At 36.6% G+C, this 59,228-nt stretch overlaps 4 protein-coding genes across 7 annotated transcripts; 2 read left to right on the top strand and 2 right to left on the bottom strand.

The window, feature by feature from the left end:
* Nucleotides 1-5,962: 5,962 nt before the first annotated feature.
* On the bottom strand, nt 5,963-15,528 carry rnf169 (ring finger protein 169). Its single transcript, XM_029447189.1, has 6 exons — nt 15,185-15,528; nt 8,141-8,211; nt 7,906-7,938; nt 7,645-7,745; nt 7,473-7,563; nt 5,963-7,375 (listed from the first exon to the last, which is right to left on the bottom strand). Exons 1-6 carry the CDS (start codon nt 15,465-15,467, stop codon nt 6,326-6,328), a joined length of 1,629 nt encoding a protein of 542 aa, XP_029303049.1. The 5' UTR covers nt 15,468-15,528; the 3' UTR covers nt 5,963-6,325.
* A 909-nt stretch (nt 15,529-16,437) lies between these two features.
* lipt2 (lipoyl(octanoyl) transferase 2) lies at nt 16,438-20,567 on the top strand. Of its 3 annotated transcripts, XM_029445667.1 has the most exons (5): nt 16,438-16,577; nt 17,300-17,613; nt 19,304-19,430; nt 20,134-20,369; nt 20,405-20,567. In XM_029445667.1, the coding sequence occupies exons 2-5, from the start codon at nt 17,305-17,307 to the stop codon at nt 20,426-20,428; spliced, it is 696 nt and encodes a 231-aa protein (XP_029301527.1). In that variant the 5' UTR covers nt 16,438-16,577; nt 17,300-17,304; the 3' UTR covers nt 20,429-20,567. The 3 variants fall into 3 exon arrangements, with proteins under 3 accessions (XP_029301527.1, XP_029301525.1, XP_029301526.1); XM_029445665.1 differs by having other exon boundaries at nt 20,134-20,567; XM_029445666.1 differs by having other exon boundaries at nt 16,470-16,577; nt 17,282-17,613; nt 20,134-20,567.
* A 1,228-nt stretch (nt 20,568-21,795) lies between these two features.
* Nucleotides 21,796-48,980, top strand: pgm2l1 (phosphoglucomutase 2-like 1). 2 transcript variants are annotated; one of them, XM_029447264.1, is made up of 14 exons: nt 21,798-22,163; nt 23,704-23,871; nt 23,944-24,050; nt 25,743-25,827; nt 25,961-26,044; nt 26,945-27,141; nt 27,450-27,639; nt 27,720-27,817; nt 44,791-44,971; nt 45,060-45,153; nt 45,443-45,572; nt 46,346-46,535; nt 47,454-47,587; nt 48,123-48,979. In XM_029447264.1, exons 1-14 carry the CDS (start codon nt 22,074-22,076, stop codon nt 48,223-48,225), a joined length of 1,851 nt encoding a protein of 616 aa, XP_029303124.1. In that variant the 5' UTR covers nt 21,798-22,073; the 3' UTR covers nt 48,226-48,979. The 2 variants fall into 2 exon arrangements, with proteins under 2 accessions (XP_029303125.1, XP_029303124.1); XM_029447265.1 differs by lacking the exon at nt 47,454-47,587 and having other exon boundaries at nt 21,796-22,163; nt 48,123-48,980.
* An 8,290-nt stretch (nt 48,981-57,270) lies between these two features.
* Nucleotides 57,271-58,200, bottom strand: LOC115018093 (olfactory receptor 2A14-like). The gene has a single exon (XM_029446908.1). The coding sequence runs from the start codon at nt 58,198-58,200 to the stop codon at nt 57,271-57,273; it is 930 nt and encodes a 309-aa protein (XP_029302768.1).
* Nucleotides 58,201-59,228: the final 1,028 nt, after the last annotated feature.

Genomic DNA, 59,228 nt, shown 5'->3' with positions numbered 1-59,228 from the left:
TTATTATTATTATTATTATTATCATCTGTACAGCTGAACAAAACATCTTGCATCTCGTTCAGAAATCATTTCTTTATAATTCCAGCACAGAAAACTTCCTGAACTAAAAGTCTATTATATTTATATACTATCATAATTCAGCTGTGCAGGTATTTATACTCTACATTTAAACTGATGCATAACTATTATTTATGATTATTATAAATCATAAATATTATAAACGTTACAAAGAACACAGGACGCACGTCGTCTCGGGTCTGTGAGGTTTCTCTTCTCCTCATATTCATTATTAACACGTCTCAAACACAACTTTATAAAAGGTGCACGTCAGTACACTCAATAATAATAATAATAATAATAATACCCTGACCCTGAGGGGGGGGTTGTATATTTACAGGGAACAGAAATCACAAATGATGAATGTGAACCCCCCCACGTGTAGTTGAACCTGCTACATTCACACCAAGGTGTTACTGCTTTAATGAAGGAAAGGACGTATCCTTCATGTATTTATGTATATTTGACTGTGATTGGTTTTATGATTACATTTCCTTGTGAGCTGATCATAAACAGACGCTTCCTTCTTCATGGCGTTCACAACACGCAGCGAGATGCTCCTGACGCTCTTATGGAGGACGGCAGCTGCCAAAACAAATTTCATAAATTAAACAATCATAAAGAAATTACAGCAAAATGTACAAAATAAAACTTTAATAATTTTAAGCTTAATTTATAAAATGTGATATAAATTGATAATTCAGTTTTTTAACTTGTATTAATTCTCCTATTTATTTACTTTCCCATTTTTCTATTTTTTTGTGTATAATTTATTTCTTTATGCATTTCTTCCGTCATTAACTGTTCGCCTGTTGATCGACCGTACATGCCAAATGCACTTAAAATTAATTAATAATACTAATAAATACATGTGAAAATTAAATAGTAAAGTAAACAAAAAGTGGAAATTAAAAACCAAAATATTAAATAATATCATTATCTATCAATTAATATACATATACATACATCCATCTAGCCATCGTCTACCGCTTATCTGGGATCGGGTCGCGGGGGCAGCAGCTCCAGTAAGGAACCCCAATCCTCCCTTCTCCGGGCCACATCCTCCAGCTCCGACTGGGGGATCCTGAGGCGTTCCCAGTGAGGAGATATAATCTCTCCACAGAGTCCTGGGTCTTCCCCGGGGTCTCCTCCCAGCTGGACGTGCCTGGAACACCTCCCTAGGGAGGCGCCCAGGTGGCATCCTTACTAGATGCCCGAACCACCTCAACTGGCTCCTTTCAACGTAAAGGAGCAGCGGCTCTACTCCGAGTCTCTCCTGATGGCTGAGCTTCTCACCCTATCTCTAAGGGAGACGCCACCTGTCTGAGAAAACACATTTCGGCCGCTTGTACCCGTGATCTCGTTCTTTCGGTCATGACCCAGCCTTCATGACCATAGGTGAGGGTAGGAACGAAGATCAACCGGTATATTGAGAGCTTTGCCTTCTGGCTCAGCTCTCTTTTCGTCACAACGGTGCGGTAAAGTGACTGTAATACCGCCCCCGCTGCTCCGATTCTTCAGCCAATCTCTCGCTCCATCGTCCCCTCACTCGCGAACAAGACCCCGAGGTACTTGAACTCCTTCACTTGGGGTAATGGCTCATTCCCTACCCGGAGTAGGCAATCCACCGGTTTCCTGCTGAGAGCCATGGCCTCAGATTTAGAGGTGCTGATCCTCATCCCAACCGCTGCACACTCGGCTGCGAACCGATCCAGTGACTATTGAAGGTCACAGACCGATGATGCCATAAGGACCACATCATCTGCAAAGAGCAGCGATGAGATCCTCAGGTCACCGAACTGCAACCCCTCTCCTCCACGACTACGCCTCGATATCCTATCCATGAAAATCACAAACAGGATTGGTGATAAAGCGCAGCCCTGGCGGAGGCCAACATTCACTGGAAACGAGTCTGACTTACTGCCGACTTCCATCAGGGAAATTGACGATGATCCCCCATCAGCTTCCAGCTCTGTCTCTACCATAGAGGGCGTGTTAGTCGGATTCAGGAGTTTCTCAAAGTGCTCCTTCCACCGGCCGATAACCTTCTCAGTTGAAGTCAGCAGGGTCCCACCCTTGCTGTACACAGCTTGGATGGTTCCTCGCTTCCCCCTCCTGAGGTGCCGGATGGTTTTCCAGAAGCACCTTGGTGCCGACCGAAAGTCCTTCTCCATAGCTTCTCCGAACTTCTCCCACACCCGCTGCTTTGCCTCTGACATGGCAGAAGCTGCCGCCCTTCTAGTCCTTCGAAGGACTCCTTCTTCAGTCGGACGGCTTCCCTGACCACCGGGGTCCACCACGGTGTTCGACGGTTACCCGCCCTTGAGGCACCTAAGACCTTGAGACCACAGCTCATCACAGCAGCTTCAGCAATAGAGGTTTTGAACATCGCCCACTCAGGTTCAATGCGCCCAACCTCCACAGGGATGGCTGAAAAGCTCCGCCGGAGGTGTGAGTTAAAGATCCCCAGGACAGGGGCTTCCTCTAGACGTTCCCAGTTCACCCGCACTACCCGTTTGGGTTTACCAGGTCTGTCCAGAGTCTTCCCCCACCCCTTGATCCAACTCACCACCAGATGGTGATCAGTCGACAGCTCCGCCCCTCTCTTCACCCGAGTGTCCAAAACATGCGGCCTCAGAACAGATGATACGATTACAAAATCGATCATTGACCTTTGGCCTAGGGTGCTCTGGTACCACGTGCACTTATGAGCATCCTTATGTTCGAACATGGTGTTTGTTATGGCCATTCCATGGTTAGCACAGAAGTCCAACAACAAACGACCGTTCGGGTTTAGATCAGGGAGGCCCTTCCTCCCAATCACGCCTCTCCAGGTGTCTCCATCATTTCCCACGTGTTCGTTGAAGTCTCCCAGCAAGACTACGGAGTCCCCTACTGGAGCCCCCTGCAGGACTCCATTCAGGGTCTCCAAGAAGGCCGAATACTCAGAACTGCGGTTTGGGGCATAGGCACAAACAACAGTCAGAGTTTTCCCCCCCATAACCCGAAGGCGTAGGGAGGCGACCCTCTCGTCCACCGGGGTAAACTCCAACGTAGCGGCGCTCAGCCGGGGGCTAGTGAGTATCCCCACCCCAGCCCGACGCCTCACATCTTGGGCAACTCCGGAGAAGAATAGAGTCCAACCCCTATCCAGGAGTACGGTTCCAGAGCCAAGACTGTGCGTGGAGGTAAGCCCCACCAGATCCAACTGGTAGCGATCCACCTCCCGCACTAGTTCCGGCTCCTTCCCCCACAGAGAGGTGACGTTTCACGTCCCCAGAGCCAGCCTCTGCTGCCCGGGTCTGGTCCGTCGAGGTCCCTGACCATCACTGCCACCCATGTGACAGCGCACCCGACCCCAGCGGTTTTTCCCATGAGTGGTGGGCCCACAGGATGGATGGATGGGAGGCACCACGTAGCTTCTTCGGGCTGTGCCCAACCGGGCTCCGTGGCAAACCCGGCCACCAGGTGCTCGCTGTCGGGCCCTCCCTCTGGGCCTGGCTCCAGACGGGGGCACCGGGCTTCCTCCGGGCAGGGTCTCTCCTTTCCTTTCCCTCTGTATCATGAAGTCATTTTTTAACCATTCTTAGTCTGGCCCCTCGGCTGAGACCAATTTGCCTTGGGAGACCCTACCAGGAGCACTAGGCTCCAGACAACACAGCTCTCAGGTTCATAGGGACACACAAACCTCTCCACCACGATAAGGTGATGGTTCCCAGATGTCGTCATATTTTATGAAACCAACACCCAAAAAAAAGAAAATGTTGTTTTTGAGGCTAAACTTGAGATAAAAGCATGTTGGAAACTATTATCGGTGTTTTTGTCATTAAATGTTGACTTTTGGACTTTACAACAATCCTAAATTATTAGAAATGTTGGGATCACATGTGCTAAAACTGTGAAATAAAAAATGTTCCATTAAGAGTGAGAGTCTGAAACAATCCTCAGCAGCACCACTGAGTCCAACTCTACTAACAGTTTAATACTACTAATATAACACTAATAATAATCTAATAATAATAATATAACGCTAATATTATTATAATATTAATATAACACTAATATTATTATAATAATATAACGCTAATAATATTATTATAATATTAATATAACGCTAATAATATTATTATAATATTAATATAACACTAATAATATTACAATAATAATAATATAACGCTAATATTAATATAACACTAATAATATTATTATAATAATAATATAACGCTAATAATATTATTATAATATTAATATAACGCTAATAATATTATTATATTAATAGAACACTATTACAATAATAATAATATAACGCCAATATTAATATAACACTAATATTATTATTATTATAATAATATAACGCTAATATTATAATATTAATATAATGCTAATAATATTATTATAATATTAATAGAACACTAATATTACAATGATATAACGCTAATATTATTATAATATTAATAGAACACTAATAATATTATAATAATAATATAACGCTAATATTATTATAATATTAATATAACACTAATATTATTATTATGATATAACGCTAATAATATTATTATAATATTAATATAACACTAATATTATTATTATAATATAACGCTAATAATATTATTATAATAATATAACGCTAATAATATTATTATAATATTAATATAACGCTAATATTATATTAATATAATGCTAATATTATTATAATATTAATATAACACTAATATTATTATTATAATAATATAACGCTAATAATATTATTATAATATTAATATAACGCTAATATTATAATATTAATAGAACACAAATAATATTACAATAATAATATAACGCTAATAATATTAATATAACACTAATATAACACTAATATTATATTAATATAATGCTAATATTATTATAATATTAATATAACACTATTCATATTATAATTAACACTTAGAATATAATAATAATACAACACTAATATTAATAATTAATAATATAACAGTAATATTATAATTATAGAATTATATTATTATTATAACACTAATATTATTATAACCCTATTAATATTATTATAACGCTAATTATATTATTGTAATACTATTAATAGTAAGTAATAATATTAATAGTGTTATATTATTATAACACTAATATTAATAATTATAATAATTAATAATATAACACTATCATATATTATTAATTATATTATTATTAATCCATGGATGGATGGATGGATAATATTAATAATTATAATAATTAATAATATAACACTAATATTATTATTAGTGTTATATTATTATAATAATATAATAATATTATTATCATAACACTATTAATATTATTATAACACTAATAATATATTAGGTTATATATTATGATAATATAAGATTATTATCATAACACTATTAATATTATTATAACACTAATAATAATATTATTATTAGTGTTATATTATTAGAATAATAATAATAATATAATAAGATTATTATAATAATATTATTATAATAATATATTAATAATATAATATATTATTATAATATTATTATTATAACACTATTAATATTATTATAACACTATTAATATTATTATAACACCAATAATAATACTAGTGTTATATTATTATAATAATAATATAATAATATTATTATAATAATAATAATAATAATATAATAATAATAATATATTAATATATAATATTATTATTATAATATTATTATAACACTATTAATATTATTATAACACCAATAATAATATTAGTGTTATATTATTATAATAATAATAATATAATAATATTATTATAATAATAATAATATAATATTATTATTATAATAATATTATTATAACACTATTAATATTATTATAACACCAATAATAATATTAGTGCAGCCTCATCTGTATCTCACACTTGCACAAAAAACAACTTTAACACAATCAGTAGACTTAAAACATTTAAATAAATGTTGCTTTATAATTTGAATGTCGACGTTATGAATGAAGCTTCACAACTTCGGGACAGCTCTACGAACTTGTTGGTTTCTGGCTCTGAAGGTCCGACCATGTTTTATGTGGATGAATACAGAAACAAGTGTTTTTATGATCAGTCCTCTGATTTTTGGTAAATGAATTTAAATGTAGAGCCAGCCTGTCGTCCGCTCGTCCTCCTCAGACCGCAGCCGACCTTCATTCAGTCTTTTGGTGATTTGCTGGTGAAAAGATCAAAATAAACAGATTCTCCTCGAAAAAAAACATTCATAATTTTGTCACTTTGCATAATGTCTGTCCCTGCAGACGCTCCTCTCTAGTGCTTCTTGTTGATTCGTCGGGATCTCCTCAGGCCACGCCTCCTGCGGTTCTGATTGGACATCCAGGAGCGCAGGAAGTAGGCGTCGGGGCTCCTCCTCCGGCTGATGTTGGTCTCCAGGTCAAACTGTCTTTGCAGCTTCAGGGCGATGGCGCGGTCCTGGCGCTCCTGCTGGATCTGACGGATGTAGCGCTCGTCGAAGGCGTCCTGGCTGACGGAACGGCTCCTCTTCAGGTCCGAGTCGCGCTCCGAGTCCAAGTGTTTGGTCTTCTGTTTGCGCTTCCTGCCCCTCCGTGAGGTAGACTGGTTGTGGAGGCCTTCCTCCTTCCTCGGCGAGTCCTTTGGCACTAATTTACATGACTGGAAACCAGAGTTCTTCGTGTACGGCGAGAACGACTGTTTGCGACTAAAAAGCGCCCCCCCGCTGTAGGACTCAGGGGCGCCGACCGGCTCAAAGTCTGAACCTCTGAAAGTCGCCTCGCTGCTGTAGCGGATGGCAGGGACCCGGATCTTTTTCTGGAAGGCGCCAGTGTCTCCGGCTGGAGGGTCGAACAGCAGCCTCCTCTTGTTGGCGGGCGTTACTCCGTCTACGTGAGTCTTTGCGTCCTCGTTGACAGGGCTTGTCAGCGTCGCCTTGGAGTTCACTTTGAGGCTCTGGCGGTCGAGTTCGATCTGCCGCCACTTCTGCAGCACGGCGGGGCTGGCCTCGTAGCTGGTGGCCTTCTGCAGGCCGCGGGTCAGGTTCCTGGGCGTGGACTTCACGATGGTGGGCTCAACCAGGCGGCCGTCCGGCAGGCGTTTGGGCGGCGTGCACGGCGAGCAGACGATGGGTTTGAAGTGGTTGAGTTCTTCAGAGATGCTGTCGTTGCTCTCGGGGCTGATGGAGCGCTCGGGTCTCGGCGGAGCGAGAGCCAGGGGGTTGGATGACGAAGAGACGACGGCCCGCCAGGTGAGCCTCCGGTCGGGCGCGGCGATGGGAGCCGAGGCGGAGCGACTGTTCTCTGAGGAGAGGAGGATCCCCGCCGTGAAACTGTGGCTGATGCCAACCTGACGGAAGAACAATAACACGATAAAGAAACCTGAATTTAATAGAATTCGTTTTCATATTCTCTGAAATTAAAGTGGAAATAAAACTGTGATGTACTCTGTCCATGAGGGCCGGCGGCCGCACGACCTTCAGCTTCCCCGCTCGGTCCTCCAGCGGGTCGCTGCAGCTCTGACTCCGCTGAGAACCACTGAAGAAGACGCAGGTGAGCCGACATTAGGACCAATAACAGTAATAATAATAACAACAACAGTAATGCAGCTGAGCTCACCCTGTGAAGGCTGCAGAACTTTTGGTTTTCCTGATGAAGGCCGAGATGTTTCTGATCCTCCTGCTGATCGGCTCCTCGTTCTCAGAGTCAGACAGAACGCCCTGAAAACACACATCACACCTCAAAACACCAACATTTACTCTATTCTATTCTTCAGGAGTCTCACATTCATAGTAAATACATGAAATATTAAAGTAGCATTAAAGGTTTGAGGCAGGATGAATAATGTTCTTGTCGCTGAGGTTTGCTCTTCAGACTTACAGGCTCTTCGTGTCGCTCCTCAGACAGCAGCAGCTGAAACACAATATATTATATTATAGTTGTTGTTATTCTGCTCAGTAACGTCCGACACTTCTATTGTTGCTCTATGATCATTTGTTTTCCTTTGCGTATTTGCTTTTATTCATACGAGTGTTCCTGCGTTTTTTTACATTATGTTTGTTTATATAAAAAGCTTCCGATGCTGCGTTCACTGACCGCAGTAAATCTGACTCACCCTGTGTTTCCCGGTCGGTCCCGATGAGACGTCACAACATTTTGGGATTAAAGCCGGAGAGACGAAAAACTCTAAAATAATAAAATAAACAGAAATCACATTTATTTAACAGGAATATAGATGATAGGATAACTCCAGCATCACAGTATTATACATTCAATACATTTTATAAATAATATGTTATCAACACATTTTCTGTAAAACTGTTGAAAAAGAGGTTTTAGATTAAATAAAAAAGACAAATGTATCCTGACAGATCCTTTAACTGATGCAAAACCCATTAATGCCTCGAAAAGGTCCTGATATTTGATTTGTACCAGAGATTTGTACGGCAGAGGTTAAACAGATAAAAGCATAATTCAATTTAAAACCTCTTACAGGGGGGGCGAATTTACCCGAAAATACCTACAAACGACCCCCAAAGTAAACTGAAAGCTGCCTGGTCTCACTCAGAAGAGAACTCTCTGATTGTTCTTCAGAACAGTGAAGAATCACTCCACGTGCTTCTGCACTGAGTAATAGTGCTCTGAATATACTGAATGTGAAGACGACACACTCTGAAGTGTGTTGTTGAACAAGATGTCTGAAGAGGGTACAGCTGGTAGGTCTGAGCTGGAACACAAGAGAAACATAGAACCAAGTGTTCCAAGTTCAGGTTCACATTTCAGATAAAAAGGATAAAACTTAATTCAAAATCCTTCTCCTGACTTACAAATCAATTAAAGGTCAGGCTCCAGCATATCTTAAAGATCTCATAGTACCTTATAAACCAACTAGAGCATTACGCTCCCAGACTGCAGGGTTACTTGTGGTTCCTAGAGTCTCTAAGAGTACAATGGGAGCCAGAGCCTTCAGCTATCAAGCTCCTCTCCAGTGGAACCAGCTTCCAGTTTGTGTTCGGGAGGCAGACACACTCTCCACATTTAAGAGTAGGCTAAAGACTTTCCTTTTTGATAAAGCTTATAGTTAGGGCTGGCTCAGGTTTGCCCTGGATCAGCCCCTAGTTATGCTGCTATAGGCTTAGACTGCCGGGGGACACCTCCCTGCTCTCTTCCTTCTCTCCCTCTCTCTTCTTCTCCCTCTCTTCTTCTCCCTCTCTATCTGTATGCATTTATGTAAATGTATGTTACTAACTCACCATCCGGGGTATCATCCCCGGAGTGTCTGTCTCTCATGTGGCAGGTTGCCACTGATAAAGTTTACGTCAGGATCATGAATCGTGACAGCGCCTGCTGCCCTGGTCCTGCTGGACACCGGGAAGCCTTTTTGACATTTTCCTGGATTCATCCAAACTTTCTTGGATTCATCCAAACTTTCTATTTCTTTTTTTTCCAACACAACATAATTTCTGTCAAATGTTGTATTTGTACTATGTTGTTTATCCTGTACACACAACATCTATTGCACGTCTGTCCGTCCTGGGAGAGGGATCCCTCCTCAGTCTCTCTCTGAGGTTTCTTCCATTTTTTCCCCTTTAATTTTGGGGTTTCTTTTAGGAAGTTTTTCCTTGTGCGATGTGAGGGTCTAAGGACAGAGGGTCTAAGGACAGAGGGTGTTGTATCCTGTACAGTCTGTAAACACTGAGACAAATGTATAATTTGTGATATTGGGCTATACAAATAAATTTGATTTGATTTGATTTGATTTAATGTATTAGACCGGTTTGTCTCAGAGTAACACCAGGCGTACACCAACTGTGCAATATGTACTGTACCTATTATAATATTTATTAATAAATGAAATTTTTATCTATTTATAAATAACTATTATATACCCATATTACCTGTTAGTAGTAATGATAAAGAAATGTGTTTCTAATATTTGTATGTTTTTTTTCTGTACAATAAATAAATATTATTTTGGAAATACATTTTATTTTGAAAAAACAAAACTATGGGAAGTGACGCATCTAACGAAAGAGTCGCACATTTCCTTTACGATGCGCGCGCCACCAGGCTGGTCCAGGGTCAGTCTGGAACAAAAGAAGTGGGGGGGCACTTTCTTAGCTCTTTTTCAAAATATTGCTGAAAAGAGGATATTTATGAGGCTTTATATGTAATTATATATATTATATATTATTATATTATATGTAAGTGGGCTCAGTTATGATTTTGAGTGTACTTGCTAGTTTGAGGAGCTGATTGTACCGCTGTTGTGATTTATATATATATATATATATATATATATATATATATATATATATATATATATATATATATATATATATATATATATATATATATATATATATATATATATATATATATATATATATATATATATATATATATATTTTTTTTTTTTTTTTTTTTTTTTTTTTTCATATAGACGAGATTCTAAGCTTTCCAAAAATATAATGTTTTTCTTTTTCTTTTTCAGAATTCAAAAACGTACATGTACAGGCGCAATAAAACTCCTGCTGGGCCCGCCGGCGGACCGCACACTTATTTAATGATCAAAATACACCGTCCGTCCAAACACAAAGTCCCATTCTAACATTCTGTTGGACGCCTTTAGCTTTGAGGACGACAGCATTCGCCGTGGCATCGTTTCAATGAACTTCTGCGATGTCACAACATTTATTTCCGTCCTGAGTTGCATTACATTTCCACCAACATCTTGTGTTGATGTTGAGAGGCACGAGGCATGATGGAGCATCACTTCCTCCGTCACTCTGGAACAGGTCCATCTGGATCATCAGACCACACGACCTTCTTCTTGCTCCAGAGTCCGATCTTCATGCTCCCGAGCTCATTGAAGTCTTTGTTCCCACCTCACTGATCAGTCTTCTCATGGCTTCACAGCTGTTGAGTCCTTCAGTTCTCATCACGTTGTGGAAATATTCTTACTTTCACTATTAAACACAGCCGTGAGTTCTGCTGTTGATTTCTTACGATATGATTCCACCAAACGTTTAAGAGATCTCCGATCGCCATCATTCAACAGTTTCTTTACGGCCACATTTCTTCCTGAAGACGATGGTTCACGATCCTTCAGGTTTAATAAACGTTGGACACTTCTTAACCTGATTCTAGTAGTTTCAGAAATCTACTTAGTAGTTTTCTTTGCTTGATGCACCCTTCTGAAACTGATTCACATCTTTCCACGACCACAGGGTGTGTGTGTGTGTGTGTGTGTGTGTGTGTGTGTGTGTGTGTCTTCACACATGGTTTTTTAAGAGATGAGAAGCTCCTCACGGCATCAGCTTGGGTTAAAGAACGTGACTGACTGATCTGCTGAGTTGGATCCAGGACTTTAGTTTGGACGTGTGAGTTTCTGATAACAAAGAAACACTGAGGGAACAACACACAGTGAGATAAAGACCGAGACAGGAGACTTAATACTAGCACTGTGTAGTACTGTAGTGCTGTAGTACTGTAGTGCTGTAGTACTGTAGTGCTGTAGTGCTGTAGTGCTGTAGTGCTGTAGTGCTGTAGTGCTGTAGTACTGTAGTGCTGTAGTACTGTAGTGCTGTAGTACTGTAGTGCTGTAGTACTGTAGTGCTGTAGTACTGTAGTGCTGTAGTGCTGTAGTACTGTAGTACTGTAGTGCTGTAGTGCTGTAGTACTGTAGTGCTGTAGTGCTGTAGTACTGTAGTGCTGTAGTACTGTAGTGCTGTAGTACTGTAGTGCTGTAGTACTGTAGTGCTGTAGTGCTGTAGTACTGTAGTACTGTAGTGCTGTAGTACTGTAGTGCTGTAGTACTGTAGTACTGTAGTACTGTAGTACTGCTGTAGTACTGTAGTGCTGTAGTACTGTAGTGCTGTGTAATACTGTAGTACTGTAGCACTGTAGTACTGTAGCACTGTGTAGTACTGTAGCACTGTGTAGTACTGTAGTACTGTAGCACTGTGTAGTACTGTAGTACTGTGTAGTTGTGTAGTACTGTAGCACTGTGTAATACTGTAGCACTGTGTAGTACTGTGTAATACTGTAGTACTGTGTAGTACTGTAGAACTGTAGTACTGTAGCACTGTGTAGTACTGTAGTACTGCAGCACTGTAGCACTGTGTAGTACTGTAGCACTGTGTAGTACTGTAGTACTGTAGCACTGTGTAGTACTGTAGCACTGTGTAGTACTGTAGTACTGTGTACCACTGTGTAGTACTGTAGTACTGTGTAATACTGTAGTACTGTGTAATACTGTAGTACTCTGTAGTACTGTGTAGTACTGTAGTACTGTGTAGTACTGTAGTACTGTGTAGCACTGTGTAGTACTGTGTAGTACTGTGCAGTACTGTGTAATACTGTAGTACTGTGTAATTGTGTAGTACTGTAGTACTGTAATACTGTGTAATACTGTAGTACTGCGTAATACTGTGTAATACTGTAGTACTGTGTAATACTGTGTAATACTGTAGTGCTGTGTAATTGTGTAGTACTGTGTAATACTGTAGTACTGTAATACTGTAATACTGTAGTGCTGTGTAATTGTGTAGTACTGTGTAATACTGTAGTACTGCGTAATACTGTGTAATACTGTCGTACTGTGTAATACTGTGTAATACTGTAGTGCTGTGTAATTGTGTAGTACTGTGTAATACTGTAGTACTCTGTAGTACTGTGTAATACTGTAGTACTGTGTAATACTGTAGTACTGTGTAATTGTGTAGTACTGTGTAATACTGTAGTACTGTGTAATTGTGTAATACTCTGTAATACTGTAGTACTGTGTAATACTGTAGTTATGTGTTGTACTGTGTAATACTGTAGTACTGTGTAATTGTGTAGTACTGTGTAATACTGTAGTACTGTGTAATTGTGTAGTACTCTGTAATACTGTAGTACTGTGTAATACTGTAGTTATGTGTAGTACTGTGTTGTACTGTGTAATACTGTGTAGTACTGTGTAATACTGTGTAGTTATGTGTAGTACTGTGTAGTGATGTGTAATACTGTGTAGTACTGTGTAGTACTGTGTAATACTGTGTAGTTATGTGTAGTACTGTGTAATACTGTGTAGTTATGTGTAGTACTGTGTAATACTGTGTAGTTATGTGTAGTACTGTGTTGTACTGTGTAGTACTGTGTAGTTATGTGTAGTACTGTGTAATACTGTGTAGTTATGTGTAGTACTGTGTAATACTGTGTAGTACTGTGTTGTACTGTGTAATACTGTGTATGTATGTGTAGTACTGTGTAATACTGTGTAGTTATGTGTAGTACTGTGTAATACTGTGTATTTATGTGTAGTACTGTGTAATACTGTGTAGTTATGTGTAGTACTGTGTAATACTGTGTAGTTATGTGTAGTACTGTGTTGTACTGTGTAATACTGTGTATTTATGTGTAGTACTGTGTAATACTGTGTAGTTATGTGTAGTACTGTGTAGTTATGTGTAATACTGTGTAGTTATGTGTAATACTGTGTAGTTATGTGTAGTACTGTGTTGTACTGTGTAATACTGTGTATTTATGTGTAGTACTGTGTAATACTGTGTAGTTATGTGTAGTACTGTGTTGTACTGTGTAGTTATGTGTAGTACTGTGTAGTTATGTGTAGTACTGTGTAATACTGTGTAGTTATGTGTAGTACTGTGTTGTACTGTGTAATACTGTGTAGTTATGTGTAGTACTGTGTAGTTATGTGTAATACTGTGTATTTATGTGTAGTACTGTGTAGTTATGTGTAGTACTGTGTAATACTGTGTAGTTATGTGTAGTACTGTGTAATACTGTGTAGTTATGTGTAGTACTGTGTAGTTATGTGTAATACTGTGTATTTATGTGTAGTACTGTGTAGTTATGTGTAGTACTGTGTAGTACTGTGTAGTAATGTGTAGTACTGTGTAGTACTGTGTAGTAATGTGTAGTACTGTGTAGTACTGTGTAAAACTGTGTATTTATGTGTAGTACTGTGTAATAATGTGTATTTATGTGTAGTACTGTGTAATACTGTGTAGTTATGTGTAGTACTGTGTAATACTGTGTAGTTATGTGTAGTACTGTGTTGTACTGTGTAATACTGTGTAGTTATGTGTAGTACTGTGTAGTTATGTGTAATACTGTGTAGTTATGTGTAGTACTGTGTTGTACTGTGTAATACTGTGTATTTATGTGTAGTACTGTGTAATACTGTGTAGTTATGTGTAGTACTGTGTAATACTGTGTAATTATGTGTAGTACTGTGTTGTACTGTGTAATACTGTGTATTTATGTGTAGTACTGTGTAATACTGTGTAGTTATGTGTAGTACTGTGTAGTTATGTGTAATACTGTGTATTTATGTGTAGTACTGTGAAGTACTGTGTAGTACTGTGTAAAACTGTGTAGTACTGTGTAGTACTGTGTAGTACTGTGTAGTACTGTGTAGTAATGTGTAGTACTGTGTAGTACTGTGTAGTACTGTGTAGTTAGTGTATACTGTGTAATACTGTGTAGTTATGTGTAGTACTGTGTAATACTGTGTAGTTATGTGTAGTACTGTGTTGTACTGTGTAATACTGTGTATTTATGTGTAGTACTGTGTAATACTGTGTAGTCATGTGTAGTACTGTGTTGTACTGTGTAATACTGTGTATTTATGTGTAGTACTGTGTAATACTGTGTAGTTATGTGTAGTACTGTGTAGTTATGTGTAATACTGTAGTACATCAGCTCCTCCTACAGCTGTACAAGTCTGGACAAGTCCTCAAACACCAGACCTCATTACAAATATGACTAAAAACTATAAAATGGCACACTTTAAACTCGCCGTCTGCAGCTTTTATACATGTATATTAAATAAACTGGTTAGAAAACATTAAAGTGAACAACGCCTCTCATTCATTTGTGTCTAACTCAGCTGACTGGGGGTCAGTTTCTGTTTCAGCAGCCTCGTACCAAACTCCATAAGAATAAAGCACATTTTAATTCTGCCTCCATAGTGTTCATAATGTGGCTCACAGGCTGAGTTTAATATGTTAATAAACTACCTCCTGAAGTTATAATAAAGTTACTCAACAATAACTGTGTTCTTCTCGCAGTTGGTTTATAAAACAAACACCCAGCGACGGTGCTAATACAGCGGGCAGTGAGCTGTAGTTCCCCCAGTAAACACACCGACCTCTCCGGTTGTCGCAGTCCCTCCTGCCCGGCCTGCTGCTGTTCCTCTCGGGGTCACTCCTCCGGAGCCGCTCTCCGCTGCAGCCGGAGTGTCTCTGGGCTCGGCAGAGCGGACAGGCCGGGTGTCCACAGGGCGGGCTGCCGCCGGGCTGCCCCTCCGCACAACTCTTCGCCTTGTTCTCCGGCGGGCTGGACCCGTACCCAGCTCCGGACCCGGACCGGTACTTGCCGGCGGCGGCGCTGGGAAGTCTGCCAGGCCGTTCGGCGGACCCTGCGGTCGCCATCTTTCCTGGTGTCTTCTCTCTCCCGTCCGCTCTCAAAACAAACCCCGCCCTGCCGCCGCCGAAACTGCGCGAGCGGGGCTGGGACACGGCGCGAGCCTTCCTCGACTTCAAAATAAAACGCGTTTATATATTTACTTTAATGTGAACATTTTTAAACAACAGCTGGAAATATATTATTTAAAATGATTTATAAATGTTGTCATTATTATTATTTAGTTTACTAATTCTCTTATTTTTTTATTTAACTAATATATCTTATAATTTACTTTATTTAGTCTATTTGCACTTTGAGATACATGTCTTGTATAAAAAGTGCTCTCTCAATAAAGTGTATTATTATTATTATTATCATTATTATTATTATTATTATTATTATTATTATTATTATTATTATTATTATTATTATTATCATTATTATTATTATTATTATTATTATTATGATTATTATTATTATTATCATTATTATTATTATTATTATTATTATTATTATTATTATTATATGCTTTAAACATAAGATATGACCAGATGACACATATTATCAATTGTACATTTTTAAAGATAACAAACATTTTGTAATACACAGAACACAGTTTGTAGTAAAAAGTAAAACAAGATATTATCGATTAAAGTATCAGTATATAAAGTAATTAAAATGAGCGTTTCCTTTACCAGCTGCAACATTAAAATGATGAATACATTAATGCATCAATAATTATAATACAATAATATAATATATATTATTCTGCAGAATGAAGACTTTTACTTTTTGGTTTATTTATTACTTCATTTTCTTATTTATTTTATTTTTCTTGTTTATCATTTATTTTTTGCTACTATTATATTTTTTCCCCTTTAAATATTTAAACATTGTAAGAATTATGTTAACTCCTTCGTTAAAAAAAGGACTTATTACGAAACTATGGGGCTATTTAATTTACATTTCTAAAGAATAAAATGAACTAATTGAGGTTTTATTGTGAAAGGTTTTCGGCAGGTGGCGGCAGAGTGCAACAAACACCGGAAACAGTCTGAGGAAGAAGAATAACAACAATGGCGGCGAAGTGAGATTCGGTAGAGGAGGATTTCTGAGACGTTAGAGAAGTCAGACAGGTAAAAAACACCTTAAATCAAACAGGTTTAACATCCAAACTGTTATTAAACTAAAAATACAATAAAACCGAACTGTCTGAACTGTAGTTTGTGTTACATGTGTCAGTGAGGTCAAACCTCCATCAAAGTATTTATTTACCTTTAAAATTCATTCATTCACACATTAATTACGAGGCAAAGGGTTGTATGTGATGTTAGGTGGATAATTCATGGATAAGGGAAATAATTGGAATTATTAATAGAATCTTTAGGGAGTAAAAACCCCTTAAAGTTACCAAAATAACAAACAATTATTGGATACATTTCTAAATTGTAGCATACAGTATTGAAGTATTTGTAATGGTTTATTAATTTAGTTTTTAAGGAGTAAAACACCCTTAAAGTGTACCAAAAACATGAAAACATTAAATGGATAAATTAATTAATTGTAATATAAAAAACACATTTATTATATATTATGTTTGCTACATGCGAGGAGGATTTTAATTTAATTTATTCATAGGGTGTGATATGTCAATGAGTATCAACAACATTGATTTTGATGCAATTTTATTTTTTGTGCAGGAAACCAGTAAATAGAAATAGTAAAATTAAGTATTATTTTGAAGCCAGCTTGATGTAAAGCCTGATATAATGGAAATATTGTGCTTTTATTGGGATTCACACTTTATCATACACTCATTATATATATTATATAATGTCAGTGTGTGTCCTACTTCCAGCCCTGATGCCGGGCAGCAGGCCGGTGGTGGAGGTGCTCCGTCTGGGTCTGCTGTCCTACCAGGAGGCTCTGCGGCTGCAGCAGCTCTACGTGACACGGCACCGCTCCGGCCCGGCTCACGCTCTGCTGCTGTGTCAGCACCCGCCGGTCTACACCACCGGCATCCGCCACGCACCGTACCCGGCCCCCCTGCTGGACCGTCTGCGCCTGCTGGGGGCCGACGTCAACCGCAGCAACCGAGGAGGACTCATCACCTTCCATGGGCCGGGGCAGCTCCTCTGCTACCCCATCCTCCACCTTAGCAGCTTCAAGAAGGTAGTTTAATAAAGCTGAATGCAGTTTCAATGTAGGGCTGCAACTAACTTTCTATTTGCTTCACAATCAGAATTTTCCCTTTTAATTCCCCCCCCCAGTCGTTGATGCATTATTTCATTAATTGTTTAAAAAAAAAATTTAAACAGTAAATCTTCATATTTGAGATGCTGAAAACGATGAATGAAAAATTATAAAATAATTAATAATAAATAATAAAAAGCTGCAAATATTAATCTATTAGTCAACTATTAAATCAAAATATAAATTCTTTAATGGGAATATTTTCTTCTATGACAGTAAGCTGAATATCTTTGAGTTGTGGACACAAAATATAATTAAAATAAACTAAATTGTAATAGATTATGATCTATTTATTTGCAATATAATGTGTAAAGTTACTCTAAGTGGTCATTCTTTTCTCAAAGCATAGGTCTTCAACAGGGGTCCACGACTCCCAGGGGGAGGTACTACAGGGGGGGTCGTGAAATTGTAGATAAAGAACATTTTATAAAAAAAGAAAATTATTATTTTTATTTTTATTTATTTATTGCTTTGCGCATTCACATTCCCTCCTCCTCTGTGTATGGCGAAGGGCGGGACTTCCACACACACCTACAGCCCCCCCGTAGCACGAACCTCTTCAAGCCTCTTCTATACAATATATACAGTAGGGCAGTGGTTCCCAAATGGTGTGCCGTGAGACAAATCCTGGTGTGCCGTGGGATTTAGAAACAATTAGGCCTATTGCATTTAACTGTACACAAGGTTAGGAATGATTTTTTATTTACTTCAGTGTTTCCCCTAGGTATACTGCTCTGCAGGGTGCTGCCTGGGCTGGATCAGGTCCGTGCGTGGCGCAGATTTTTTAAGTTCTCTCCTTACCTTTCCTCCACTCTGTCTCTGATTGTAAGTGTGTGCGTTCGCGCGTGTGTGTGGGTTCGGAAGCGGAGCTCCGCCCCTCACGAAGCAGAGCAGAGATTTATTTATTTACAGATAATGTAAATATGCGTTTAGTTTATTTAATAAAAGAGTACCTGTTCAATGTGAAAAGTGAGTTGGGAATATATACAAATAAAAAACGTCTTGAATTTCAAGGGGGGGGCGCAGCGCAGGGAAACACTATACTTTATCGGTACTTTGTCCTACACACTTATTTCACAATATAGAAACAATAGGTCTGATATGCTTTATGCTAAAAATAAAACAATCATTAAGAAAAAAAAATCTGTCAAAGCGAAGCCGTTTTAGCCATTTGTGCATGGTGGGAAATATTAGAGTGTGACACATCAAAGGCTCTCTGCTAGTGTGAAGGAGAACAGCTTCTTACAAGGACCAGGCTAAATAAATGTTCACAGAGTGATAACAGTGATACTTTGTGTTATAGAGGGGATTTTTCCCGGATATGAACTCAGGTGTGCCTTGAGAATTTGGCTTGGTCTTTGGTGTGCCTTGGCCACAGAAAGTTTGGGAACCCCTGGAGTAGGGGGTCCCTGCTCCACGCTACACCAGTTTGGGGGTCCTTGGCCTGAAAAATGTTGAAGGCTCCTGGCTTAAAGCAAAGTAATAAAAATACTTTTGAGGACGGAAACACTGATCCACATGTTTCCCTATTTTCTGACATTTTCTAGCGAACAACTAATAATAATCGTTACTTGCAGCTCTAGTGTAAATGTGTGCCGTGTCCTCTCAGAGCGTCCGCTGGTACGTCTGCGAGCTGGAGAAGACCGTCCTCTCCGTCTGCAGCAGGTTTGGCATCGAGGCGTCGACGTCTCCTCACACGGGAGTCTGGGTCGGAGACAACAAGATCTGCGCCATCGGTACGACAACACAGAGTTACTTCTGTGGCTTTGGTTGTTCCAGGTCGGATCCATAAACCGTCTTCAGCAGGGCTGTAAACATCGCTCCCACGGGTCCTTAAGAACCTTGAAAGCTTGTGAAAATAGACATAAAGTGCTTGAATTTATATATTGTGTGCACGTTTTGTTTTTTTTACTGAAAGGGTGGGTCCTTTTTTGTTTTTACGTTTTCTATCATGCTGTAGCTTCCTATTAGACTTATGTATCCAAATCCCAACGTTCAAAAGTTGGTCCATATGCTCTAACCAAAGTCCAAATGCTATTTTCCCACATGACCTGATGTAGGTTTCTGCATTATGATGTTGCTACACATACAGTTTATATAGATAAATTACAACAAAATGTTGAAAAATACAAATACAAGAACCTAAACATTTATCTGTTGAAGACTATGAGTGGATGTTGACATCTGACAAATCTACTTAACATGTCAAGTTATTGCACTTATTTTGATTTACCTTAGATTATTGTTTATTTGCTTTTATTTATCTTTTAGTATCAGGCAATCCTCACCTATTATTATTATTATTATTATTATTATTATTATTATTATTATTATTATTATTGTTGCACCTTCTTTTCTTGTTTGTTTAGTCAATCTAATCTCAGACTCACAGTCAGCGATCTGTTGTATGAAAGCTGTTTTCCTGTCGTGTTTCTGTAGGAATCCACTGCGGGCGATACGTCACGTCTCACGGCTTCGCTCTGAACTGTAACACCGACATGTCGTGGTTCCGCCACATCGTGCCGTGTGGCATCGAAGGTAAAGGGGTGACGTCGCTGAGCGCCGAGCTGCAGAGAGACGTTAGCGTGGAGGAAACCATCCCTCACCTGCTCGACGCCTTCAGGGAGCAATTCAACTGCCAGCTGACGGACGGACAAATGCCTGAAACTGAGCAGGACAGCGGAGGATCGTCAGCGTAGAAACTGAGCAGGACAGCGGAGGATCGTCAGCGTAGAAACTGAGCAGGACAGCGGAGGATCGTCAGCGTAGAAACTGAGCAGGACAGCGGAGGATCGTCAGCGTGAAAACTGAGCAGGACAGCGGAGGATCGTCAGCGTAGAAACTGAGCAGGACAGCGGAGGATCGTCAGCGTAGAAACTGAGCAGGACAGCGGAGGATCGTCATTTTTAAATGTTCTAGCAGCTAAAAAAGCCCTTAAACATACAGATTAGCCTTAAAAGAAGCTCTGAATTGGAAATATCCTTAATTTTTCATGTAAGGTTAAGATTGAGTGTTGCTTTGCTAATTGGTAAATGTTATGGGGTAGATTATTTAGGCTTGATTAATGGATCATTATTGTGCTCTAATAAAGGGGTTTCTTCAGGTAAAAAACACAAAATATCTTTAATGCTTTTATTTGTCAGGGACAATTTACAAACATTAATCTCCCACAATACCTCATTATATTACAATCCATTAATTATCCCGTTAAATTTACAAATTAAAATACCATAATCACATCATTATGAATGTGTGAATTAAAGGTGTTTTAAGGTAAAAGTTTGAGCGCAGTTTGATAGTGTTGAAACCACAATGCCTCGTTTTTACATTTATTATTTGTAATGTATTTTAAATATACATGTGTGTGTGTATATATATATATATATATATATATATATATATAGTATTATATATATAATATATTTATATCTATAGATATTAATTATATATATATATATATAATATATCATATTATTTATATATATTATACTATTTATATCTATCCATATATTTAATTATATATTTTATATCTTTATCTATATTATCAATTTATCTATTCTTAATATATTCATTTATTATATTATCTTCTATCTCATCGATTTATATATCTCTCTATATCTTTCCTCTTTCTTTCTCTCTGTTTCTATTTATCTTCAGATATTTTATCTCCTCTCTCTCTTCTTTTCTATTCTCCTTCCTCTCTTTCTCTTCCTCTCTCTCTCTCTCTCAGAGGAGAGAGGAAAGAGAGATAGCTGTAGATAGAGAGAGAAATATATATATTTTAGGATATAGATAAATATATATTAGATCGAATTATCTAAGTAGCTAATAGAATATATATAGATAAGATATATAATATAGTATATATATATATATATCAATATTATATATTTATAGATACTATCTATAATATATAGATAATATATATAAATATATATATATTTATATATATTTATATTTATATATATATATAAAAAACAAGTCAAAAACTAGAATTGTTAAAACTAATTCAATTGTTCAAAATCAATGTGTACGATTAAAAAAAGGAACTTTTATTTAGTAAATAGACCGGAAGTAGTGTTTGTCGCCTCCTCGGGACTTGGCGGTGTTTATGAATGTTTGCAGGGTAACACCTTCAGTTAGCTCCTGCGGGGTCAGCTGAGCGGGAGCTAACATTAGCCTCGGTGTGTGCAGTTAAAGGCCGACACTCAGAGTCGGAAAGTTAAGCTCCGGCAGCCTTCACAAAGAGGGGGTGTGTGAGGTTCAGGAGCCAGGCAGCTAACAGCAGATACGGGGTAACTCAAGGAGCAGCTAGCTGTCCGCTATTTTATCCGCAGTCAAATGGCCCAGTGTTAGCTAGCCTGGCTTTGTCTGTCATTATGGGAGACCTGAACGCCAACACGAGGTGGCAGAGTACCGGCGACCCGCGGCTGGACAAGGCGGTGCACCAGTGGCTGACCTGGGACAAGGTGAGTGTCTGCTGGAACATCACACCAAACTTCCCTTAAAAAAATAGCATTTTAAACGAGTTGCATGTCAGCAAACACATGTAGAGTCACTGATTTTACAGTGTCATTTATATATAATGATGATCTTGTGGTGAAATCGGCACATACATTACTTAGTAAAGTTGCACTTCTTTAATTTAACAAACTTTGTGAGCTGTTGTACGGAGCTCCCTGCTGCGCTTAGCTGCGTTAAAGGCATGCAGCTATAAAATATAACATTTAGTTTAAATAAGAGCCTCTAGGTTGAAACTCTGTATGCCGAAGTTTTCACCTGAACAAACCACTTCAGTAAACCTGCCACATCATGCTTCCTATTGTAATTAATGTTGTCACTCTGCAAGAAATTCTAAACTTGCCACATTTAAATGGGAGTTCCGAGTGTCGACACAGCGGCGTCCGCAGCGGACCTGCAGGCCGGAACACCGGCGGCTGTCTGGGTCGGGATGGAGATTAGTTTTGTGGTTCTTCAGGCGATTAAACTGCAGCATGAATCAGCTGTTTACTAGGTAACAAGTAGCCAGGAACAGGCCTGAACTCCTATTTTAATGTTGTGTTTATCAGCCAACCAGTCTCCATTCATCTTCCACATCCTTTACTTTTCTCTGAGCAGTCTTCACCTCCATGTTCACACAAGTGGTTCACATTTTAAAACTCATATATGTCATAATCTATCCTGAAATACACAAATAAATAAAGCTGGTAATGACAGCATGTGTTAGTTTTGTATCCTTGAGAGTCCAAGCTTTAAAAGATCTTCACTTGATTCCAGATTTGAGACTTTTCTGCAGGAAACTTTGGATAGTTGGAAATAATTAATTTTATTATAGACGCTAAAAACAACACAGGTACGCAGACAGAAATAAACTTCTAAAGACATTTACAGTTTGTTTCCGAGCAGCAGATTTATCACTAAAGTCTTTACCGGCGGAGACATTTCTGAAGCTTTGATGCTGCGACAGGATTTAAACAAGTTAAACATGAGTTATATTCATAAAGTTTAATAAAAACATCTGGCATGTCATGTGTGTTTATTATATATTTATAATTTATTTATTATTATTATTACTGTTATTTGTAAAAGTATTTGTTTATACTTTATTTATAATGTATTATTAATTTATTATAATTATTTAATTTACTTATTTATTATACTTATTTATTTTATGTGTATTTAAATATTATTATGATTTATTAGTTTATTGACAATGAATAATTTATTTAGGAATATTTTTTTTATTTGTTTATATTTATTATTAATTAGTTTATATCACTTTGGGCTACACACACACACACACACACGTACGTACGTGTCGTTTTTAAAGGTCATGAATGTTTCTGACCTCCACTGTAAATGCCAACAGCCTGGAAAAGATCCTCAGACAGACAGCAGGCTGTGGGATTTATAATGATTATTCATTAATTAACTTATGTATACATTTATTCTTTGTTGTGTATTCGTTTAATACATTTTTGTATTTTTATTATTTCTTCTGTGGTGTAGAACGAGCGGACTCGGGCTCAGGTAGAGTGTCTGGTGGCGGCGCGGCGTCTGGACGAGCTGAGGCTGAGACTCTGCAGCAGGCTGAGCTTCGGCACGGCGGGACTCCGAGCGCCGATGGGAGCCGGATTTAACCGGATCAACGACCTCACCGTCATCCAGTCCACTCAGGTCAGAAACACGTTAAATGTGCACGTTACTCCACAGAATAAATTCCTTTAACTATGAGCTCTGTGTCTGCAGGGGTTATACTCCTACCTGTGCAGGTGCTCTGCAGACTTCAGCAGCAGAGGAATAGTTGTGGGCTTTGACACCCGAGGACAGGAGGAGAGCGGCTGCAGCAGTCACAGGTAACTACAACACACTCATTAAAGGTGTAATATGTAACTTTAAGTGTGTAACAACTCTCCCTGTGTTGTATATGTAGTGAGACAGAGACATGTGTAATGTCCCTGAAGGTAACGTTTCCTCTCTCTCCTGTCATGGTGTCATCAGTCCTGTGTTGTATATGTAGTGAGACAGAGACATGTGTAATGTCCCTGAAGGTAACGTTTCCTCTCTCTCCTGTCATGGTGTCATCAGTCCTGTGTTGTATATGTAGTGAGACAGAGACATGTGTAATGTCCCTGAAGGTAACGTTTCCTCTCTCCTGTCATGGTGTCATCAGTCCTGTGTTGTATATGTAGTGAGACAGAGACATGTGTAATGTCCCTGAAGGTAACGTTTCCTCTCTCTCCTGTCATGGTGTCATCAGTCCTGTGTTGTATATGTAGTGAGACAGAGACATGTGTAATGTCCCTGAAGGTAACGTTTCCTCTCTCTCCTGTCATGGTGTCATCAGCCCTGTGTTGTATATGTAGTGAGACAGAGACATGTGTAATGTTCCTGAAGGTAACGTTTCCTCTCTCTCCTGTCATGGTGTCATCAGTCCTGTGTTGTATATGTAGTGAGACAGAGACATGTGTAATGTCCCTGAAGGTAACGTTTCCTCTCTCTCCTGTCATGGTGTCATCAGTCCTGTGTTGTATATGTAGTGAGACAGAGACATGTGTAATGTCCCTGAAGGTAACGTTTCCTCTCTCCTGTCATGGTGTCATCAGTCCTGTGTTGTATATGTAGTGAGACAGAGAAATGTGCAATGTTCCTGAAGGTAACGTTTCCTCTCTCACCTGTCATGGTGTCATCAGTCCTGCGTTGTATATGTAGTGAGACAGAGACATGTGTAATGTTCCTGAAGGTAACGTTTCCTCTCTCTCCTGTCATGGTGTCATCAGTCCTGTGTTGTATATGTAGTGAGACAGAGACATGTGTAATGTCCCTGAAGGTAACGTTTCCTCTCTCACCTGTCATGGTGTCATCAGTCCTGTGTTGTATATGTAGTGAGACAGAGACATGTGTAATGTTCCTGAAGGTAACATTTCCTCTCTCACCTGTCATGGTGTCATCAGTCCTGTGTTGTATATGTAGTGAGACAGAGACATGTGTAATGTTCCTGAAGGTAACGTTTCCTCTCTCTCCTGTCATGGTGTCATCAGTCCTGTGTTGTATATGTAGTGAGACAGAGAAATGTGCAATGTTCCTGAAGGTAACGTTTCCTCTCTCACCTGTCATGGTGTCATCAGTCCTGTGTTGTATATGTAGTGAGACAGAGACATGTGTAATGTCCCTGAAGGTAACATTTCCTCTCTCTCCTGTCATGGTGTCATCAGTCCTGTGTTGTATATGTAGTGAGACAGAGACATGTGTAATGTTCCTGAAGGTAACATTTCCTCTCTCTCCTGTCATGGCGTCGTCTCCCCTTTGAGCAGCGTCAGCGTTGTGTTTGTAGCCAGAAGCTTCATAAACTGTTTCTCCAGTTTTAAGACACGTTCTACATCCTGGTGTTTTTAACTCTATATTTGAAGGATGAAGGATTTTAGTCCTGAACTTCTGGATCTTAAGTTCTCAGATAAACAAGCTGACAAACGTTAGCGGCAGCCGAACAGCGTGCAGCGTCCTAATACTTCACATTTACATTTAGGTAATATTGTTTGTGTGTTGAGGTTGGCGAAGTTGACGGCTGCTGTGATGCTCAGCAGAGACGTTCCCGTTCATCTTTTCTCCACGTTCGTACCGACGCCGTACGTGGTGAGGAAACACTAACGCATCACTTCCTGTCTGCTGCATGTTTATTAGATGATTATTATTATTATTATTATTATTATTATTATTATTATTATTATTATTATTATTATTATTAAATGTGTGTACTTGTTTGCAGCCGTACGCTGTGAAGAAGCTCGGTGCTGCAGCCGGAGTGATGATCACCGCCTCGCACAATCCCAAAGAAGACAACGGTTACAAGGTCGGAAAACCGTGACGTTGAACTCCAGACAGGAAACGTGTGAAATACAAGTTTCATCTAAATATTCTGTGGGAGTAATTTATTGGACTGATTATCCACAGATGTGTATCATGATCCACAAATATGTCACTGTACACAAACTTAAAAATACTGCTGTAAAAACGTACCTTTAAACTTCAATAAGAGCCAAACCCCAATTACAGGCTGAGCCGCTTTACTCGCCGGGTGGATCCACGTTTTGACACATTGGTCTCAATTAGAAGCTGCGTCGAATTTGTACAAGTTCTTTGAAAGTGTAAAACCTCTTAAAGCCTTGAGCTAGATTTACTGGCATGTTGACGTGTAACTTTATGAAGCGGTCAAACGGAAACAATATTCTCTCTTCTTCCTGCACCGGGTTGTTGGGTATGCTTGTTTCCGTTAATTTGCTGGTTACAAAATAAAAGCGTCCCCACCTTTCTCTGTTTAGTTTTCCGTATGCGAACCACATTCATTGTTTAGTAAATGTATAAAAGTAAAATTCATACTGGTATAATAAAGTATTTAAATAGTATTTCTATCTTTGCTGATCAAGAGTTTTGTGTGGAATTAAACGCCGGTTCCAAATAAAGGGCGAGTCCTGTGATTTAAGCTTAAAGTTTACAGTAAACATACAAATTATTTCCTACAAATGTAAGAATGTGACAAAAACCTGCAAACAACTAAAAGTCACTAAAGTGTCGAACTGACATTTTAAAATCAAAAAACGTGGTTGCATAGTGACATGTGGATTGCTTTGCATTAAAGCCCAACAAAAACTTCCATAATATTCTTCACACTTTCTCAGTTACAAACAGAAATGAAAGTTTCCGCGTTGATAACGATGAATCTGTCTCACGGCCTCCCTGGCACCCTCTGCAGGTGTACTGGTGTAACGGCGCTCAGATCTCCTCTCCTCACGACGAGGAGATCCTGCAGAGTATCGAGGAGCAGCTGGAGCCCTGGAGCGCCTCCTGCTGGGCGGAGGAGCTGGTGGAGAGCTGCTCCCTGAGGACCGACCCCCTCCCCCACATCGACCGCTGCTACATGGACGAGCTCGCCTCCCTCTGCTTCCACAGGTGACGAGCAGCGAGTTAGTTTGTGGTTGTTCTTGTTACTGCAGCGGTGTGATTTAATCACAAACGAGCAGCCGTCAACTTCTCCAACATCAAACACAAACGATAATAATTAAATGTTAATGTGAAATATATTAGAACATATTCAGGTCATCCTAACCCTACACGCTGTGGCTGCGGTAACTTGAACCTTAAACTGAACAATGAAACAAATCGCCATCATCACCTCGAACACTGCTGCACGTTATCGCGCTCGTTTCTTACTGGTCGTGGTTCTTGTAGCTGACTTTGCTCTGTCGATTGTTTCTCAGGGATCTGAACAGAAGCTGTCCCCTGAAGTTTGTCCACTCGTCGTTCCACGGCGTCGGACACGTCTTCGTCCAGCGTGCCTTCCACGCCTTCGGCTTCGCTCCGCCGATCCCCGTCCCCGAGCAGAAAGACCCCGACCCCAATTTCTCCTCCGTGCGTTGCCCCAACCCCGAGGAGGGAGAGTCGGTGCTGGTAGGACGCAAATCCCACTTAATTCAAAGGACTTTTTATTATTTCTGTTTTATTAATTAATCGCTTATTTTCTCCGTCAGGAGCTTTCTCTTCTTCTGGCAGAGCGGGAAAACGCTCACATCGTCCTGGCGACAGATCCTGACGCCGACCGATTGGCTGTCGCAGAGAAGTCTGACGGGTAACTGTGACATTACAAAAAACAAAGTATTTAACAACAACAACATAGTGTTTAACTACAACAACAAAGTATTTAACAACAAAGTGTTTAACAACAACAAAGTGTTTAACAACAACAAAGTGTTTAACAACAACAACAAAGTGTTTAACAACAACAACAACGTGTTTAACAACAAAGTGTTTAACAACAACAACACAGTGTTTAACAACAACACAGTGTTTAACAACAACACAGTGTTTAACAACAACAAAGTGTTTAACAACAACAACACAGTGTTTAACAACAACACAGTGTTTAACAACAACACAGTGTTTAACAACAACACAGTGTTTAACAACAACAAAGTGTTTAACAACAACAACACAGTGTTTAACAACAAAGTGTTTAACAACAACAAAGTGTTTAACAACAACAAAGTGTTTAACAACAACAACAAAGTGTTTAACAACAACAACAACGTGTTTAACAACAAAGTGTTTAACAACAACAACACAGTGTTTAACAACAACACAGTGTTTAACAACAACACAGTGTTTAACAACAACAACAACAACACAGTGTTTAACAACAACAACAACACAGTGTTTAACAACAACACAGTGTTTAACAACAACACAGTGTTTAACAACAACAACAACAACACAGTGTTTAACAACAACAACGACACAGTGTTTAACAACAACACAGTGTTTAACAACAACAACAACAACACAGTGTTTAACAACAACACAGTGTTTAACAACAACAACAGTGTTTAACAAGAACAACAACACAGTGTTTAACAACAACAAAGTGTTTAACAACAACAACCAAGCATTTAACTACAACAACAACAAAGTGTTTAACTACAACAACAAAGTGTTTAACAACAACACAGTGTTTAACAACAACAGTGTTTAACAACAACAACGACACAGTGTTTAACAACAACACAGTGTTTAACAACAACAACAACAACAACAACACAGTGTTTAACAACAACACAGTGTTTAACAACAACAACAACAACAGTGTTTAACAAGAACAACAACACAGTGTTTAACAACAACAAAGTGTTTAACAACGACACAGTGTTTAACAACAACACAGTGTTTAACAACAACAACAACACAGTGTTTAACAACAACAAAGTGTTTAACAACAACAACGACACAGTGTTTAACAACAACACAGTGTTTAACAACAACAACAACAACACAGTGTTTAACAACAACAGTGTTTAACAACAACAACAACAACACAGTGTTTAACAACAACAACAGTGTTTAACTACAACAACAAAGTGTTTAACAACAACAAAGTGTTTAACAACAACAAAGTGTTTAACAACAACAACATAGTGTTTAACAACAACAACACAGTGTTTAACAACAACAAAGTGTTTAACAACAAAGTGTTTAACAACAACAATAACACAGTGTTTAACAACAACACAGTGTTTAACAACAACACAGTGTTTAACAACAACAACAACACAGTGTTTAACAACAACACAGTGTTTAACAACAACAACATAGTGTTTAACTACAACAACAAAGTATTTAACAACAACAACAAAGTGTTTAACAACAACAAAGTGTTTAACAACAACATAGTGTTTAACAACAACAACATAGTGTTTAACAACAACAACAAAGTGTTTAACAACAACAACACAGTGTTTAACAACACAGTGTTCAACAACAAAGTGTTTAACAACAACAAAGTGTTTTACATCAAAGTGTTTAACAACAACACAGTGTTTAACAACAACACAGTGTTTAACAACAACACAGTGTTTAACAACAACAACAACAGTGTTTAACAACAACACAGTGTTTAACAACAACAACAACACAGTGTTTAACAACAAAGTGTTTAACAACAACAACACAGTGTTTAACAACACAGTGTTTAACAACAGTGTTTAACAACAGTGTTTAACAACAACAACAACACAGTGTTTAACAACAACAGTGTTTAACAACAACAACAACACAGTGTTTAACAACAACAAAGTGTTTAACAACAACAACGACACAGTGTTTAACAACAACAACACAGTGTTTAACAACAACAACACAGTGTTTAACAACAACAACAACAACAGTGTTTAACAAGAACAACAACACAGTGTTTAACAACAACAAAGTGTTTAACAACAACAACAAAGTGTTTAACAACGACACAGTGTTTAACAACAACACAGTGTTTAACAACAACAACAACACAGTGTTTAACAACAACAAAGTGTTTAACAACAACAACGACACAGTGTTTAACAACAACACAGTGTTTAACAACAACAACAACACAGTGTTTAACAACAACACAGTGTTTAACAACAACAACACAGTGTTTAACAACAACAACAGTGTTTAACTACAACAACAACAAAGTGTTTAACAACAACAACAAAGTGTTTAACAACAACAACAACAAAGTGTTTAACAACAACAACAAAGTGTTTAACAACAACAACGACACAGTGTTTAACAACAACACAGTGTTTAACAACAACAACAACACAGTGTTTAACAACAACACAGTGTTTAACAACAACAACAACACAGTGTTTAACAACAACACAGTGTTTAACAACAACAACAGTGTTTAACAACAACAACACAGTGTTTAACAACAACAACAACACAGTGTTTATTAACAACAACGTGTTTAACAACAACAAAGTGTTTAACAACAACAAAGTGTTTAACAACAACAACAAAGTGTTTAACAACAACAACAACAACCAAGCATTTAACTACAACAACAACAAAGTGTTTAACAACAACAAAGTGTTTAACTACAACAACAAAGTGTTTAACAACAACAACCAAGCATTTAACTACAACAACAACAAAGTGTTTAACAACAACAACAAAGTGTTTAACAACAACAACCAAGCATTTAACTACAACAACAACAAAGTGTTTAACAACAACAACAAAGTGTTTAACAACAACACAGTGTTTAACAACAACAACACAGTGTTTAACAACAACAACACAGTGTTTAACAACAACAACATAGTGTTTAACTACAACAACAAAGTATTTAACAACAACAACAAAGTGTTTAACAACAACAAAGTGTTTAACAACAACATAGTGTTTAACAACAACAACATAGTGTTTAACAAGAACAAAACAGTGTTTAACAACACAGTGTTCAACAACAAAGTGTTTAACAACAACAAAGTGTTTTACATCAAAGTGTTTAACAACAACACAGTGTTTAACAACAACACAGTGTTTAACAACAACACAGTGTTTAACAACAACACAGTGTTTAACAACAACACAGTGTTTAACAACAACAACAACACAGTGTTTAACAACAAAGTGTTTAACAACAACAACACAGTGTTTAACAACACAGTGTTTAACAACAGTGTTTAACAACAGTGTTTAACAACAACAACAACACAGTGTTTAACAACAACAGTGTTTAACAACAACAACACAGTGTTTAACAACAACAAAGTGTTTAACAACAACAACGACACAGTGTTTAACAACAACAACACAGTGTTTAACAACAACAACACAGTGTTTAACAACAACACAGTGTTTAACAACAACAACAACAACACAGTGTTTAACAACAACAACAACAGTGTTTAACAAGAACAACAACACAGTGTTTAACAACAACAAAGTGTTTAACAACAACAACAAAGTGTTTAACAACGACACAGTGTTTAACAACAACAAAGTGTTTAACTACAACAACAAAGTGTTTAACAACAACAACCAAGCATTTAACTACAACAACAACAAAGTGTTTAACAACAACAACAACAAAGTGTTTAACAACAACAACAAAGTGTTTAACAACAACAACAAAGTGTTTAACAACAACAACGACACAGTGTTTAACAACAACACAGTGTTTAACAACAACAACAACACAGTGTTTAACAACAACACAGTGTTTAACAACAACAACAACACAGTGTTTAACAACAACAACAGTGTTTAACAACAACAACACAGTGTTTAACAACAACAACACAGTGTTTAACAACAACAACAACAACAGTGTTTATGAACAACGTGTTTAACAACAACAAAGTGTTTAACAACAACAAAGTGTTTAACAACAACAACAAAGTGTTTAACAACAACAACCAAGCATTTAACTACAACAACAACAAAGTGTTTAACAACAACAAAGTGTTTAACAACAACAACAAAGTGTTTAACAACAACAAAGTGTTTAACAACAACAACAAAGTGTTTAACAACAACAACCAAGCATTTAACTACAACAACAACAAAGTGTTTAACTACAACAACAAAGTGTTTAACTACAACAACAAAGTGTTTAACAACTACAACAAAGTGTTTAACAACTACAACAACCAAGCATTTAACTACAACAACAACAAAGTGTTTAACAACAACAAAGTGTTTAACTACAACAACAAAGTGTTTAACAACAACAACCAAGCATTTAACTACAACAACAACAAAGTGTTTAACAACAACAACAACAACAACAAAGTGTTTAACTACAACAACAAAGTGTTTAACAACTACAACAAAGTGTTTAACAACTACAACAAAGCATTTAACAACAACAACGTGTTTAACAACAACAAAGTGTTTAACAACAACGCAGTGTTTAACAACAAAGTGTTTAACAACAACAACAAAGTGTTTAACAACAACAAAGTGTTTAACAACAACAAAGTGTTTAGCAACAACAACAAAGTGTTTAGCAACAACAAAGTGTTTAACAACAACACAGTGTTTAACAACAAAGTGTTTAACAACAACAAAGTGTTTAACAACAACAAAGTGTTTAACAACAACAACAAAGTGTTTAACAACAACAACCAAGCATTTAACTACAACAACAACAACGTGTTTAACAACAACAAAGTGTTTAACAACAACAAAGTGTTTAACAACAACAAAGTGTTTAACAACAACAACAAAGTGTTTAACAACAACAACAAAGTGTTTAACAACAACAACAACCAAGCATTTAACTACAACAACAACAAAGTGTTTAACAACAACAAAGTGTTTAACTACAACAACAAAGTGTTTAACAACAACAACCAAGCATTTAACTACAACAACAACAAAGTGTTTAACAACAACAACAACAACAAAGTGTTTAACTACAACAACAAAGTGTTTAACAACTACAACAAAGCATTTAACAACAACAACAACAACGTGTTTAACAACAACAAAGTGTTTAACTACAACAGCAAAGTGTTTAACAACAACAACCAAGCATTTAACTACAACAACAACAAAGTGTTTAACAACAACAACAACAACAAAGTGTTTAACAACAACAAAGTGTTTAACAACAACAACAAAGTGTTTAACAACAACAACCAAGCATTTAACAACAACAACAACAAAGTGTTTAACAACAACAACCAAGCATTTAACTACAATAACAACAAAGTGTTTAACAACAACAAAGTGTTTAACAACAACAAAGTGTTTAACAACAACAACAAAGTGTTTAACAACAACAACAAAGTGTTTAACAACAACAACAACCAAGCATTTAACTACAACAACAACAAAGTGTTTAACAACAACAAAGTGTTTAACTACAACAACAAAGTGTTTAACAACAACAACCAAGCATTTAACTACAACAACAACAAAGTGTTTAACAACAACAACAACAACAAAGTGTTTAACTACAACAACAAAGTGTTTAACAACTACAACAAAGTGTTTAACAACTACAACAAAGCATTTAACAACAACAACGTGTTTAACAACAACAAAGTGTTTAACAACAACGCAGTGTTTAACAACAAAGCATTTAACTACAACAACAACAAAGTGTTTAACAACAACAAAGTGTTTAACAACAACAAAGTGTTTAACAACAACAACAAAGTGTTTAACAACAACAAAGTGTTTAACAACAACAACCAAGCATTTAACTACAACAACAACAAAGTGTTTAACAACAACGCAGTGTTTAACAACAAAGCATTTAACAACAACAACAAAGTGTTTAACTACAACAACAAAGTGTTTAACAACAACAACCAAGCATTTAACTACAACAACAACAAAGTGTTTAACAACAACAACAACAACAAAGTGTTTAACTACAACAACAAAGTGTTTAACAACTACAACAAAGTGTTTAACAACTACAACAAAGCATTTAACAACAACAACAACAACAACGTGTTTAACAACAACGCAGTGTTTAACAACAAAGCATTTAACAACAACAACAAAGTGTTTAACAACAACAAAGTGTTTAACTACAACAACAAAGTGTTTAACAACAACAACCAAGCATTTAACTACAACAACAACAAAGTGTTTAACAACAACAACAACAAAGTGTTTAACTACAACAACAAAGTGTTTAACAACTACAACAAAGTGTTTAACAACTACAACAAAGCATTTAACAACAACAACAACAACGTGTTTAACAACAACAAAGTGTTTAACAACAAAGCATTTAACAACAACAACAAAGCATTTAACAACAACAACAAAGTGTTTAACAACAACAACAAAGTGTTTCATAACAACGCAGTGTTTAACAACAAAGTGTTTAACAACAACAACAAAGTGTTTAACAACAACAAAGTGTTTAGCAACAACAACAAAGTGTTTAGCAACAACAAAGTGTTTAGCAACAACAAAGTGTTTAGCAACAACAAAGTGTTTAACAACAACAAAGCGTTTAACAACAACAAAGTGTTTAACAACAACAAAGCGTTTAACAACAACAAAGCGTTTAACAACAACAACAAAGCGTTTAACAACAACAACAAAGCATTTAACAACAACAACAAAGTGTTTAACAACAACAACAAAGTGTTTAACAACAACAACCAAGCGTTTAACAACAACCAAGCGTTTAACAACAACAACCAAGCGTTTAACAACAACAACAAAGCGTTTAACAACAACAACAAAGTGTTTAACAACAACAACCAAGCGTTTAACAACAACCAAGCGTTTAACAACAACAACAACAAAGTGTTTAACAACAACAAAGTGTTTAACAACAACAACAAAGTGTTTAACAACAACAACAACCAAGCATTTAACTACAACAACAACAAAGTGTTTAACAACAACAAAGTGTTTAACTACAACAACAAAGTGTTTAACAACAACAACCAAGCATTTAACTACAACAACAACAAAGTGTTTAACAACAACAACAACAACAAAGTGTTTAACAACTACAACAAAGTGTTTAACAACTACAACAAAGCATTTAACAACAACAACAACAACGTGTTTAACAACAACAAAGTGTTTAACAACAACGCAGTGTTTAACAACAAAGCATTTAACTACAACAACAACAAAGTGTTTAACAACAACAAAGTGTTTAACAACAACAAAGTGTTTAACAACAACAACAAAGTGTTTAACAACAACAAAGTGTTTAACAACAACAACAACCAAGCATTTAACTACAACAACAACAAAGTGTTTAACAACAACGCAGTGTTTAACAACAAAGCATTTAACAACAACAACAAAGTGTTTAACTACAACAACAAAGTGTTTAACAACAACAACCAAGCATTTAACTACAACAACAACAAAGTGTTTAACTACAACAACAAAGTGTTTAACAACAACACAGTGTTTAACAACAACAGTGTTTAACAACAACAACGACACAGTGTTTAACAACAACACAGTGTTTAACAACAACAACAACAACAACAACACAGTGTTTAACAACAACACAGTGTTTAACAACAACAACAACAACAGTGTTTAACAAGAACAACAACACAGTGTTTAACAACAACAAAGTGTTTAACAACGACACAGTGTTTAACAACAACACAGTGTTTAACAACAACAACAACACAGTGTTTAACAACAACAAAGTGTTTAACAACAACAACGACACAGTGTTTAACAACAACACAGTGTTTAACAACAACAACAACACAGTGTTTAACAACAACAGTGTTTAACAACAACAACAACAACACAGTGTTTAACAACAACAACAGTGTTTAACTACAACAACAAAGTGTTTAACAACAACAAAGTGTTTAACAACAACAAAGTGTTTAACAACAACAACATAGTGTTTAACAACAACAACACAGTGTTTAACAACAACAAAGTGTTTAACAACAAAGTGTTTAACAACAACAATAACACAGTGTTTAACAACAACACAGTGTTTAACAACAACAACAACACAGTGTTTAACAACAACAACATAGTGTTTAACTACAACAACAAAGTATTTAACAACAACAACAAAGTGTTTAACAACAACAAAGTGTTTAACAACAACATAGTGTTTAACAACAACAACATAGTGTTTAACAACAACAACAAAGTGTTTAACAACAACAACACAGTGTTTAACAACACAGTGTTCAACAACAAAGTGTTTAACAACAACAAAGTGTTTTACATCAAAGTGTTTAACAACAACACAGTGTTTAACAACAACACAGTGTTTAACAACAACACAGTGTTTAACAACAACAACAACAGTGTTTAACAACAACACAGTGTTTAACAACAACAACAACACAGTGTTTAACAACAAAGTGTTTAACAACAACAACACAGTGTTTAACAACACAGTGTTTAACAACAGTGTTTAACAACAGTGTTTAACAACAACAACAACACAGTGTTTAACAACAACAGTGTTTAACAACAACAACACAGTGTTTAACAACAACAAAGTGTTTAACAACAACAACGACACAGTGTTTAACAACAACAACACAGTGTTTAACAACAACAACAACAACAACAGTGTTTAACAAGAACAACAACACAGTGTTTAACAACAACAAAGTGTTTAACAACAACAACAAAGTGTTTAACAACGACACAGTGTTTAACAACAACACAGTGTTTAACAACAACAACAACACAGTGTTTAACAACAACAAAGTGTTTAACAACAACAACGACACAGTGTTTAACAACAACACAGTGTTTAACAACAACAACAACACAGTGTTTAACAACAACACAGTGTTTAACAACAACAACAACAACACAGTGTTTAACAACAACAACAGTGTTTAACTACAACAACAACAAAGTGTTTAACAACAACAACAAAGTGTTTAACAACAACAACAACAAAGTGTTTAACAACAACAACAAAGTGTTTAACAACAACAACGACACAGTGTTTAACAACAACACAGTGTTTAACAACAACAACAACACAGTGTTTAACAACAACACAGTGTTTAACAACAACAACAACACAGTGTTTAACAACAACACAGTGTTTAACAACAACAACAGTGTTTAACAACAACAACACAGTGTTTAACAACAACAACAACACAGTGTTTATTAACAACAACGTGTTTAACAACAACAAAGTGTTTAACAACAACAAAGTGTTTAACAACAACAACAAAGTGTTTAACAACAACAACAACAACCAAGCATTTAACTACAACAACAACAAAGTGTTTAACAACAACAAAGTGTTTAACTACAACAACAAAGTGTTTAACAACAACAACCAAGCATTTAACTACAACAACAACAAAGTGTTTAACAACAACAACAAAGTGTTTAACAACAACAACCAAGCATTTAACTACAACAACAACAAAGTGTTTAACAACAACAACAAAGTGTTTAACAACAACACAGTGTTTAACAACAACAACACAGTGTTTAACAACAACAACACAGTGTTTAACAACAACAACATAGTGTTTAACTACAACAACAAAGTATTTAACAACAACAACAAAGTGTTTAACAACAACAAAGTGTTTAACAACAACATAGTGTTTAACAACAACAACATAGTGTTTAACAAGAACAAAACAGTGTTTAACAACACAGTGTTCAACAACAAAGTGTTTAACAACAACAAAGTGTTTTACATCAAAGTGTTTAACAACAACACAGTGTTTAACAACAACACAGTGTTTAACAACAACACAGTGTTTAACAACAACACAGTGTTTAACAACAACAACAACACAGTGTTTAACAACAAAGTGTTTAACAACAACAACACAGTGTTTAACAACACAGTGTTTAACAACAGTGTTTAACAACAGTGTTTAACAACAACAACAACACAGTGTTTAACAACAACAGTGTTTAACAACAACAACACAGTGTTTAACAACAACAAAGTGTTTAACAACAACAACGACACAGTGTTTAACAACAACAACACAGTGTTTAACAACAACAACACAGTGTTTAACAACAACACAGTGTTTAACAACAACAACAACAACACAGTGTTTAACAACAACAACAACAGTGTTTAACAAGAACAACAACACAGTGTTTAACAACAACAAAGTGTTTAACAACAACAACAAAGTGTTTAACAACGACACAGTGTTTAACAACAACACAGTGTTTAACAACAACAACAACACAGTGTTTAACAACAACAAAGTGTTTAACAACAACAACGACACAGTGTTTAACAACAACACAGTGTTTAACAACAACAACAACACAGTGTTTAACAACAACAGTGTTTAACAACAACAACAACAACACAGTGTTTAACAACAACAACAGTGTTTAACTACAACAACAACAAAGTGTTTAACAACAACAACAAAGTGTTTAACAACAACAACAAAGTGTTTAACAACAACAACAAAGTGTTTAACAACAACAACAAAGTGTTTAACAACAACAACAAAGTGTTTAACAACAACAACGACACAGTGTTTAACAACAACACAGTGTTTAACAACAACAACAACACAGTGTTTAACAACAACACAGTGTTTAACAACAACAACAACACAGTGTTTAACAACAACAACAGTGTTTAACAACAACATTACAGTGTTTAACAACAACAACAACACAGTGTTTATTAACAACAACGTGTTTAACAACAACAAAGTGTTTAACAACAACAAAGTGTTTAACAACAACAACAAAGTGTTTAACAACAACAACAAAGTGTTTAACAACAACCAAGCATTTAACTACAACAACAACAAAGTGTTTAACAACAACAAAGTGTTTAACAACAACAACAAAGTGTTTAACAACAACAAAGTGTTTAACAACAACAAAGTGTTTAACAACAACAACAAAGTGTTTAACAACAACAACAACAACCAAGCATTTAACTACAACAACAACAAAGTGTTTAACAACAACAAAGTGTTTAACTACAACAACAAAGTGTTTAACAACAACAACCAAGCATTTAACTACAACAACAAAGTGTTTAACAACAACAACAAAGTGTTTAACTACAACAACAAAGTGTTTAACTACAACAACAAAGTGTTTAACAACTACAACAAAGTGTTTAACAACTACAACAACAACCAAGCATTTAACTACAACAACAACAAAGTGTTTAACAACAACAAAGTGTTTAACTACAACAGCAAAGTGTTTAACAACAACAACCAAGCATTTAACTACAACAACAACAAAGTGTTTAACAACAACAACAACAACAAAGTGTTTAACAACAACACAGTGTTTAACAACAACAACAACAAAGTGTTTAACAACTACAACAACAACCAAGCAATTAACAACAACAACAACAAAGTGTTTAACAACAACAAAGTGTTTAACTACAACAACAAAGTGTTTAACAACAACAACAACCAAGCATTTAACTACAACAACAAAGTGTTTAACAACAACAACAACAAAGTGTTTAACTACAACAACAAAGTGTCTAACAACTACAACAAAGTGTTTAACAACTACAACAAAGCATTTAACAACAACGTGTTTAACAACAACGCAGTGTTTAACAACAAAGCATTTAACAACAACAACAAAGTGTTTAACAACAACAACAAAGTGTTTCATAACAACGCAGTGTTTAACAACAAAGTGTTTAACAACAACAACACAGTGTTTAACAACAACAACAAAGTGTTTAACAACAACAAAGTGTTTAGCAACAACAACAAAGTGTTTAGCAACAACAAAGTGTTTAACAACAACAAAGTGTTTAACAACAACAAAGTGTTTAACAACAACAACAAAGTGTTTAACAACAACAAAGTGTTTAACAACAACAAAGTGTTTAACAACAACAACAAAGTGTTTAACAACAACAACCAAGCATTTAACTACAACAACAACAAAGTGTTTAACAACAACAACAACAACAAAGTGTTTAACAACAACAACAAAGTGTTTAACTACAACAACAAAGTGTTTAACAACTACAACAAAGTGTTTAACAACTACAACAAAGCATTTAACAACAACAACAACAACGTGTTTAACAACAACAAAGTGTTTAACAACAACGCAGTGTTTAACAACAAAGCATTTAACAACAACAACAAAGTGTTTAACAACAACAACAAAGTGTTTAACAACAACAAAGTGTTTAACTACAACAACAAAGTGTTTAACAACAACAACCAAGCATTTAACTACAACAACAACAAAGTGTTTAACAACAACAACAACAAAGTGTTTAACAACAACAACAAAGTGTTTAACAACAACAACAAAGTGTTTAACAACAACAACGACACAGTGTTTAACAACAACACAGTGTTTAACAACAACAACAACACAGTGTTTAACAACAACACAGTGTTTAACAACAACAACAACACAGTGTTTAACAACAACAAAGTGTTTAACAACAACAAAGTGTTTAACAACAACAACAAAGTGTTTAACAACAACAACAACAACCAAGCATTTAACTACAACAACAACAAAGTGTTTAACAACAACAAAGTGTTTAACTACAACAACAAAGTGTTTAACAACAACAACCAAGCATTTAACTACAACAACAAAGTGTTTAACAACAACAACAAAGTGTTTAACTACAACAACAAAGTGTTTAACTACAACAACAAAGTGTTTAACAACTACAACAAAGTGTTTAACAACTACAACAACAACCAAGCATTTAACTACAACAACAACAAAGTGTTTAACAACAACAAAGTGTTTAACTACAACAGCAAAGTGTTTAACAACAACAACCAAGCATTTAACTACAACAACAACAAAGTGTTTAACAACAACAACAACAACAACAAAGTGTTTAACAACAACACAGTGTTTAACAACAACAACAACAAAGTGTTTAACAACTACAACAACAACCAAGCAATTAACAACAACAACAACAAAGTGTTTAACAACAACAAAGTGTTTAACTACAACAACAAAGTGTTTAACAACAACAACCAAGCATTTAACTACAACAACAAAGTGTTTAACAACAACAACAACAAAGTGTTTAACTACAACAACAAAGTGTCTAACAACTACAACAAAGTGTTTAACAACTACAACAAAGCATTTAACAACAACGTGTTTAACAACAACGCAGTGTTTAACAACAAAGCATTTAACAACAACAACAAAGTGTTTAACAACAACAACAAAGTGTTTCATAACAACGCAGTGTTTAACAACAAAGTGTTTAACAACAACAACACAGTGTTTAACAACAACAACAAAGTGTTTAACAACAACAAAGTGTTTAGCAACAACAACAAAGTGTTTAGCAACAACAAAGTGTTTAACAACAACAAAGTGTTTAACAACAACAAAGTGTTTAACAACAACAACAAAGTGTTTAACAACAACAAAGTGTTTAACAACAACAAAGTGTTTAACAACAACAACCAAGCATTTAACTACAACAACAACAAAGTGTTTAACAACAACAACAACAACAAAGTGTTTAACAACAACAACAAAGTGTTTAACTACAACAACAAAGTGTTTAACAACTACAACAAAGTGTTTAACAACTACAACAAAGCATTTAACAACAACAACAACAACGTGTTTAACAACAACAAAGTGTTTAACAACAACGCAGTGTTTAACAACAAAGCATTTAACAACAACAACAAAGTGTTTAACAACAACAACAAAGTGTTTAACAACAACAAAGTGTTTAACTACAACAACAAAGTGTTTAACAACAACAACCAAGCATTTAACTACAACAACAACAAAGTGTTTAACAACAACAACAACAAAGTGTTTAACAACAACAACAAAGTGTTTAACAACAACAACAAAGTGTTTAACAACAACAACGACACAGTGTTTAACAACAACACAGTGTTTAACAACAACAACAACACAGTGTTTAACAACAACACAGTGTTTAACAACAACAACAACACAGTGTTTAACAACAACAACAGTGTTTAACAACAACAACACAGTGTTTAACAACAACAACACAGTGTTTAACAACAACAACAACAACAGTGTTTATGAACAACGTGTTTAACAACAACAAAGTGTTTAACAACAACAAAGTGTTTAACAACAACAACAAAGTGTTTAACAACAACAACCAAGCATTTAACTACAACAACAACAAAGTGTTTAACAACAACAAAGTGTTTAACAACAACAACAAAGTGTTTAACAACAACAAAGTGTTTAACAACAACAACAAAGTGTTTAACAACAACAACCAAGCATTTAACTACAACAACAACAAAGTGTTTAACTACAACAACAAAGTGTTTAACTACAACAACAAAGTGTTTAACAACTACAACAAAGTGTTTAACAACTACAACAACCAAGCATTTAACTACAACAACAACAAAGTGTTTAACAACAACAAAGTGTTTAACTACAACAACAAAGTGTTTAACAACAACAACCAAGCATTTAACTACAACAACAACAAAGTGTTTAACAACAACAACAACAACAACAAAGTGTTTAACTACAACAACAAAGTGTTTAACAACTACAACAAAGTGTTTAACAACTACAACAAAGCATTTAACAACAACAACGTGTTTAACAACAACAAAGTGTTTAACAACAACGCAGTGTTTAACAACAAAGTGTTTAACAACAACAACAAAGTGTTTAACAACAACAAAGTGTTTAACAACAACAAAGTGTTTAGCAACAACAACAAAGTGTTTAGCAACAACAAAGTGTTTAACAACAACACAGTGTTTAACAACAAAGTGTTTAACAACAACAAAGTGTTTAACAACAACAAAGTGTTTAACAACAACAACAAAGTGTTTAACAACAACAACCAAGCATTTAACTACAACAACAACAACGTGTTTAACAACAACAAAGTGTTTAACAACAACAAAGTGTTCAACAACAAAGTGTTTAACAACAACAACAAAGTGTTTAACAACAACAACAAAGTGTTTAACAACAACAACAACCAAGCATTTAACTACAACAACAACAAAGTGTTTAACAACAACAAAGTGTTTAACTACAACAACAAAGTGTTTAACAACAACAACCAAGCATTTAACTACAACAACAACAAAGTGTTTAACAACAACAACAACAAAGTGTTTAACTACAACAACAAAGTGTTTAACAACTACAACAAAGCATTTAACAACAACAACAACAACGTGTTTAACAACAACAAAGTGTTTAACTACAACAGCAAAGTGTTTAACTACAACAACAACAAAGTGTTTAACAACAACAACAACAACAACAAAGTGTTTAACAACAACAAAGTGTTTAACAACAACAACAAAGTGTTTAACAACAACAACCAAGCATTTAACAACAACAACAACAAAGTGTTTAACAACAACAACCAAGCATTTAACTACAACAACAACAAAGTGTTTAACAACAACAAAGTGTTTAACAACAACAAAGTGTTTAACAACAACAACAAAGTGTTTAACAACAACAACAAAGTGTTTAACAACAACAACAACCAAGCATTTAACTACAACAACAACAAAGTGTTTAACAACAACAAAGTGTTTAACTACAACAACAAAGTGTTTAACAACAACAACCAAGCATTTAACTACAACAACAACAAAGTGTTTAACAACAACAACAACAACAAAGTGTTTAACTACAACAACAAAGTGTTTAACAACTACAACAAAGTGTTTAACAACTACAACAAAGCATTTAACAACAACAACGTGTTTAACAACAACAAAGTGTTTAACAACAACGCAGTGTTTAACAACAAAGCATTTAACTACAACAACAACAAAGTGTTTAACAACAACAAAGTGTTTAACAACAACAAAGTGTTTAACAACAACAACAAAGTGTTTAACAACAACAAAGTGTTTAACAACAACAACAACCAAGCATTTAACTACAACAACAACAAAGTGTTTAACAACAACGCAGTGTTTAACAACAAAGCATTTAACAACAACAACAAAGTGTTTAACTACAACAACAAAGTGTTTAACAACAACAACCAAGCATTTAACTACAACAACAACAAAGTGTTTAACTACAACAACAAAGTGTTTAACAACAACACAGTGTTTAACAACAACAACAACAACAACAACAACACAGTGTTTAACAACAACACAGTGTTTAACAACAACAACAACAACAGTGTTTAACAACAACAACAACAACAGTGTTTAACAAGAACAACAACACAGTGTTTAACAACGACACAGTGTTTAACAACAACACAGTGTTTAACAACAACAACAACACAGTGTTTAACAACAACAAAGTGTTTAACAACAACAACGACACAGTGTTGTTGTTGTTGTTCTCGTATCAAACACGTTATTGTAAATCTATAAGTCACAGGAAACGAGAACCATCAGAGTTTTGCTTTTGTGTCATGACGTGTTTCAGTTAATTTGCAGACTTTGAGTATTGCGTATTGCGCTGCTGAAACGATGCATCGTGCAGCCCTAACAGTCAAGTGACTTATTATTCTGGTGTTTGAGGTCGTAAACGGATGTTTTCATATAGTTTCCTGTTTTTAAATGCGGCTCCATTTACTTCAAGACTTTTCGACGTATTTTGATTCTTGGTTCACCGTGGAGGAGAGGAAATAAAGTTTTCCACAAGAAATCAATGAAATGAACTGACGAACAGAGGATCACTTTGTAAAATGTTCAAGTTTTTTTTCTTGTAAATATTTGAGGTTTTTCTCGTAAATTTACGTCTTTAATCTCAGAATATTCAAGACGTTTTCAAGATAATACGTGGAGTAATTGTTGTGGGTGGAGTGCAGCTGTGCTTGACCTGCAGGTGTTTCAGGTGCGGCTGGAAGGTGTTCACCGGTAACGAGCTAGCGGCTCTGTTGGGCTGGTGGATGTTGTTGAACTGGAAGGAGGCTCATCCAGACCCTGCAGACACGCAGGGGGTTTACATGTTGGCCACCACAGTTTCCTCTAAGATCCTTCAGGCCTTCGCTCGCGTCGAGGGCTTCCACTTTGAGGTCAGCAAATATCTGAACTGACGAATCCCTCAGATTTTACTTCACGTCCGTCAGTGACGATGGTTTCCTGTCTGTCTGCGCTCCACAGGAAACTCTTCCTGGGTTCAAATGGATCGGGAACAGAATACACGAACTCTCCAAAGCAGGAAGCAGCGTTTTATTCGCCTTCGAGGAATCCATTGGTGAGCAAGTTTGTTTTTTACTGCCTTTTATTTAAGGAGAAACTAAACCAAACTTCATCTTCTAACATCAACAGTAGAATCAAATATTTGATGTTAAATTTCAGATTTTCTTCTACAATTTATCTACATTGTTGGTAAAATAACTAAATGTGAAGCTGGAGGAGAGAGGTAATATATCTACCACCTTCTGTAATGTTTTAAATGTGTTCCCTACACTGGCCCTGATACGCAGGTGTAGATGTGTGATGATCCCAGTAAGACGGTACAAATCTTACCTCACCTCTCAAAGGTTTCATGTGTGGCAGTTTGGTTCCTGAGAAAGACGGCGTGAGTTCGGCGGCGGTCGTGGCTGAAATGGCTGCTTACCTGCACGAGCAGAACCTGAGTCTGCACCAACAGCTGCTCAACATCTACCAGACGTACGTGAGCTTCATGTCCTCGTGCTAAATATAATAATGATGATACGAGACAAAACTGACGTCACAGTTCATTTGCTGACGCTTTTGTCCTAAGCGACAACAAGTGCGAACAATCCTGAGGACACTAAACAAATGTTTGTTTTTGTCAAGGAGCCGCTTCAATTTTTGAGGTTGGATCGCTTCAATTTTCCTTTTTTTTTTCAGTATTGTAAAAGAAAATTCTCGTCGATGTACGAATTTACATTTCCCCTGGCTTCGTTTTATTATTTATTTTTTACTTATTGTGTGTGTAGGACAAGGCGTGACAAGAGCAGGTTTTTCAACTGTAATGTTTCAGTCCCTCCACTAGAGGGCAGCAAACACGACTCTTCAGTCTGAGCTTTAAACTCTTTCTTTCCTTTGGTCGCTTTTTAGGTTTTATTATTTTTTACTTTAGCTTAATTAATAGCTTAACTTTAGCTTAATTTTCTCAGATTATTCAGAAGTCCCTGAAAAAGTTCATGAGTTATTTTGAGAGGTGAACTTCTGAGTTATCATTTACATAAACGGGCCGAAGTTCCTGCTAACATTTGTTGTTGGGAAGTCACTGAGACACTAAAACGTCTCTTTGAAGCCTTTACATGTCTGTGCCGGGGGCCATTGTCTCATAATCGGTCTATGATTATTTATATTATTTATATTGCCTTATATGCCTTAGAATTACATTTCTTCTGACATGTGAAAGAGTTGCTTATCTCTTATTTTGGCAGTTGTTTGTGACTTCCTGTCTGCAGGTACGGTCATCACGTGTCCAAAACGTCGTACGTCGTCTGTAACGACCCCCCCACCATCGAGAAGATCTTCAGCCGGATCAGAAACTTTGACGCCGAAGCTTCGTACCCGAAGAAGTGCGGCGGCGTCCGGATCGTCCGCACCAGAGACGTTACCACGGGATACGACAGCAGCCGGGACGACCTCAGATCAGTGAGTGTGTGTCAGCTGCTGTAATCAGTGTGTAACGCACGCACGCACACACACTCATTAAACACATTATTTCTCTGATCTCAGCTTCACATCTGGATCACAATTGAACTTTTTACTGTATTCAGCAGATAACAAATACCTGCTGTTTCCATGGTTTCCTGCTCAAATTATATTATATTATGTTTTATTATATTTTATATTATATTATGTTTTATTATATTATATTATGTTGTATTTTTTATATTTTATTATGTTTTATTATATTTTATATTATGTTTTATTATATTTTATATTATATTATGTTTTATTATATTATATTATGTTGTATTATATTTTATATTTATTATGTTTTATTATATTATGTTTTATTATATTATGTTTTATTATTTTATATTACATTATATTATCTTATGTTTTATTATATTTTATATTGTATTATGTTTTATTACATTTTATTATTTTATCTTACTTTATATTATCTTATGTTTTATTATATTTTATATTATGTTTTATTATATTATGTTTTATTACATTATATTATATTATCTTACTTTATATTATCTTATGTTTTATTGTATGTTATATTATATATCAGTCACACATCTCACTCTGGAGAGATGAACCCTCCTCACAAACATTAAAAGGGTTAAATTCCCTTTATTATTAAAGAATAATGTGGAAATATAAAGAGGAATAAATAAGAAAATAAATTACATATAAAAACAAGTCATTTATATGAGAAAACAAAACATTTTTATTTTTTATCCTGTAAAATATTTCTCTTTATTTGATCACTTTCACAGATTTATATACTCAGGACTTAAGTTGGTTAAAAGATTTAACTCACGGACGTCATAGAGTTAAAACTGACAACGTTCTGCAGTACGGGGGTTTTCATCATGTGTTTCTCCTGTGGAGGTACTTCCTGTGACGAGGAGCAGTCACATGATCACCTTCACTCTGCAGAACGGCGTCGTGGCAACGCTGAGAACCAGCGGCACCGAACCCAAAATCAAATACTACACTGAGTACTGCGCGGCGCCGGGGAAAAGGTGACTGTACTGAATACTGTACCACCAACCAAACAAATGTTGTTATTAATAATAAATATAATCAAAGTAAAGATGACCTAATAAAAACAAATCCTGATGAGAGACCAATCATTGTACATTACATTGTATACTATTATTATTATTAATATTATTATCATGGTATTATAAAAAATAAAGCGGCTATGATGAATTATAACGATATTATTATCATTAATAATATTAGACCAATAACATATATTATATACATTCATCATAGTAACAGAACAATTATGATAAATCAATTGTTTCTTTTATATTATTATTAGTCATTTTTTATATTGTTGTTATTAGGTATAATAAAACCTATATATTACTGTTACTATTATTCTAAGTATTATTGTTATTATTGTATTATAAGACTTCACGTTATTGATCTGAACCAATCAGCTCTCAGAACATTGTTGGCGGCGTGATAATGATATGATCGCCTGAGGGTTGCCGTGGTGACGGTGTGTGGGCGTGGCCTCGGTGACATCACTTCCTGTCTGTGTTTCAGCGAGGCGTGCGCTCTACAGGAGGAGCTCGAGAGGATCACCGCCGCCCTGCTGGACGAGTTCCTGGAGCCCGAGAGGAACAACCTGATTCACCGCTGCGTCTAGCTCCGCCCCCTGTTCCTCCTGTTGATGATGTCACATCCTGTTGTGTTCCGCTGCTGCTTCTCTCTGTGGTGTCGATAAAGTTCAGTTTGGACTATTTTCATACACAGTAAATGATACAAAGATCTGAACTGTAACGACAGAGCACAAATTAAAGTAATGAATTAACGAGTTTCTGCCATCGTGACGAAGGTGATTAAGCTTTCCGTTAACGAGAGAACTTTCTCGTTATTAATACAAACCAAAATATTCCGTTTTAGCAACAAACCTTTGTTACAACACATTAATTTATTCTGTTATAACAACATATTTAAGTTGGAACAAGTTTTTTTCGTAAATGTACGACTTTCTAATCTCGGACAATGTTTCTTTCTCAAGTCGTCAACAGACTCTGATTGGATAGTTCTATCCGCGATCAAGTCATCGGTCGACAGACAGAAAGTTCTTTTGCAACAATTTTGATAATTCATTGTTTGACTCATAAATTCTGTGTTTTGCAGCTTCTGAGATGTAAAAACTTGCTGCTTTTCTTCTGTCGCAGTAAACTGAGACTCTTTGGTCTGTCCGTCGGACAAAACGACACATTTAAAGACGTCAATTCGCACGGAATTATTCACAAACGATTGGTGGATTTATACTCGGAGATGAAAGATGTTCATGTGACGGTTCTTGTTGTGTTAAAAGATAATTCAGTTAAATCTGTTTCTCAGTCGACCCACCAATAAAGTGTAAAACTGTAAAGTGTGTATTTCTATTTATTCATTGTTGGAAAGTTCTGCTGCTGACATTTTGAAAAGATTATTTTTAAACATACAGAACAGACGGGTCATAAAGCTGCACAGGAAAATGTATTAAGATTATGATTCAAAATCAAGTTTTGTCTTGTAGAATTGTTTTTTCATGAAACTTCAACTTTACTTTCATTTCTGTCTTTTTAAATTGTCCAACTTTTTTAGTAAGATTTCAACTTTGGAATGGAAGAAACCTCAGAGCTCTCTCTGAGGAGGGATCCCTCTCCCAGGACGGACAGACGTGCAATAGATGTCGTGTGTACAGGATAAACAACATAGTACAAATACAACATTTGACAGAAATGATGTTGTGTTGAAAAAGAGAAAGTTTGGATGAATCCAGGAAAATGTCAAAAAGGCTTCCCGGTGTCCAGCAGGACCAGGGCAGCAGGCACAGCCACGATTCATGATCCTGACGTAAACTTTATCAGACAGAAACTCTGGGATGATACCCCGGATGATGAGTTAGTAACCTACATTTACATAAATGCATACAGATAGAGAGGGAGAAGAAGAGAGGGAGAAGACGGGTGGGACGGGTACCACACAAGATGTTTTTCACAGTTGTGGTACCCTCCCTTGCTTCAGGCTCAGGTTGAATAATAGCTCCACAATCCCGCACAGTTGGTCGGCGCAGGATTTGAGGGGCCTTGAGCTGATGCCTTACACCTTCTGAACTCACTCTTCACCTGGTTGGTTGTGAGGGAGAAAGTGCAGGTAGTGGGTGGAGGGGTGTGTGTGAGTGGAGAAGCAGGAGACAGAGAGGATGTTTGAAGTAGCTGACAGTGGGGGGTTGAGGGAGGGGGCAGGGTGGAGGTGGCAGGGCCGTTCACCGGTGATAAGAACAATGGAGGTTGCAGCACGTTCTCTGTAAGCTACAATGTAATGTCTTTGAGCTAGATGTTCTCTGTAAGCTACGATGTAATGTCTTTGAGCTAGATGTTCTCTGTAAGCTACGATGTAATGTCTTTGAGCTGCATGTTCTCTGTAAGCTACGATGTAATGTCTTTGAGCTGCATGTTCTCTGTAAGCTACGATGTAATGTCTTTGAGCTGCATGTTCTCTGTAAACTACGATGTAATGTCTTTGAGCTAGATGTTCTCTGTAAGCTACGATGTAATGTCTTTGAGCTGCATGTTCTCTGTAAGCTACGATGTAATGTCTTTGAGCTGCATGTTCTCTGTAAACTACGATGTAATGTCTTTGAGCTGCATGTTCTCTGTAAGCTACGATGTAATGTCTTTGAGCTGCATGTTCTCTGTAAACTACGATGTAATGTCTTTGAGCTGCATGTTCTCTGTAAACTACGATGTAATGTCTTTGAGCTGCATGTTCTCTGTAAGCTACGATGTAATGTCTTTGAGCTGCATGTTCTCTGTAAACTACGATGTAATGTCTTTGAGCTGCATGTTCTCTGTAAGCTACGATGTAATGTCTTTGAGCTAGATGTTCTCTGTAAGCTACGATGTAATGTCTTTGAGCTGCATGTTCTCTGTAAACTACGATGTAATGTCTTTGAGCTGCATGTTCTCTGTAAGCTACGATGTAATGTCTTTGAGCTGCATGTTCTCTGTAAACTACGATGTAATGTCTTTGAGCTGCATGTTCTCTGTAAGCTACGATGTAATGTCTTTGAGCTAGATGTTCTCTGTAAGCTACGATGTAATGTCTTTGAGCTGCATGTTCTATGTAAACTACGATGTAATGTCTTTGAGCTAGATGTTCTCTGTAAGCTACGATGTAATGTCTTTGAGCTACATTTCTGAATGGATCTCATCAACCCCTGCGGCTTTTCCACTGTGGAGTTGTTTCACTACCTCAGTGACTTCCGTCAGGGAAATTGACGATGATCCCCCATCAGCTTCCAGCTCTGCCTCTACCATAGAGGGCATGTTAATCGGATTCAGGAGTTCCTCAAAGTGCTCCTTCCACCGGCCGATAACCTTCTCAGTCGAAGTCAGTAGGGTCCCACCCTTGCTGTACACAGCTTGGATGGTTCCTCGCTTCCCCCTCCTGAGGTGCCGGATGGTTTTCCAGAAGCACCTTGGTGCCGACCGAAAGCCTTATGTTCGAACATGGTGTTTGTTATGGCCATTCCATGACTAGCACAGAAGTCCAACAACAATCGACCGTTCGGGTTTAGATCAGGGAGGCCCTTCCTCCCAATCACGCCTCTCCAGGTGTCTCCATCGTTTCCCACGTGTGCGTTGAAATCTCCCAGCAAGACTACGGAGTCCCCTACTGGAGCCCCCTGCAGGGCTCCATTCAGGGTCTCCAAGAAGGCCGAATACTCCGAACTGCGGTTTGGGGCATAGGCACAAACAACAGTCAGATTTTTCCCCCCCATAACCCGAAGGCGTAGGGAGGCGACCCTCTCGTCCACCGGGGTAAACTCCAACGTAGCAGCGCTCAGCACACCTTGGGCAACTCCGGAGAAGAATGGAGTCCAACCCCTATCCAGGAGTACGGTTCCAGAGCCAAGACTGTACGTAGAGGTAAGCCCCACCAGATCCAACTGGTAGCGATCCACCTCCCGCACGAGTTCCGGCTCCTTCCCCCACAGAGAGGTGACGTTCCACGTCCCCAGAGCCAGCCTCTGCTGGTCTGGTTCGTCGAGGTCCCTGACCATCACTGCCACCCGTGTGACAGTGCACCCGACCCCAGCGTTTTTTCCCATGAGTGGTGGGCCCACAGGATGGATGGATGGGAGGCACCAAGCAGCTTCTTCGGGCTGTGCCCGACCGGGCTCCGTGGCAAACCCGGCCACCAGGCGCTCGCTGTCGGGCCCTCCCTTTAGGTTTTTTAACCATTCTTAGTCTGGCCCCTCGCCTGAAACCAATTTGCCTTGGGAGACCCTACCAGGAGCACTAGGCTCCAGACAACACAGCTCTCAGGTTCATAGGGACACACAAACCTCTCCACCACGATAAAGTGATTGTTCCCAGTTTATGATACTTTATACAATTTTTATTCTGCTATTTCATACTATTATTAATGGTCTTTCACATTCATTTACATCAACACTGTGATGACTGTATCGTAAATGCTCTTATTCTGTCTAATGTATTGTGTTTTTGCAGTGAAGCACTTTGGGCTGCGATTCTTAAATAAAGCTTATTATTATTATTATTATTATTATTATCATCATCCTTTACTAATGTTACGACCCAGCTCGGCAAGGGAAAAGGGAGTAACATACAACCAGATGTTTTATGGTAAATAAAGTGTATTTATTAATAAGATATGGGCAATTGGCAATCAATTGCGTAAAGCGACAGATAGAACAAAAGGAGGGCTCTTCACACAAGAGCAGCGAGGCGTCAAACACCTACTAACAAAATAAAACCCAACCTAAACAATTCTAAAACAAAACTCGAGGTGAAAACTGGACCAATACAAAATAAGAACAAAGCATAGATAGCACCGGAGCACCTAGCGTGCTTAAAAAAGCTCTACAAACAGCTTGATCCCCAGGCTGACGATCAAACTGTCCCAACTAAACAAAACGGACAGTTTGCGCGGAACACGAAATGGCAGGTACAATATTTTACATTCAATACCCTATACCCGAGCGCGACAATCACAGACCCAAACAGAAATACATATGGCTGTCAACACCAGCAGCCCCGACTGTCGAACAATATTCTTTCCTTAATATTTATGTAGTTCAATAAAATCCATGCATATGTGCTGAAATGGATATTCTTGTATTCTTTGTACATATTGTACATACTAAAGAATTTATTTTGTAATGTAGTTTGCTATGAATATACCTTCTAACAATGTAACCTTCCCTCCTGTTGAGACATGATCAATATCATGGCTCAAAAATACATACACATTGATATAAACGTCTTGCTAGTACTAATTTCTTCTCTGGTCAAGTACTCTTCCAAATGTTGTCTTTGTCTTGTATGCAATTATTCTTAGTCCAAATAGCTTTTCTTTACTTTGTAGCTGCATTCTGCATATCTTTCAATATCTCTCTGTGTATGTGTTCTGTTGTGTCTGTCTACTCATTTACATATTCTACTTAACTTCACTCCCTGCTTGTGCTGCCTTCTTGGCTTCCTCGTCTGCTTTCCTGTTGCCTACTGAAACTGGATCAGTTCCTGTCATATGTGCCGTGCATTTGCATACAGAAATAGAAAATGCATAGTTACTGCCTGTATAAACTTTGCCAACAAACATTTCTATCTCTGATTCCTCTTAGGGAATGTCGGTCAAGTCTGGTCTTTGTAAAGTCTTCTGGTATGTCTCTGTCACAGTCATGAGGTTCTCCGTCTTCAACTGTTGGTCTAACTTTGTGTCCTTGCTGACATCTGTGATTGTTAACAAAGCATGCGTATCTTCCTTACAGTCTTGTTCTGTTTTTGAGCAAATCAAAATGTCATCTACATATAATATCTGACTATTTCTTGGAGGGTCAAATTTTAACTGCTATCTGTCTGTGAAAATATAGTAGGTGCTCTCACAATATCCTTATGGGATTCTTGTGTAACTGTACTTTTTCTCCTCATATTGGAAAGCAAACTAAAACTGACTTTTCTTTTCCACTGGAATGGAAAAGAAAACATTTGCTAAGTCCATTACTGAAAAATCTTCGCAGATTTGCAGTGAGCATTTCATGCAAGGAAAACCAACAAATGAATTCCCTGATCCTGAACTCGACCTGGGGTATGTAGTCTATCTACTTGATTTATATATTGACAAATGTACTTTCTATATATTGAGTTTTATAATAATTAACAAACACAAGTTAGGTATATATTTATAATAGCTTACCCTGCAACACAACTGCAATCAGCACTTATGATATCGTCAGTTTTCTTGACTGTGTAGATCCATGCTGAATGTGGCGTATGGGAAACTTTCATTGAATGAGAACATTTAGCTTTCACAAAGCAAAACTCTGCGAGAGATATTTGTTTCAAACAGTCTAAATGCTTTGCCTTCTTTATATTCGTTCAAAGTTCGTTTATGAAACTCGACATGGTTCCCTGGGGGGTCAGACATTAAACATAATGTTATATCGCTGAGGTATATCGGCGGCCAAGAAGTCATGCTGTTGTTTTCATTGACCCGGCCATCCTGCAGTCTCAAGGGATCAGGCACTGAAACGCCACTCGGCACAACCAAAGCTTAGTCTTTTCTTTTTCTGTGATTGAAAGTCTTTCGTTAGCTGTTGGTTGCTCCTCACTGCCCGTCTCTGATGCAGCAAACACCCTGATGTAGCAAACACCCGGGCAATAAGCTCCAGTTCTGTTCCTGAAACCTTTAAATACTTTCAAAGCTTCGACTTTCCACATCTGCACCTCATCATAAGAGACTCAGAACTCATCGTAGAGCAGTAGCTTTGTTTACAACACGTTCCAAGAATAAATACAATAAAAACACGTAGAGAAGAAATCCAATATGGCGGCCCTTGTAGAGTTAGACTTTTCTAGGCTTGCCACCCAGCATGCATTACGATTCTACCGGAAGCCCAAAACTCAGATTCCGTCTATCGGTTTCACTGCTCGAGTCATAAAATGTCTCTGCTGCGGGGTGCTGCCCCCTAGTGGATCCCCACTCTTTTTCATTTTACATCTTGACTGAATTGATAACTACTCACTAACCCTCTTGATCTAAATTTCCCTCTGGATTAACAAAGTATCTATCTATCGATCTCGCTCGCGAGGCTAGTAGTCTATCTATCTATCTATCTATCTATTCTATCTATGATCTATTGATTATCGATCTCTCTCTCTCGATCTATCTATCTATCTATCTATCTCCTCATCTATCTATCTATCATCTATCTATCTATCTACTATCTATCTATCTATCTACTATCTATCTGATCTATCTATCTATCTATCTCATTATCTATCTATCTATTATCTATCTATCTATCTATCGATCTATCTATTCTATCTATCTATCTAATCTATCTATCTATCTATCTATCTATCTACTATCTATCTATCTACTATCTATCTATCTATCTATTATCTATCTATCTATCTATCTATCTATCTATTCTTATCTATCTATCTATCTATCTATCTATCTATCTATCTATCTATCTATCTATCTATTATCTATTTATTATCTATCTATCTATCTATCTATCTATTATCTATTTATTATCTATCTATCTATCTATCTATCTATCTATCTATCTATCTATCTATCTATCTATCTATCTATCTATCTATCTATCTATCTATCTATCTATCTATCTATCTTAGTATCTCTATCTATCTATCTATCTATCTATCTATCTATCTATCTATCTATTATTATCTATCTATCTATCTATCTATCTATCTATTTATTATCTATCTATTATCTATCTATCTATCTATTTATTATCTATCTATCTATCTATCTATCTATCTATCTATCTATCTATCTATCTATTTATTATCTATCTATCTATTTATTATCTATCTATCTATCTATCTATCTATCTATCTATCTATCTATCTATTTATTATCTATCTATCTATCTATCTATCTATCTATCTATCTATTATCTATCTATCTATCTATCTATCTATCTATTTATTATCTATCTATCTATCTATCTATCTATCTATTCTATTATCTATCTATCTATCTATCTATCTATCTATCTATCTATCTATCTATCTATCTATCTATCTATCTATCTATCTATCTATCTATCTATCTATCTATCTTCTATCTATCTATCTATCTATCTATCCTATCTATCTAGTCTACTTATCTATCTATCTATTCTATCTATCTATCTATCTATTTATTATCTATCTATCTATCTATCTATCTAGTTCTATCTATCTATCTATCTATCTATCTATCTATCTATCTATCTATCTATCTATCTACTATCTATCTATGTATTATCTATCACTATCTATCTATCTATCTATCTATTGTATTATCTATCTATCTATTTCTATCTATCTATTATCCATTGTTATCTATCTATCTATCTATCTATCTATCTATCTATCTATCTATCTATCTATCTATCTATATCTATCTATCTATCTATCTATCTATCTATCTATCTATCTATCTTAATTATCTATCTATCTTCTATCTATCTATCTATCTATTATCTACTATCTATCTTCTATCTATCTATCTATCTATCTATCTATCTATCTATCTATCTATCTATCATCTATCTATCTATCTATCTATCTATCTATTTATCTATCTATCTATCTATCTATCTATCTATCTTATCTATCTATCTATCTATCTATCTATCTATCTATCCTAGCTATTATCTATCATTATTATTATCTAAATATTAACTATACCCCCCCCTAATCTATCTATCTATTATCTATCTATCTATCTATCTATCAATCTATTCTACTATTATCTATCTATCTTCTATCATCTATCTATCTAGCTATCTTCTATCTATCTATCTATTATCTATCTATCTATCTATCTATCTATCTATCTATCTATTATCTATCTATCTATCTATCTATTTATTATCTATCTATTATCTATCTATCTATCTATCTATCTATCTATCTATTATCTATCTATCTATCTATCTATCTATCTATCTATCTATCTATCTATCTATTATCTATCTATCTATCTATCTATCTATCTATCTATTTATTATCTATCTATTATCTATCTATCTATCTATCTATCTATCTATCTATCTATCTATCTATCTACCAAGTCTCCGTTATAAACGTAACGTTACAGTTCTTAATATCCCGTTGAAATGCCATCCTGCTTTGGAGTTCATACAGTTTATTATCCAGGGATTGGATTTTTGCCAGAAGAATACTCATTTCATACATTTTCTCAGTCGGACTAGAACCCCGGCTGTTTAGGCAACAACTATAACTTCTTAAGGTTTCAGCAACAAAACTACAACTTTTTTACGTTCAGGAAACAAAAATACAACTTCTTTAAGTTCAGGCAGCAAAACTACACCTTCTCAAAGTTTAGGTAACAAACCTACAACTTCTTAAGGTTTCCTGCAACAAAACTAAACATTTCCATGTTCAGGCAGCAAAAATACAACTTATTTAAGTTCAGGGAACAAAACTATAACTTCTTTAAGTTTAGGCAACAAAACAACACATTCTTTAGGTTTAGAAAACAAAACTACATGAAGTAAATTCGGCAGCAAATTAATTTCAAAGATTCAAACCTTTAAACCAAGCTTTATTTATTTGTAGTTATACATTTAGAATTTTTTACACACATAACATACGGGTGCTATCATCAAAGCATCATTAGTACTTTACACTTTACCAAAGACAAGACTTTTACATATGATACGGATTTTTGTCAAATTCAATCCGTATATTAAAGGGTTGAAGAGCGGTTGGCAAGTGAGATAGTATAAAGATAAAACAATACGCAACATATTGGGGACACTGCTCATATTAAACCTGCTCTGTGATACTTCAAAGAAACAACCAAAAGAGAAGTTGAGCAGAGAAGCGAGGTGAGGTGTGCAGGTACTGACAGCTTTCTGTCTCGTCTGCTTACAACCAGAGAAACACACTTTAAGGATCCTCATGTAATAGTAAAAAATAAGTATTGCAAGACTAAAATATACAGTGAACACATAAGTGAGTCCATAAACATTATTGGCTGTAGTCTCAAAACAGGCCAGTTTAACAACAGAGAAGTTATCACAGTACACTTTGTTAATGATGTTCCCACACAGCTGTAAAGAGATGCTCAGAGACATCATGACAACAACATTAAGAAGAGGGAATAACCATGTCAGAACAATAAGCACAGTAACCTTGTTAGACGTCATACGTGAGTTATATTGCAGAGGACAACAGATAGCAAGATATCTGTCATAAGACATGACGGCTAAGTTATAAAGCTGTACATTCACATATGAATACAAACAGAAAATCTGCAGGAAACAAGAAGAAGTAGAAACAGTGTGAACGTCAGAGAGGATCTGAACCAGAAGGAATGGAAACAACCCTGTACTACCAAACAGTTCATTTACAAACAGGCTGCACAGAAAAAGGTACATAGGTTCATGTAAGCTTCTGTTCACACAGATAACCACAAGCAGCAACACATTGGAGCAAATAATTAACACATATAAAGTCAGAGCAATCAGGAAATACAAGTATTTAAAAACCCCGGTGTCAAAGTAGGGACTTAGTGTGAAATATGAAACATATGTAGAGTTTGTCATCATCCTTGTTTTGGATCACAACACATGTTCAATCAGCTGAGGATGAACCAGTTGTAATAATTACTTCACTTCTTACATTAGATAGCACAAACCCTAACAACTATCTACTGCTCTGCTGTCTCAGACTGTGAGTCCGTCCTAACTGAGCTGAAACTCTGCTTCTGCTTCTTTTAGACTTCTCAAGTCAGGAGACGCCCACAGCAGCAGCCTGACTCAAAGGACCTCCTCGTTACTGATTTCTAACTTTAGAAACTGTTTCAGGCTGCTTACTGTTAGCCGTCCGTCCGTCACATTTTCGAGAGAGCGATTTCTCAGGAACGCCTGACGGAAATTTCAAACGTCCACTGGTTAGAATTTGCTGGTCAAAGGTCACTGTAACCCCATCTTTGACCAGTACATTCTATCAGTTCATCCTTCAGTCCTCGGGGATGTTTGTTTCAAATTTTAAGAAATAGCCTCAAGGCATTCCTGAGATATCGCGTTCACGAGAATGGGACGGATGAACGGACGCACAGACAACCATAAAAACATAATGCCTCCGGTCTCGGCTGTTTCCAGGCGCCAAGTCATTTAAATACATGAGCTTCATGAGTTCACAGTGACCTTGACCTTTCACCTTTGACAACCAAAATGTCATCCTTGTGTTCAGGTTAGTCTGTTTTATTTAAATGAATTCCTTCCAGGTGTTCCTGAGATATTTGGCACAAATACAAACGTTTATGTGGCCTCATGGATGAACTGATTAATCCTTGTTGTTCAAAGGTCAAAGGTCACTGTGACCTCACGTCCGTACCATCTTTGTGAACGGGATGTCTCAAGTTTTTCAGATTGGGGACAGTTGTCCACTTGGATTTAAGGACAAACTGATGAGAATTTGGGGGTCAAGGGTCAGGGGGGGCGGCAGAAGCTCAGTCCGTAGGGACTTGGCTTGGGAAACGGAGGGTTGGCGGGTCAAGTCGGAGTGTGTTATTTGTACCTGGAGAGGTTCAGATTCTCCTCCTGGGCACAGTCGAGGTGTCCTTGAGCAAGGC

Source organism: Cottoperca gobio, chromosome 13, assembly GCF_900634415.1.
Source record: "Cottoperca gobio chromosome 13, fCotGob3.1, whole genome shotgun sequence".
In the NCBI taxonomy this organism is placed as follows: Eukaryota; Metazoa; Chordata; class Actinopteri; order Perciformes; family Bovichtidae; genus Cottoperca; species Cottoperca gobio.
Note: the sequence above shows the minus strand (reverse complement) of the source record. Positions and strands in the feature narration are given on the sequence as shown.

Coding starts and splice junctions, on each gene's coding strand:
- LOC115018093 (XM_029446908.1), bottom strand. CDS start 58,200: ATGATGACAAACTCTACATATGTTTCATATTTCACACTAAGTCCCTAC.
- lipt2 (XM_029445667.1), top strand. CDS start 17,305: ATGCCGGGCAGCAGGCCGGTGGTGGAGGTGCTCCGTCTGGGTCTGCTG. Junction 17,614..19,303: donor ACCTTAGCAGCTTCAAGAAG/GTAGTTTAATAA, acceptor GTGTCCTCTCAG/AGCGTCCGCTGGTACGTCTG. Junction 20,370..20,404: donor AAATGCCTGAAACTGAGCAG/GACAGCGGAGGA, acceptor GAAACTGAGCAG/GACAGCGGAGGATCGTCAGC.
- rnf169 (XM_029447189.1), bottom strand. CDS start 15,467: ATGGCGACCGCAGGGTCCGCCGAACGGCCTGGCAGACTTCCCAGCGCC. Junction 8,212..15,184: donor GGACTGCGACAACCGGAGAG/GTCGGTGTGTTT, acceptor TTATTATTTTAG/AGTTTTTCGTCTCTCCGGCT. Junction 7,939..8,140: donor GACCGACCGGGAAACACAGG/GTGAGTCAGATT, acceptor ATTGTGTTTCAG/CTGCTGCTGTCTGAGGAGCG.
- pgm2l1 (XM_029447264.1), top strand. CDS start 22,074: ATGGGAGACCTGAACGCCAACACGAGGTGGCAGAGTACCGGCGACCCG. Junction 26,045..26,944: donor AAGAAGACAACGGTTACAAG/GTCGGAAAACCG, acceptor CACCCTCTGCAG/GTGTACTGGTGTAACGGCGC. Junction 45,573..46,345: donor CTGCTCAACATCTACCAGAC/GTACGTGAGCTT, acceptor TCCTGTCTGCAG/GTACGGTCATCACGTGTCCA.